This window comes from Diceros bicornis, chromosome 33, assembly GCF_020826845.1.
Source record: "Diceros bicornis minor isolate mBicDic1 chromosome 33, mDicBic1.mat.cur, whole genome shotgun sequence".
Taxonomy (NCBI): Eukaryota; Metazoa; Chordata; class Mammalia; order Perissodactyla; family Rhinocerotidae; genus Diceros; species Diceros bicornis.
In genome coordinates, this window is record NC_080772.1 from 3567961 (window position 1) to 3640049 (window position 72089).

A 72089-nucleotide genomic window follows, 5' to 3' on the forward strand; every position below is an offset into this window, starting at 1 on the left:
CATATAAATTTTAATGTCTCCTCTTTCATTCACAATTTTATTTATTTGGCTTCTCTCTCTTTTTTCCATGGTTAGTAGAGCTAAAGTTTTGTCAATTTTATTTATCTTTTCAAAAAAACAAGCTCTTGGTTTTATTAATCATTTCTCTTTTTCTATTATCTATTTCATTTATTTTTACTCTAATCTTTAGTATTTCCTTTCTTCTGCTAACTTTGGGATTGGTTTGTTATTCTTTGTCTAATTCCTCGAGGTATAAAGTTACATTGTTTATTTGAGATGTTTATTTTTTGTTGATGTGAGTATTTATCCCTATAAACTTCCCTCAAAAGCAGAATTGTTTTTGCTGCATCCCACAAGTTTGCTATGTTGTGTTTATTTTCTCTTGTCTCAAGATATTTTTTATTTCCCTTTTTATTTCTTCTTTGATCCATTGGTTGTTCAAGAATATGCTATTTAATTTCCATCATTTGTGAATTTTTCATCTTTTCTCCTGTTATTGATTTCTAATTGCATACTATTGTGGTCAAAATGGATACTTGATGTAATATCTATCTTAAATTTGTTAAGACTTGTTACCGAATATATAATCTATCTGAGGAAATGTTCTATGTGCACTTGAGAAGAATGTGTATTCTGCTGATGTTGGATAGCATGTTCTGTGTATGTCTGTTAGGTCCTTTTGGTCTATAGTGTTATTCAACTCTACTGTTTCATTTTTGATTCTCTATCTGGATAATCTATCCATTATTGAGAATAAGATGTTAAAGTCTCCAACTATTATTGTATTGCTGTTAATTTCTCCTATTAGTTCCCTTAGTATTTGCTTTATATATTTAAGTGCTTCAATGTTGGGTGCATATGTGTTTACAAATGTTATATCTTCTTGATGGATTGACCCCTTTATCACTATACAATAACTTTCATCATCTCTTTTGACCACTTATAATGAGGTCTACTTTTTCTAATATAAGTATAGCTACATCTGCTTTCTTTTGGTTACTACTTTTTTGAAATATCTTTTTCCATCTGCTCACTCTCCATCTATGTGTGCCCATAAAGCTAAAGTGAGTCTCTTTTTGGCAGCATATCATTGAATCTTGTTTTTTTACCCATTCAGCCATTCTGTCTCTTTTGATTGGAGAATTTAATGCATTTACATTTAAAATAATTATTCATAGGTAAGGACTAACTATTTGCCATTTTGTTAATCGTTTTCTGAGTATTTTGGAGATCATTTGTTCCTTGCTTCCTCACTTGCTGCCTTCCTTTCTGATTTCATGACTTTTTGTGATGGTATGCTTTGACTCCTTAACATAATCCTTTTGTATACACTATAGGTTTTCCCTTTGTGGTTACCATAAGGCCTACATAAAATATCTTATATTTGTAACACCCTATTTTGAGCTGATAATGACTTAACTTTGATCGCATACAGGAACTCCATACTTTTTCTGCTCCCTTTCTCATATTTTAGGTTATTGATGTTACAATTTACATCTTTTTTTATTGTGTATCCCCTATTGTAGCTATGGTTATTTTCAAAATGTTTTTTTTTTTTTACTTTTAAACTAGAGTTGTAAGTGAATTAAGCACTACCATTACAATATTAGAGAATTTGACATTGACTACATGTTTAACATTATTAGTGAGTTTTACACATGTGTATGTTTTTATAATGTTGGTTAACATCCTTTTATTTCAACTTGAAGAACATCCTTTAGCATTTCTTAAAAAGCAGGTCTATTAGTGATGAACTCCCTCAGCTTTTGTTTGTCTGGGAAAGTCATCTCTCATTCATTTCCGAAGGACAGCTTTGCTGGATATAGTATTATTTGTTGCTTTTTTTCTTTCAATATTTTGAATATATCATCCCACTCTCTCCTGGCCTACAAAATTTCTGTTGAGAAATCCACTGATTAGCTTGTGTGGGCTCCCTTGTGTGTGATGAGTCACTTTTCTCTTGCTGCTTTTAAAATTCTCTCGTGTCTTTGAATTTTGACAATTTAATTATAATATGACTTGAAGTAGCCCTTTTTGGGTTCAAACTATTTGGCAGCCTTTGTCCCTTATGAATCTGTATATCCACTTCTCTTTCCATGTTTGGAATGTTTACAGCCATTATTGCTTTAAATAGACTTTCTGTCTCTTTTTCTCTTCTCTTTCTGGGATTCCGATAATGCATTTATAGCTTCTTCTGCTGGTACGCTATAAATCTCATAGATTTTCTTCACTCTATTTCATTCTTTTTGTTCTTCTGACTGGATAAACTCAAATGACGTATCTTCTAGTTCACTTATTTCTTTGTTCTGCTTGATTGAGTCTGTTGTTGAAGCACTCTACTGAATAGTCATTGTATTCGTCAACTCTAGTATTTCTGTTTATAAATTTTTGTGGTTTCTATTTCTTTGTTGAACTTCTCATTTTGTTCATTCATTGGTTTCCTAATTTAGTTTAGTTGGCTGCTTGTGTGTTCTTGTAGTTCACTGAACTTCCTTAATAGAATTGTTCTGAATTCTTTGTTAGTTCATAGATCTCCAATTTTTTAAGGTCAGTTGTTGGAGCATTATTAGTTTCCTTTGGTAGTGTCATGTTTACCTAATTCTTCATAAATCTTGATTCCTTGCATTGGCATCTACACATTTGAGTCAGTTGTCTCCTTTCCAGATTTTACTGGTTCACTTCAGCAGTGAAAGTCCTTTATGAATCAGCTCAGTTTGGGATACTAGATGGGTAAGCTGAAAGCATCCATGGGCAGTCAGGGCTTGCTATCTGGGTTTCTAGTTGGGCAAGGCCACTTCCTGCTCTCTGGGGTGGGAGGGTGCTGGCTGGGCTTCCTGATCAGGTGGGGTGGCTGCCTGTGCTCCACAGTCAGGTGGGGCCACTAGCTGGGCTCTGATATCACTTCTGGTCAGGTGAGTTTTCTGTTCCCTGGCAGCGTGGTGCGAATGGTTGGACACAGCAATTGGGCAGAGCTATTGGCTGGGCTCTGCAATCACTCCTGGTTGGGTGGGTTCTCAGGCTGTGCTCCTTAACTGGATGGTACTGCTGCCATGTTTAAGAGGGTCAGTAGGCAAGACTTTGCACTCAGATAGGCTACTGGCTGTGCTCTGTTGTGCAAGGTTGCTGGCTTGTCTCCCTGACTGAGATGAGCGTCCTCTTGTATCCCACAGTTGAGTGGGGCTGGAGACTATGCTCCATGGTCAGACAGGGTCACTGATTATGCTTTCTGCCTGGGTAAGGCCACAGGTTGTGTTCAGCAATTGTGCAGGGCTATAGGCTCTGCTTTGCTATGGGGTGGGGCTGTAGACTGGGCTCTGTGACTGGGTGGTACCATAGGCTGGGATCTGAGGCTGTCCAGAGTCACTGTTCAGGCTCCTTGGTTATGTGAGGCCAGAGGCTATACTTAACAGTTGGACAGAGCTGCTGCTTGACTCCCTGCCCAAGTGTGTCTGTAGGGTGGACTCTGTGGCTCTCTAGGTCCTCTGGCCAGGCTTTCTGTTTGAGTGAGATTGGAGGCTCTACTCAGCAGTTGGAGAGGGCTGTGAATTTGCTTTCCTGTCTGGACAGGGCCAAAGAACAGGCTCCATGGCTGGTAGGACTTGTTAGCTGGAGACCCAAATCAGCCAGAACTGTCACTTGAGCTCCCTGGCCAGATGAGGCCACTAACTTGGCTCTAGAAATGGGTAAATCTGCTGGCTGGGATCTCTGTGTTGGTTCCCTGTAAGCAGGAATGCAGTCTGCCAAGATCTGACTGGTCGCTACAGGGCCCACCTTCTTCTCTATCTCTATCTGATTCCCAGTGGTTGAGCCTCACAAAGTCATCAGTGGTCCCTGTGAGGCAAGACCTGAGTGAGATTCCCAGGAAGTGTCCTACAATGCAGGAGAGCTAGATATTCACCTTGGCTCTCTTTTTCCCACTGGAAAAACTGTAGGCCTGCTGTGCACTCCTCTCAGTGCAGTACTGTGCTGGCCTGGGTGGGGTGACTATGAAGTCAGAGTGTATTTGCTCCTCCTTGTAATGCAGTCCTTCTCAGTCTCTGTGGTCCAGGAGGGTGTTTTAGCCACACCAACAGGTTCTGGGATTGTCACAATAGTGTCTTGTCTATGGATAGTTACTAATCGATCTTCTCGGAAGGGGGACTGAAGTCAGGAATAATTTATGTTGCCATCTTGATTAGATAACCCTGCAAAAATGATATTCTTGAAGTTAGTAGATTTATTTTCTAACTCAGGAATAGCCAAATGGAAGAGGTGCATAGGGGAGGTATGTGGGAAGTGGCACTGAGCTTCCATGCCCTCTCTGGGTGTGTCACTCTTCCAGAACCTCCACGTGTTCACCAGCCTGGAAGCTCTAGAAAGATTTCTTCAGACTCTCAAAGGGGTTCCTAACCACAGGAGCTTATCGCTGTTTAGGACCAAACATGTGAAAACTGAATTTATTGTATGCAGCTCATCTAACCTTCCTGAAATTAATCTCTTCCAGTAAGTTTTCTCTAAATCCTTGAAATAACCAAGGTAACAGATAACTACTATTTTCAATAGCTTCAAACTCTCTATGTATAGGATAACATTACCTTGAAGATGATTGAATGTGATTTTGACAATTTCTTATGTAACTAAGCATTGTCTCATCATATGATTCAGTATTTTAACTCCTTGTTATTTACCCAATTGATTTATGCCAATACAAACTTCTCCATATAGGTGTTTGAACAATTTTATTAATAATTTTTTACTAATTTATTCATAACTGCCAAAAATTTTACACAACCAAGATATCCTCCAATAGTTAAATGGATAAACAAATCGTGTGGTATCCCTTCAATGGCATACTATTCAGTGATATAAGAGAATTTCCTATCAATACAAGAAACAACATGGGTAAATCTTAAAGGCACATTGCTAAGTGAAAGAATCTAGTCTGCCAAGACAACATACTGTATGATCTTATTTATATGATATTCTGGAAAAAGCAAAACTATAGAGATGGGAAACAAATTAATGGTGGCCAGCAGTTTGGATAGGGAAGTCAAATAGATGAAGCACATGTAATGTTTTATGATGGTAAAACTATTCTGTATAATACTGTAGTGATGATCTTATGCATTTGTCAAAATTCACATAATTTTAAAGCACAAAAAAGTTAATCTTAACATATGAAAATTTTTAAAATATATTAATTAGAAGGATGGATTATTTCACTACGGAATGCAGACTGTGACAAAAAATCTAGCTCTATTGCAAACACAGGCATACCTGTGTTTTGCAGGTTTGATTGGAGATATTGCAGGTTTGGTTCCAGACCACTGCAATAAAGCAAATATTGCAATAAAGTGAATCACAGAAATTTGTTGTTTTCCTAGTGCATATAAAATTTATGTTTACACTATACTGTAGTCTATTAAGTGTACAATAACATTATGTCTAAAAAAACAACATACCTTAAAAAGACTTTATTGCTAAAAAATGCTAACCATTATCTAAGCCTTCAGTGAGAAAGCTCAGGCTCTTTTTGCTTTTGGAGGGTCTTCTAAAAAACTCAATATCTATGAAGTGCAATAAAGGGAAATGCAATAAAATGAGATATGTCTGTATATGATATAACCTCACTGAAGGATGTGAAGGAAAGAGGTGCTCACCTAAGTAACTTTATAAATAAGTGGAGACCACAAGACAAAAGTAAAAGGAGCTGTATACAAGCACTGTACTCTAGTTGGTAAAATTATTTCCCATGGGGATGTGGGTTAAGAATTCTGAATCCATTATGTGTGCATGCTGGGATTGGACAATAAGTAAATGGATGGCATGTGGTGGGAGCAGGACTTTTTACTAGTGGAGTAGGATGTTATACACAAGCGAGAGAGGACAGCTAGAATGTATCCTACAGCACTGAATTTGAGTCATTATAATTCATATTTAGCCTAATATAGATACAACTATATATATAATCTCAAAAATGTAGATATAAGTAAATACACAAGTTAGCATGCATACATGTATTTCCTACATCTGTCCACTGACCAAGAGGACCTAGAAGCTGTGATACCGCAGTAGCAATAAGCATATCAAGTGTCTAGATTTTAGTTTCTAATACCAACCTCCAATGAATGGATCTTTGGGGAAAGGACTGATTCTAAAGCTGGGGCAGGAGATATAAAAGAGGAGTGTGGAGCATCTTGTAGTGACATAAATTAAGGAAATGCTAACGTCCAAAATTACAGGGCATGTCAAAGGGACACAGGAACCAACTGAAAGAGCTCCCAATGGTCAAAGGTGGAACAATTAGAGAAAAAAAGTAAATTACATCATAATGGATTATAATTATACTGCTATGGACTGAATTGTATTCCCACAAAATTTGTCTTTTGAAGCCCTAACACCCAATGTGATAGTATTTGGAGACGGGGCTTTTGGGAGGTACTTAAGTTTGGGTGAGGTCATGAGAGTGGCTTCCTTATGAAGAGATTAGTGCTCTTATTAGTGTGGTTGTTCTCCCTCTCTCTCTCTGCCATGTTAGGACACAGAGAGAAGGTGGCCATCTGCGAGCCAAGAAGAGAGTCCCCACCAGGGAAGTGAATCTTCCTGCACCTTGATCTTGGACTTCCTAGCCTCCACAACTGTAAGAAATAAATTTTTGTTGTTTAAGGCACCCAGTGTATGGAACTTTGTTATGGCAGCCCCAGCTAATACACATACTGATATAAGTAAATGGTTGAATGAATGACAAAATAGTGGAGAAAAGACAAAATTCTTTCATGCAGGAGAACTGCAAATAATTTATGTAGATTGTCCCCCTCATGAAGGAGCAGCATAACTCTTATAAGTATGGGTTGCACTTGTGACTTCATTCCAAAGAGTATAGGTATGAAAAGGAGATAAGAGAGTAACTTCGAGGTGGAGAAACCTGTCAAATGCTCCTTCAGCCATGTGATCAAGAGTAACATCAACAGTGATAAATCACATAGACAAGATGTGTCCTTGCTATGATGTGCTGAAAATGACTGCTTACCTCTGAGTTCTTCTTATCAAAAAATGTATATCCCCGGTCTAAACACGAGAAAAATATCAGGCATACCACAATGCGGGGACATTCTACAAAATACCTACCAGTACTTCTCAAAACTCTTAAAGTCTTCAAAAACTGGAAAAGTCGAAGAAAACATCACAGCCAAGAGGAGCCTAAGGAGACATGATGATTAACTTAATGCGAGATCCTAAATGGAAGCCTGAAACAGAAACAGGACATTAGGTAAATACTAAGGAAATTTTAATAAATTATGGAGTTTATAAATGGTAGTGTACACATATCAGTTTTACAGTTTTGACAAATGGAACATAGTAACATAACATGTTAAGAATAGGGGAAACTCAACACAAGGTATAATGGGAATTATATTGACTTTGCAACTTTTCTGTAAATATAAAATATTCTATATAATGTAAATATAAAACTATTCTAAAATAAAAATTTTTTAAACAAAAAAAGGACAGAAGTAAAGCAAAATTCTTATTCTCATCATTAGTCATCCTGTAATGAAACATTACAATTTAATAAATATGTAGTAGATTTCAGTTATGTAAATACTTTTATAATTATTTTATTATTATTTTAATATTTTAGCTAGTATGCCAAGGATTTTATAATAAAACTTTACTCTTGGTTTCTTAATTTTTATCTTTTTTCTCTTAGCTGCAATGTAATTTCAGTGTTTTTTCTCCAGATACGTAGTGTTCATAGTATGCTTTCTCAATCATTAAATAACTTAAAATATACTTCTGTAGTCATCATTCGCCTACTATCTCCAAAATAATAGGTTAGTATTTGGACTTCTCATCTTAGAAGTCTCTGTGTTGCTATGGCTGGAATATGCAGAGAGGAGGGTGGGTGGCAATTACCTACGTCATTCCTTCCTAAACCCACTTCTTGTTTCACACCTATAGTAGCATCTCTCTGCTTCTGCTATATCAATATTAATATTTCTTATTTTCAATCAGTCTGCTTATAGGTCAGCATGATAATGGGGAGAGTAAACCACAAACCATTAGTTAGCTACCATCTCAATCCTAAATCTCTTTTATGTTGCTTCCATACCTGTCTCCTATAGTCCACTCGGACACTACTGACAGTTGGATACCCCCGTTCCTCACTGAGGGTGTTTCCCTCCACATGCATGGATCCTGCATGAGAAGCATACTCCGGCCTTTATCTACCCTGTCCCTCATTCCTGTCCCCAGAAGTCTCAGTGAATTATCGGACTGGTCAGTATGGTAGAACCACCTGGTACACATAGCATAGTCTCTTTAATTTGTGTTTGGGATACCTCCCTCTGCAGGGAGTAAACAAACACAAAAAAGGAAATAGGAAGGAAGGGAGTTAGGGAGGGAGAGAGAGAGGAGGAGAGAGAGACAAAGAAACAAAGAGAAAAAAATCTGTTTCTTCATGTTACAGGTTTTTCAGGGCATACCCTTGTCCTGTGAGGGACCCTTATGCAGCACTGTCTATAATTACACAAATAGGTATTTATAAACAGCTCTGTCATTAATAAAGGTGGCATTTGAATCTCTGCTTGCCTGATTTCCTTATCTGTCTCGCAGTTGTTTCTGAATCTCTCTGGAGTAGAATTATTTATTGGGTTTTCTGGAATCCACACATTTTTAAACAACAATTATGATCTTATTTATCTTCTATAATCCCCAATCTTAATGACAGTATGTGGTAAGAATAGGCATTTAAAAAATATTTTTATAGCAAGCCTTTATACCACCAATGACTCAGTAACCTCTTAAATTAACACATTGATCTGGCTGACCTTTATTACTCCCTTTTTACATATGAATATCTAATTTAGAGGCCCGGTCTGCAGCAACTATAAGAAACTAATATCCTGAATGAGGCAGGCCTTAGATCCTTTCTAATGATTTCTAAATCTGCTCTACCTCGGCTGCCCAATGCTATTGTCCTAGTTTTTGTTTCTTTTCTTTTAATCTCTCATTTGGACTATTAAAGTGGCTGAATAACTAATTGTATTTGACTTCAGGTTATCTCCCAATCAGTCTTTCTTCTATGTGCTTCTGTAATTTTTTTCAAACTCTCTTTATTCTACTCCAAAACCCACCATTAGTCTAATTCCCTTAATGAAGCACTCAAGGTTCCTTGTAATTTGATACCTATCTACATGGAATGCCTCTCATTACCAAATTTCATTCTTTTTTCTCTGTAAATATAGTGTTCTATCCATATGTCATTGCTTGTCAATATACGCATTTTAGAGCACTTTTCTAAAAATCCTTTATGAGTATTGTTGCTATTGATTGCTTCTAATTCATAAAAGTCAAGTTCAAAAATTATTTCCTGCTCTAAGCTGTCCTTGAGTAACTGCTTGAATTTTACTTACCCTTTTATGGCCTTTCTTGCTTGCATTAATTCACAAATATTGAAAATATACAATATATTAAATATTTATATTAATTTATCTTAATTTTCATTAATTAATAATATTTGATATATTTTGTATTAAATATAACATATTTAATATTTAATATATTATTATATTAAATATATATTTATATAAATACATATTTCTAACATTTCTGTATGTAAAATCTTACTAGGAAATGGAAATCATAGATTTTAATTCCAAGTCTTCCATGTACTAGCCATAAAAACTTGGGCATGACACTCTCTCTCAAGCTCTTGGTCTTAACTAACAAGTAGTATCTGTGATGTCATCAACAGGCCATTGCCATGTACTAAATACTGAACAATTTTCCCACTATGCTTGATATATTTATTTTTACAAATGTCTTTGGATATGTGTTTTGTGTTCAATATTTATTAACTGAATGACTGAAAATATATTGGCACATTAGGTTTTATACCTTTCATTCAGTCAGAATTCACGTTTTCTGGGATTAAAATAGTATTGCCCAAACAAAATTTTAAAATAAAATTTACTTTTATGCTTTCCTTAAAAAAATTAACTATCCTTTATTTCAAATAATTTCATAATTGAATTAGATTAAAAATCATTACTTTCTCGGCAGTAGAAAAACAGAGTCTACAATCTGATAAGGGAAGATAAACACTAACAATAAATAAATATGACTGTAATATAATATCTGATACTTCAAGAGATTTGAAGAAACGTAACCAAGGAAAGGGGAAAGTGAAAAGGGTTGGTGCATTTTATAGTGAGTGGTAACAAAAAGTGTGTCTGAGAATTTGCAATGAGAGAGCTGTGGAGGGATGTCTGGGGAGACAGCATTCAGCATTCAGCGAAGATTAAATAGCATGTGCAAAGGCGCTGAGGTGGGTTTATCCTGTTGTGTTGGAAGAACAGTAAAGAGTTCAGTCTGCCTTGAGGACAAAGAGTGAGGGGCAAGGGGGGATTTTTGAGGTCAGAGAGGTAACTAGGGCTAGATCATTTAGAGTGTTACAGTTTATTAAGGAGTTTAATTTATATCCCAAATGAATTAGGAACCCAAGGAGAAACACATCACGCAGTGATGTGATCTGTTGTATATTTTGGGAAATCCCTCTGACTGATGAGTGGAGAATAGACATAAGGAATGTGAATGGAAGCAAAGAAACCAGAGAGGAAACTACAGCTACACCAGAGTGGCTTCCAAGATCTGTCTTGGATTTTGTCTTGATAAAGGAGACAATACAGGTAAAACAGGTGGGCGTGGATGTTCTTTGACATGTGTATTTTTAAATGACTGATAAACACCTGAGGTCAATTTTTCACTAAGGATTTTAACATATGAGTCTCAACCTAGTGAGAAATGTTAAGCCTGAAGACATAAACGTGGAAGTCATTAACTATGGATGAGTCATGGTATTGAATAAAGACACCTAGTAAGTGAACACGAACGGAAAAGAGACTGGAGCCAAGGACTGTGCCAGCAGATACCAGTAGTTAGAGATTGGAAACAGAAGGAGACATTTGTGAATTAAGAGGAGAATAAGGTCAATAAGTAAAGAGGAAAACCAAGAGAGGGTTTTAAGAAAGAAGAAGTGGGCAACAGCCTCCACTAGTGCTGAAATACGTAATAAAATGAGGACTAAGGAAGACCCAAGAAATTTGGCAAGATAGAAGTCATTGTTTACTTTGAGGAGTACAGACTCAGTGGAGTGATGGGGATGAAAGTCTGATTGGCATCAAGTGGTTGGAGAAAAAAATGAGAAATGTAGATGCGATAGAATTTATAGACAACTTGCTCAATGAGTTTTGGTATAATAGGAAGCAGAGTCTTTTTTTCTGTTTGAATGGCAATATTGAAATTGATAAGAGATACATTTTTGACAATTCACTCTCTGTAAAATGTTGTTCCAAACACTTTACATATATTAACTATCATCTAACCCTTTAATCCTCAAAACTAATGACAACAAACATCTGATACTCTTATGACTTTCATTCAGTAGATTAGGAAACCAGGGCACTTGTGGCAACTTTATAAGGGCCACACATTTTGTTGGTGGCTAAGCGTGATTGTGGGATGATGGACATGCCTCGGGAGACAGAGAATTGATGTGACAGGAAAGACATATTGAAGCTGTGGCATGCTTTTATCAGTTGAAAAGAGTAAACAACAAATAGTCCTACCTCTTACCTACATGAAACAAGTGGGACTATCATTCTTTCCTTCTCCAATAATGGATAATAGAATTCACCTTTTTACAAAACAATATTTTAACAGCTTTCTTGAGACATAATTGACATACAATAAGTTGTACATACTTGAAGGGTACAATTTGATAAGTTTTAGCAGAAGTATACAATCATGACACCATCCCCAAAACCACATCAAGTTTCCTCATGTCTCTTAATATCCCTTCTTCCTCTTCATCACATTCCCATCCCTATGCAGTCATTGACCTGCCTTCAGTCACTATAGTGAGTTTTCATTTTCCAGAATTACATCTAGATGGAATTATACATTAGGTACTTTTTTTCTCTGCTTCTTTAACCCAGCATAATTATTTTGCGATTTGTTGTGTGTATCAATAGTTCATTCTTCTTACTGCTGAGTAGGAGTCCATGTATGAATATACCACTGGTTGATGGACATTGGAGTTGCTCCAGTTTGGGACTACTACAAATAAATGTGCTATGCATTGATTTTTTTGTCTACTTGTTCACCCAATTTTTTAGAAACAGGTATTAAAAATCTCTGGCTATAACCATGGATTTGTCTGTTTCTCCTGTGATCCTCTCAATTTTTGTTTCATATATTTTGAAGCTCTGTTATTAGGTACATAAAAATTTAAGGGTGTTATGATCTCAATGAATTTATCCCTTTGTGATTATAAGATAACCCTCTTTAGAGCTGGTAATATTTATTGCTCTGAAATTTACTTCTCTGATATAATATAGTCAATCTAGCTCTTGTTTTATTAAGGTGATATATGTTATATACCCTTTTCTTTTAACATTTTTGTCTTTATCTCTAAAGTGGCTCTCCTGTAGACAGTACATAGCTACATCTTAGCTTTTTATCCAAACTGACAACCTATGCCTTTTAATTGGGGTATTTGGGCCATTTAAACATAATGTGATTATTGATATGATCTTGCTATTTCTTTTCTTTTTTCTTTATTCATTTTTTCTTTGTTCATATTTTACTTTCTACCTTTTTTGGATTAATTGAGTAATTTTCATGATTTCATTTTTAGGATTTTAATTTTGGTTGGATTTCATCAGTTTATTAGCTATAACTGTTGCTTTATTTTAATTGTTGTTTTAGGATTTATACCGTATATCTTTATGTTATCACAGTCTGCCTTTAAGTGATATTATACCACTTCACTTATAGTATAAGAACCTTATCCCAGTATGCTTCCATTTCTCTCCTTCTGACCTTTACGTCATTTTTGTTAATTATTTTACACCTAAATATGTTATGAAATTCACAGTACATTGTTACCATTTGCTTATCTCTTCGAGACATTTAAATAGTTTAAAAATATCTAGTATATTATTTTCTTTCATGGCTGAATAATATTCCATTGTATGTATATACCACATTTTGCTTATCTATTCATCAGCTGATGGATATTTGAGTTGTTTCCACTTTTTGTGAATCCATTATGAATAATGTTGCTATAAACATTTGTGTACAATTTTTTGTGTGGACATATATTTTCATTTCTCATAGGTATGTTTGTATACCTAGAAATGGAATTGCTAGTTCGGATGACAACCCTCTGTTTCACTATTTGAGAAATTGGCAGACTACAACATTTTACATTCCCACTCACAGATTCTCTCATTGACTAGACTCTAACCAGGCTCCTCTGAGCCCTTCTCTCAACCAGGCCTCAACCTTTGCCCATAAATATTTGAACAAATACTAACATAGTTTCTAGCAGCTCAAGGTCACATTTCTAGGTTGATCCTAGCCCCCCTTAAAGTGCCTGACTGAGAAAACTCAAGGCTACCAGAAGAATCTACGTTTGTTCCAGTCAACATCTGAAGATAGGGCCCCTGTCTCCAAGTCTCTATGAGAAGGTAGGAGCTTAAGTGTAATAAGTGCCAGTTAGCAAACCCAGATAAGTTTCACTTGGAACAACTGTACCCCTCCCCCATCTTACTTTTTGTGATTTTTCTGCTTCCCTGACTCTGCTCAAGCCTCTGTTATTCCCCCTCCTGTCCCCTCATTTTCCCTTTAAAACACTCAGTCACCTCTATACAAATCAAAGTTGAATTCAGTTCACCCTGGATCCTTTGCCCCCTTGTAATAGTATATTAATGATTAAAATCTGTCCTTAACATTTTAATTCATGTCTTAGTTAATTTGGGCTGTCATACAAAATACCATGGAATGTGTGGCTTAAAGAATAAACATTTATTTTTCACAATTAGGTAGGCTGGGAAGTCCAGGATCTAGGTACTTACAGATTTGGTGTCTGGCGAGGGCCCTCTTCCTGGTTTGCAGATGGCGGCCTTCTTGTATCCTCACATGGCAGATAGAGAGGGATCTGGTCTCTTCCTCTTATAACGGCACTAATCCCATGGTGAGGGCTCACCCTCATGGTAATCTAAATCTAGTTACCTCCCAAAGGCTCCATCTCCAAATACACTGTATCTAGTGTTCAGAAGTTTGACTATGGTGTGTCTTGGTATGTACTTTTTGAGAGTTTATCCTGTTTGTGTTTTGCTTAGCTACTTGAATTTATAGGCTTAAGACTTTTGCCAACTTAGAAAATTTTCAGCATTATTTCTGGGAATACTTGTTCAGTCCCACTCACTTTCTTTTCTCTTTTTGGCACTTTGCTGACACAAATGTTAGATCTTTTGTTATAGTCCAACATGCCCCCGAAACTTTGCTCATTTCTTTTATTTTTTAGTCTGTTTCCCTCATGTATGATAATATCTTATATATGATAATTTATATAATTCTATCTTCAAATTCAGTGACACTTTTCTCTGTCCTTTCCATTTTGCTATTGAGTCTATCCATTGACGGGTTTTTTAAAATTTTATTGTAGTGTTTTGCAGTTATAAAATTTTCATTTGCTTTTCTTTTTGTCTTCCGTTTTTTTGCTATGACTTTCCATTTCTTTGCTAGAACTTTCTATTTTTTTAATTCATTTCAAGCATGTTCGTAATTGCTCATTGAAACATTTTTATGATGGCTGATTTAAAGTCATGACCTGATAATTCCACTATCAGTATCATCTTGGTGTTGACATCTGTCGATTGTCTTTTCTTAGTCAAACTGAGATTATCCTGATTTGTGGTATGACAAGTCTTTTTTGATGAGAACCTAGGCATTTTGGGTATTATGCTATGAGACTCTGGATCTTACTTAAACCTGCTATATTTAACTGTGGATGACTGTATTTGACTACTGTGACAGAGGAAGGTGTGTGCCACCTTGTTACTGCCAAGGGGAGGTAGAAGTCCAGATTCCCCATGAGCCTCTGTTGACTCACATGGGTCAAGCTTTGTACTGCTGGTTGAGGGTGGGAGTTTGAGGTTTCCAGTAGGTCTTCACCGATGCTATCCTTTGCTATGAGCACTCCTTGTTACTTCGTCATGTGGCCTCCACTGACACCATGGTGGTGACAGGGATGTGGCCTCATTACCCCTGAGTAGTGGTGAAAGTCCTGACTTTCCACTGGGCCTCCTCTGACACCACCCCATGAGGAGGGGAAAGGGCTTCTCATGCCAACAGATTGGGGTGAAAGTCTACACCACCCGTGTGATCTCCACTAAAGTTATGGGGTTGAGGGCTTGTTACTACCCAGCAGGGATGAATGTCCTGATTCTCTACTAAGTGCCCCCTTAGCAGGGCGGTTGGGACATTTATATTTTTTAAAAAGTTCACTTAATTGCTATTTCTAAATTAGATTTCATTGAAATGCCTAGACTATAAATACTAGCTATGTCTTCCCTTAGAGCAAACTATGGCCAGCAGACCAAATCTGGCCCATGGCCTGTTTTTATACAGCCCATAAGATACAAATGATTTTTCAGGAAAAGCTTACCACCGTCTGCCTTAGAGCAAAAGAAGACAAACATACAACCAAACAAAACGAAACCCCTCAAGCATTCCTGCATGCAAGTGTCAGAAAAGTATGATTCCTGGTTTCTCGTCTTAACTACAACTCAATCATGTGTGATAAAAGTAAGCTAAAGACACACACAAGACTCTAAAGTCTCTCATTTCATTGATTCTATTGGCTGAAGGGAAGTAGGTACAAATAATATATAAAATGTCAAGTCCGTAGACCTGGGGGCAGTGTCAATAAGAGTAAATTCAATTTGTCTTTTAATCTTTCCCCTCACTAGCTTGACCATCATGACCGTTGACCCATATCCCAGCCCTCCTTCCAATCTCTCCTGTGACATGTCAGGAGCTCCAGATCCTTGTCTCTGCATCCGTTTGGGGGAAACCCAAACTTAGACACTCATATTCTTTAATTCAGCCCTGAATTCACAAGCAAAGAGTAAATAAAGTGAGAGGTTTGTGGTCGCAGAGAGCTGTTGTTGTTAAATGTTGTTAATGAAGTACCTGGAAGAATAGGCAACTCCCGACACAGGTGCACTGGAAACCCAATCGTGAGATGGCTGTTATGCCTTGTTACGTGAAAATAGATTAGCATCTTTTAATGTACTCATTAGCAGAAAAGTTGAGTTGTCAGTAATTCAATATATTTGCATTTTATAATTGATTTTCTGACTACTTCTGTCTAGTGGAAAGGGCATACAACTGTGCTTATTAAAAGAAAAAAACTTTTAAGTAGTTCAATGTTGACTCAAAATCTTGAGCATATAATTTTGACCATTGAAGACTATTTTTATGAGAAAGTTTCTAATACATAAAAAAATAAACAGTTGTTTACTAAAAGTTTTAAATTATGTTACTCAAACTCTTTAGTGGAAAACACAATAATATTGATTTGTGTCTAAGTGATTTAGTTCATAAAAAAGGAAATGAAAAATTTCTCTTAGTAATTACAAATCATATGACATTTCCAACTTCTTAAATGTATTAAGATGATATCACTCTAACAGGTTAATGTTAAAATAGAACGTGTGGAAAAAAAGGAAGCTCCAGGGCTGGCCCGGTGGCGCAGCGGTTAAGTGTGCGAGCTCCACTGTGGCGGCCCAGGGTTCGGTTCTTGGGCGCTCACCTACGCACAGCTTGTCAAGCCATGCTGTGGTGGCGTCCCATATAAAGTAGAGGAAGATGGGCACGGATGTTAGCCCAAGGCCAGTCTTCCTCAGCAAAAAGAGGAGGCTTGGCGGATGTTAGCTCATGGCTGATATCCCTCACAAAAAAAAAAAAAAAGAAAAAAGTAAGCTCCAATAGAAAATCAAGGAGAACTCATCAATAGCGTCTTAATACTGAACTCTCTCCTCATTTGCCACTGATATGTCCCTATATCTTAACTGGCTGGTCCGGTTGGATAAGAGACTGAGAGTGTTTGGCACAATCTGTTTTCTTTCCCATTCTCTCTTTTCATCCCTCCTCTGTATACTTCCACAGTTTATCTCTGCTCTGCTGGCATCCGTGCTGTGAGAAGCCTGTCCCTAAAGTGAAGGCCCACAATTGTCTCTTCATGTCAGCGACTGGGGAGGGAAGTGTGCCTGATTCAACTGCAGAGTATGAGGAAGCCCACTGAGGACAGAATTCTTAGCAAGGCTCAGCCCTACCAATAAAGCTGATGCTATTCTCTGCATCTATAAGATCTTCTTATCTACCTTTCCATTGATTTCTGAATTTGGTGCTGGAGGGGGAAAAAGGTGTTATTTATTGACTCACTAAAATCACAGGAAAATGTAAATATATTGCAAGATTTCACACCAAAGTAGAATTTATTGTTTTATATACAGTGACCTGACCAATTTTACAGGAGAAAACAGAAAAACTATATTCTTAAATTTCTATCTTTTTTCCTTCTCTATCAGTTATTCCCCTGTTTTTCTCAGCCTCTTTTGTTATTCTATTCTCAAATATATTTGCTGATAAACTATCTCAAGTCTACTATACACCATCACATATTCTTATGACTAGCATTGTCTGCAGGAGATTGATTTTGTGGATATGAAGATGTAGTCAGGAATCAGCATTTATTGAAGGCAAACAATGATGCACTTGGCATTTGGGAAGACAACATGATGCATAGGATCTTGGGTAGATTTCAAAGTTGAAAAGACCGGGATCCAAAATTTACCTCCACAATTTGCTAGTGGCCTTACCTGGGGCCTGTTAAGTGGCCTTGTCTTGGTTTCCAACGGTTCACAACTAGTATCTGAATACACCAAACTGGCGAAATGTTTAGACTTTGAAGTCAAAATGACTTGGGTTTGAAACCAGCGATGTTAATTACTACCTGGATTTTTTTTTTAGGGCAAGTTAAAAGTAACTAATCTCTCTGTGTCTTAGTTTTTCTTATTTTATAAATGATAAATCTTTTATTGGGCCTGATATATATAAAACTCAATATATTTTAACTAAGGGCATTATCACTGTTAATTCACATCATTAAGTTTCTCTTAAGCCTGACTTCAGTATTGAAAAAAATCAAATGATTTTATAAACTGAAAATTTAGAAAAGACAAACAAAAGCAAGGAAAGACAATTTATATACAAAATTGTAGTTGAGAAACTGAAATTTACAAAATTAATTGCCAGAAAAGTTTAGTTAACCATAAAGTAACCTGAATTATATCTGTATAAAAGAAATTGGCTTGAACTCAATGTGAATACTATAAAAAGTTACTGCTATAGTTACAATTATGCTATGCCTTTACTTTTGTTTGATTTAATATTTGATCTTTCCCAGAATAAGTTATAATTTTGCTTAAGTGTTAAGAAGTTATGAAAATAATGTGTAACAAGTAGCTTTCATATTGATGTAATTGCCGTGAATAAACAAGCCGATCACAGTTTACAACAAAATAGGAGTGATTGCTTTGCAAGTATATTGGCACCTTTTCTATGTATTCAAGTATAGCCTTTTTCAGTGATTATTTTGTTTGCTTACTTCGCTTTAGTAGAAAACTTAACGAAAGAAAGAATACATCAAACCTAGAAATCAATTGAAAGAATGTGAAGAAAATACTAACATGAGCAGCAATTGAAATAATGGGATTTCTGTTATAACTTTTGGTAACACATATCAACTTCAATCAAAATTAGTTCCTGAAATCCATTTAACCTTGGATCATGCATGTTTATGTAAAATCACGTATACTACAAGGAAATCATTATACTATAAATTTCAAAACAAAAATATATACATACACACACATACATACTTTCTTAGTGGAAACCATCAGATACATACAAAGCTTTATTGATGTGTAAATAAATTTAAAATTTTTCATTTTTTTACTACAAGCTCTTTGTGTATTTATAAGAAGCTATAGAAGGCAGTAATAAATAAGTGTAACATTTTAAATCTAATGTTATGCTTTACCACACATTAGAAATCTTCTTTGTCGTTATTCAAAGCATTTTTTGTGTGTGTGTGTGAGGAAGATTGGCCCTGAGCTAGCATCTGTTGCCCATCTTCCTCTGCTTTTTATATGGGACGCTGCCACAGCATGGCTTGACAAGTGGTGCATCAGTTCACACCCGGGATCTAAACCTGTGAACCCCAGGCCGCCCAAGTGGAGCACATGAACTTAACTCCTATTACCCGTTAGACAACTTCCCTTTCCTTCCTTCCTCAAGCCTCTGCCAACCACCATTTTATTTTCTGTCTCTAATTTGACTATTCTAGGTATTTTGCATATATAGAATCATATAGTATTTATCTTTTTATGATTGGCTTATTTCACTTAGCATAATATCCTCGGGTTCATCCATGTCATAGCATGTGTCAGAATTTCTATCCTTTTTAAGGCTGAAAAATATTCCGTTGTATGTATATACTACATTTTGTTTATCTATTCATCCATCAATAGATGTTTGGGTTGCTTCCACCTTTGGCTATTGTGAAAAGTGCTGTGAACATGGGTGGGCAAGCATGTCTTCAAGACCCAAATTTTAATTCTTTCAGGTAAATACCCATACGTGAAATAGCTGGGTCATATAATAGTCCTATTTTTCATTTTTTGAGGAATCTCTTACTTTTTTCCCTAGCATCTACACCATTTTACATTCCCACCATAAGTGCATGAGGGTTCCAATTTCTCCATATCCTCTCCAAAACTTGTTACTTTCTGTTTTTATTTTGATAATAGCCACCCAAAAGGGGGTGAGGTGGTATCTTGTTGTGGTTTTAATTTGCATTTCTCTAATGATTAGCAATTTTTTTTTGTTGTTGTTCTTTTCATGTTCTTGTTGGTCATTTGTATATCTTCATTGGAGAAATACCTATCTGAGATTTTTATTGACTTTTGAGTTGGGCTATTTCTTTTTTGTTGTTGAATGCAGAATGTTGTTGAAGCCAGTGATTCTTTTTATATTCTGGACATTAATAGAGATTTGCAAATATTTACTGCTATTCCATAGGCTGCCTTGTCACTCTGTTGATTGTCCTTTGATGCAGAGACATTTTTAACCTTGATGTAGTTCAACATATCTATTTTTTTCTTTTATTGTCTTTGCTTTTGGTGTCATATTCAAGAAATCACTGCCAAATCCAATGTCGTGAGGTTTTTCACCAATGTTTTTTTCTAAGTTTCATAGTTTTAGTTCTTATGTTTAGATCTTTGATCCATTTTGAGTGAAATTTTATGCTGTAAGGTAAAGATCCAGCTTCATTCTAGAGCATATGAATATTCAGTTTTCACAACACCATTTGGTGAAAATACTGCTTTCTCTTCATTGAATGCTTTTGGCATCCTTGTCAAAAATCATTTTACCATATATGTGAAGGCTTATTTCTGGGCTATCTATTCTAGTCTATAGGTCTATATTTCTGTTTTTAAGCCAGTATCACACTGTTTTGATTATTGTAGCTTTGTAATAAATTTTGAAATAAGAAAATATAAGACCTCTAAATTTGTTTTTCTTTTTCAAGATTGCTTTGGCTATTTGAGATCCCTTGAGATTCCATATGAATTTTAGGAGAAATTTTTCTGTCTATGAAAAAAACACCATTAGGATTTTGATAGGGATTGCATTGAATCTGTAGATCATTTTGTGTAGTAGTGATGTTGTAAGAATATTGTCTTCTAATCTGTGTACACAAAATGTCTTTCTATTTATTTGTGTATTCCATAATTTCTTTCAAAAACATTTTGTAGTTTTCCCTGTACAAGTTTTTTGCCTCCTTGGTTAAGTTTATCCCTAAGTGTTTTATTCCTTTTTATGCTATTATAAATTAAACTGTTTCTTAATTCCCTTTTCAGAATGTTCATTGTTAGAAAATAGAAACACAGCTGATCTTTACATGTTGATTTTTTGTCCTGAATATTGGCTGAATTCTTTTATTAGTTTTAACAATTTTTTTTGTAGAATCTTTAGGATTTTCTACATATAAGAATATGTTTTCTGCACATAGAGAAAATTTTGCTTTTCCTTTCCAATTTGGATGTCTTTTATTTCTTTTTCTTGCCTAATTATTATGGCTAGGACTTCCAGTACTATATTAAATAAGTGTTAATAGCAGGCATTCTTGTCTTGTTTCTGATCTTAAAACAAAGCCTTTCAGTCTTTCATCATTGAGTGTGATGTGAGCTGTGGGCTTTCCCAAATGGTCTCTGTTATGTTGAGTTAATTTCCTTCTATTCCTGGTTTTTTGACTGTTTTTATTATGAATGTGCATTGAATTTTGTCAAAGGTTTTTTCTGTGTCAATTGAGGTAATTATGTGATTTTTCTCCTTTATTCTGTTAAAGTGGTGTATTCTATTCATTGATTTTTCTATGTTAAACCATCCATGAATTCTAGAAATAAACCCACTTGGTCATGGTGCATAATCCTTTTAATGTGTTGTTGAGTTCTGTTTGCTAGTTCTGTTTGCTTCTTGAAGACTTTTGCATCAATGTTTATCTGGGATATTGATCTGTAGTTTTCTTTTTTTGTAGTGTCTTTGTCTGGCTTTGGTATCAGGGTGATGCCGGCCTTAGAAGGAGTTTGGAAGTATTTCTTTCTCTTCAATATTTTGGAAGAGTTTGAGGCAGGTTGGTGTTAATATTTTATTAAATGTTTGATAGCTTCCACCAGTGAAGCTGGCTAGTCCTGGACTTCTCTTTGTTGGGTTTTTGATTATAGATTCAATCACCTTATCAGTTATAGGTCTGTTGAGATTTTCTATTTTTTCTTTTGATGATTCAGTCTTGAGGAAATTGTGTGTTTGTAGGAATTTATTCATTTCATCTAGATTTTCAAATTTGTTGGCATAGAATTGTTCCTAGTATTCTCTTATAATCATTTTTATCTCTGTAAAATCAGTTGTACTATTTCCTCTTTCATTTATGATTTTAATTGAGCCCTCTCTCTTTTTTCATAGTCAACTTAGCTAAATATTTGCCAATTTTGTTAAGCTTTTGAACAACCAACTCTTGATTTCATTGATGTTCTCTATTATTTTTTCATTCTCTATTTTATTTATCTCTGCTCTAATCTTTATTATTTCCTACTTTCTGCTAGCTCTCAGTTTAGTTTGTTCTTCTTTTTCTGATTCCTTGAGGTGTAAAGAGAGGTTTCTAATTTGAAATCTTTTTGTTTGTTTGTTTTCATTTATCTTAAGATTTTTATAATTTTCCCTGTGATTTCTCTTTGATTCATTGGTTGTTTAAATGTGTGTAGTTTAATTTCCATGTATTAGTGCATTTTCCAGTTTTCTTTCTGCTATTTATTTCTAGTCTGTAAGTTTTTAACTTAAAATTTATTTTGTATGATATTAAAATTGCCACTCCTGCTCACTTTTGGTAGTTGTTTGCATAGAACATATTTTACCATCCTTTTACTTTTAACCTATGCTTGTCTTTAGTAGAAGGTGAAACAGCATAGTTTAATCCTATTTTTTTTTATCCTTTCTGCAAATGTATATCTTTTGATTGGGAGGGTTAATACTTTTACATTTAACATAATTACTGATAGGGAATAACTTATTTTTGCCATTCTGTTAATTGTTTTTCTATATGTCTTTAGCTTTTTGTCTCTTAATTACTCCCTTGTTGCCTTCCTTTGTATTTAGTTGATTTTTTGTAGTGACATATTTTGATTCCCTTCTCATTTCTTTCTGTGTATGTTCTATAGGCATTCCTTTGTAATTACCATGGTAATTACATAAAACATTCTAAAATTATAACACTATTTTAATCGGAAAACAACTTAACTTTAATTACATATAAAACTCTACTTCTTTTCATCTTTGCTTCCTAGTTTTTGTTATTTTGGTAACAAATTACATTTTTACATATTGTGTACCCATTAACATAGATTAGTAATTATTTTTATTCTTTTGTCTTTTAAATCTTATAGAAGAATTAAAACTGAATTTAGAAAACAAAACTAAAATAATATAGTCCCTTTTTTTTTGTCTACATAGTTAGCTTTGCCTGAGAGCTTTATATTTTTTTTTTTGCTCCGAGTGCCTCTCTATCATCCTTTCATTCCAACTTTAAGACTTCTTTTAGAATTTCTTGTAGTGCAGGTCTAGTGGAAATGAACCTGTAGCTTTTATTTATTTGAGAATATGTTAACTTCTCTCTCATTTTTGAAGAACATTTTTGCCAGACATAGTAGACTGGTTGACAATTTTTTTTTTCTTTCAGCCTTGTAAATATATCATCCCACTGCCTTCTGACTTGCAAAGTTTCTGCTGAGAAATCAGTTGATAATTTTATAGGGACTTCCATATACATGACAAGTTGTTTTTCTATTGCTGCTTTCAAGATTGTTTCTTTGCCTTGAATTTTGCCAGTTTGTTTGTAATGTGTCTCAGGGTGGGTCTCTTTGGGTTTACCCTACTTAGGAGTTATTGAGATTCTTGTATTTGTATATCTATTTCTTTCTCCAAATTTATATATTTTGCATTCCTCAAATTTGGCAATATTTCTTCAAATGAGCTCTCTGCTCTTTTTTCTCTGTTTTCTTCTTTTGAGTCTCCCATAATGCGTACATTGGTCAACTTGATGGTATCTCATAAGTCTCTTTGGCTCTGTTTACTTTTCTTCATTCTTTTCCCTTTTTGCTCTCAGACTCTGTGATTTCAAATGATCTGCCTTTAATTTCACTGATTCTTTCTTTTGCCTGTTCAAATCTGGTGTTGAACCACTCTATTAAATTTTTCAATTCAGTTACAGTTTTTGGCTCCAGAAATTCTGTTTGGTTAATTCTTATAATTTCTATATGTTTGCTTATATTTTCGTTTCATTCATATATTGTTTTCCTGATTTCATAAGATCTCTCTCTGTGTTCTCCTTTAGCTCATTGAGATATTTAGGATAGATGTTTTAAAAGTCTTTGTCAAGTAATACATAGCCCTGTATTATTTATGGTCAGTTTCTAGAGACTTGTTTTGTTCCTTTGAATAGGTCATGTTCTCTGTCTTTTTGTATGCCTTGTGATCTTCTATTCAAAATTGGGCATTTGAAAAAGCAGCAACTTCTCCCAGCTTTTGCAGACCAGTTCCATGCAGGGGAAGATCTTCACTAATCAGCCTAGTATAAATGCTCAGGATCTTCCCAAAATTTTTCAGGGATACATCTTCTCTGGGCCTGTATGTGTACTTTTGTCCCAGTTCATCCACTTACAAAGCTGCTTTTATGTGTTTTAATTTCCTTAACAATCTCACTCTGCTTCTTTTGGGTCCTTAATCATTGTATTGTATTCCTTTTCCCATAATCTCTAGTTTTCAGGTACCTACAGGTCTGCAGTACCTGTGCAGCTCTCTTGCATTACATCACTCACTACTGCTTTCAGCAGCCTCCCACCTGATATCCTAACTATGTCACTGTTCCCCTCAGCTCCCTAAGTCAGACAAGACAGAAACCAGTTCCTAGGAAGCCTCTAGAGAAGCCAAAATACTGCTAGTTTTACTCTTTTTCTTCCATAAGAAGGGAGGAAGTTGGAATTGGGTAGCTTTCCCCTACTGCACAATCCTGCACCAGGAACGGGATAAGACAATGGCAAGCAAAAATACTGTAAAATTTCCTACCATTTTGATTGTAGCTTTTTCTTCATTAGCCATTTGTTTGGTTGCTGCACCTTCTTAACTAGTTTCTGGAGTTCTTACAAAGCCATTTTGATTTGTATGTTGCTTTTTATTTGGTCTTTCCATGGTGAAAAGTGGGAGTGAGGTCTTAGAACTTCCTAGTCTGCCATCTTGCTGGTGTCACCCCAGAATAATCAATTTTTATGCTCCATTGTACTTCTTGGTCATGCTCAAACTTCCAATCCTCCATTTTTTATTGAAGATTTTAGGGATTATTTAGTAGGCACAGCTGATAATGACAGCACTCACTATCCAGAACCAGAGATATACACACATCTTGAGGTTATAAAGAAGAATGATTAGCACAATTCAATAGTGAACACAACTTGGGATAATGCAAGTTGTACTCTGATTATAATTATTTTACTTGGAAAAATTAGAGCATTATACTTTTCATGGCACTTACATAAATCAATAAAGTTCAAGTTTGCTATTTCTGATAAATTATCTTCATGTTAGAATTACCATAGGAGCCAGATGGGCACTGGGTCAAGCCTTTTCTGACTTGGTCCACAGAAGCTAGGATTTTATTACTCTTATCATATAAAACCTGTCTGTCTGATTTAACTTCCATGACCTATTTAAATATATTTTTTAGGTGTTTATTGTTGTTAAAGCATCACACAATGTAGCAGCTGAAGATGATTAAAAGAGTTAAAGTGGAACAAAAGGGGCTAAAGGAGAAAACAATGAAATATTTGCTAATGAATAACCCCTGAGGCTCAAGAACTTCATGATCATGATTATTATGCTTGATTATGATTATTGAGTTTAAAACATATATAGCCAAATTGGAGTTAATACCAGGTTAGTGGAATCCCCACTAAAACATTATGAAATAACTGAGATATGGCAAATGTGACACAGTTTATAAGGCCTTAAAAACACATCTAACAATTTGTATTACATTAATTAATGTGCATATTTGAGGATACCACATGACTAGAATATTTTCTACTATGATTGTCAATAAAATAGATTTTCAAAGTGAGAATAAGTTCTCTGGTAATGCTTTAGGCACTATTGTTGTTAAAATGGTACTTTTAATTGGGCACATATATAATTCTGTTAGAGTTCTATAATCTCATTTTTCAAATGGCCTAGTTAGGTTTACATGTCTGAAGATAATATCTAGTGCTTGTTAATCAATTAAATATTTATATTTGCCAAATTAATAACATAGAAATAAATAAGAGACACATATGAACTTGACCCCTCATGTTCCTTCAATATATAAAACAAGTTTAGAGATAATGCAATCATTTCTGTGCAAACTATTTCAAAAAAATTTTGGAGACAAAAAGTTTGCAGGATTAAAGACTTTTATAACAAAGGTGACACTTATTTGTAGCATCTGCATATTAATGTATCTTATTGCCTTTATATCACTGTTCTTTTAGTTTGTCACAGTCTGCCACAAAATGTAGAATCTTTAGGGCTCCTTCAGGAACAATATGAGATCTTTAAAAATCAGGACAATAAAGTTAAGCAGGACATCTGGGAACATGAAGAATATGGCAATGTGATTGGACTGCTCTGTCAAAATGAGAATAATGAAGAAAGATTTCTAATGGCTCCCTTAACAGACCTACTGGGGGGCATAAAGTTAAAATACCAAACTGAAAATAAAAATTATTTCTTTCCCTGGTACTACCATAGCAGTCATCTTATTGCATTTTGGTTTTACATTTCTGTATGCTTCACAGGATTTTGAGCTATTTGAGGACAAGTTCTTCATGGTCTTTTCTGCTTTTATTTTTTGCCATGGCCTGTTGTGCAATGTCTGACACATAATGGACACTCAGTCAATGTTTATTGAGTGAATAAATAAGCTAATGTTTTGCTACACACATCTTCTACTGGAATAACAAGCATTGAACAATCAGAAATTAGAAGCCATTTATAAATATATGATGAAGGAGAATTGACAGATTTCAAAATATTCTTTTGAGTATTCTAGGTTACTAATTGAATTAATGTTCCAAAATCATGTGATAGAAATTTCTGAGGTATGCCCTGGGATATAGGGACCACCCTGTGTAACAGATGGAGTTGCATCTTGGATGTTAGACCAAAATTAGGAATATCAGAATTTGACTCTTTCCCGAAATAATCAAGAAGAAATCTAAGTATTAATATATTGAGATTAAACCTGACTTATATATACAAACACTGACTTAGCTATATCTAGTTTTTTCCTATTTGCTGTTTCCCATATTATTTGATTTGACCAATTATGATCACAACACTAGTGATGGTGATGATGGTGATGATGATGATGATGATGATGATGATGATGGTGATGATATTTGTGGTGATTTACAGACAGGGGATTTACTTTGATAACATACAAATCACTATTGCAATTTTATGTATAATTGCAGGAATAATAATACAGGAACAAGTTCCCCTAATCTTATTGAGCAGTTAGTTTATGTTGTTTTCTATAAACATGTAGTCGTTTAATCTTTTAATGCTCATAGAATAGAATATAAACCAAAAAAAAGATAATGTAGTGTAGAAAATCAAAGAACAAAAAAGACTTACACACAATCAAAAGTGTTTAAGAGTTCCTTAGAAGATCAAATAATTTTCTCCAAAACAACCATGGGAATTTATTACCTTTGTGAATGTAAGATTGTCCAGGATCTTGCCTTTATTTAGTTGTGAAATTTACTAACCTGATTTTATAAAACATATTTTAGGTTAGGGCTAATGTTAATCTAATTTTTGAATCTGGTACAGTAAACCAACATGCTTATGTATTGATTTAATGTGAGGTGTGTTACTGTAGCATGGACTAAAATTCTCATGATGGTATGGTCCATTTTTTCTCTAAAAAGAAGAGACTGTTAGCTTGAGGCCTCAGAAGTAGACCCTAAAATAAGGATCTATGTACAAACAATTGATTAAGAAAGTATCCCAGAAGAACTTAGGGAAGGAGAAAGTGGGACAGGGAAGTGGAGGAACTACTGACAATCTCCCAGCCTCTGGAGAAATGTGGAGTGCAAGTTAGACCTCAAAATTGTCACACCCAGAAGCAAGGTGTCTGTGGCACCTGTCATTGCACCTGTCAATCACTCGTTAAGCCTCACACCTGTAGGAACACAAAGTCCCAGGCAATATTGTCCTCCATGCATGCAGACAATTAGGGCTCCAGTGGCCCATGGACAGGCTTCCAAAAAGAACAAGTTGCAGGTGCTGGCTGTTGGAAGTAAAACCACAGAAAAGCTTTGAGGGTGCACAAAGTGGTTAAAAGGAAACCAAGGGTATTTGGGCAGAGCAGCAGGATGGTTGGCCACATAGACATGTGTGGGAAGCTTAGTTATGATTCTGAAGTTGTTTGTGAAAGCGAAATAGAACATAATAGTTTACTTACAGACTGAATCATTTCATGTCATTAGGGTATGAGCCTGGTACATCAGTGTATACAGGAAGGGTGGTCTTTCCCATAAGGAAAGAATATTAAAAAGCTACTTGTCAAGGTTTTCCCACTCCTGAAAAAGTGTGCATAAATAATGGAAAAGTTTGCCTTTGTCTTTGCATATACTTTTTCTTTCCTTCTTCTTCTACTTCTTTTTTTTAAAAAATCAATCCTCTTCAGATTATCTTGTTCTCTTTTTGGAAAAGTCCATAATTATTTATTTATTTATTTATTTCAGTGAGGAAGATTGGCCCTGAGCCAACACCCATTGCCAATCTTCCTCTTTTTACTTGAGGAAGAGTGGCCCTGAGCTAACATCTGTTTCCATCTTCCTTTATTTTGTATGTGGGACACAACCACACACAGTTTGATGTGTGGTGTAGGTTCATGCCTGGGATCCGAACCCACAAACCTGGGCTGCCGAAGCAGATCGTGATGAACTTAACCACTATTGCACCAGGCCAGCCTCGAGGAAATGTCCATAATTTTAATCAAATACAGTTGAGATTATCAGGCCAGCAACTTCTTCTATAGTTTTAACATGTTATTACATTTCTTTTATTTTTAAAATGCAACTTTCAGAGGGCAAAATTAGTTCCAAGTTATTGGTAGGGGTCTGCTATAGTGTTCAAGTACTAACAACATACCTACACTTACTAACACTACATAAATGTAGTAAAAATAATTTAGTTATTTTACTTTGAGTAGAGCAAAATAAAATAAACAACAAATATATGTGGTATGAGAATTTTAATCCATTTTCCTATAACATACCTCATGTTAAATTAGTAGACTCTTCTAGTTTCAATTTTCTCATCTTTAAAGAGATGATCCTAGCCATGATGGCGTTAACTTTCCTCCCACTGTAAACAACCAGAGCACTGGACAAAATACATGACAAAACTTATTCCAGGCATCAGACAAGACTGTGACCTACAAAGAAGAGAAGGCAGTGGGGTGAGCCCCAGCAGTGCTGCTCACTTCTCAGAGCATGCTCCGGACCATGGCTCAGAGAGGGGCACTCCAAGCAAAGAGCCAAGGTCTGTTTGAGTCTAGAAGGGTTACGGGTAGGGTCAGGAAAGGAGGAAGTGGATGGGATTTGAGTGACAGAATAGTAAAGAGAAAGGAACCCTACAAACAAAGAAGCCCAGAAATCTGCATGAGGGACCCCTACAGTTTGTGGCATAATACAAAGTCCCGCAAGCATAGAGTGAAACATCGTGTGACAGGTGAACAACAGTTCAGGAACTGTAATAGTTCCGTGAGCTCACACAGCCTGGGAGAAGTTTGCGTTTTGATCAGCGAGGTTAAGCTTTCTTGTTAAATTCCCGGGGCATTCAGCAGACATCTCACAATGGTAGTAGTAGGCTGAAACTTTTCCTCCCAAAACTGAACTGAAAAACAATGCTTGAACTTTAGTTTGGCTTACTCTGACTTTCTTAAATCAAATCCCATAATCTAAATTCCATGTTACCAATTATTTGCAATTTGTACTAGATTTTTGGTAATTATATCTTTTACTATTCAAAATTTTTATACTTAATGTTATGCTACTATCTAGACAGATTTCCTTCTCTGAACTATTCTAAAGTAATCCTATTTTCATTTTGCCTCTTCACTGACGTTTTTAGTGAAAAATACCTTGTATTTGCCCCTGTTTTATTTAATTTACTTCTCACTTTTGACAATTGAGTAAAGTAGTTTTGTTTTCCTTAATAAGCCACATTAATTTATAATAATAAATGATGTATTGTTATTATGAATACATATTGTAATAAAAGTCAATGAATCGGATTACTTTTAGAATAGTCTTGATCAAAATACTGCCTTTCTGTTATATTTCCCAAGGCTCATGAACTTCAGCACGATATATGAGTTCGTGCTGTAGTACTAGGATTGCTGGTATAATCATTATACAGACAGTGTTTTTCCTTGTCTCATTACCTGGGAAAAAATATAATTATGGAAAATATTGTGTTTGCCTGTGCATAACATTTCCCAAATGAGAGGTAAATGTCTAGATTTCTACCATGATATGATTATGTTTCATCTGAAATGTTTTCATATATCTTGAGTACTATGTGCACAGAGTTCAGTATGCATTAATATTCATGCTATACACTTTTCTCTAAACTTAATTACACAAAGAATATAGCTCTCTATTTCAAAATAGAAGTGAAAAGAAATTGCTCACAATTTCACAATCTTAATAATTGTTTTAAAAATATTTTTTACTAAAATATATAATATGTACCAAAAAGGAGCAGAAAACATAAATGTACAGTTTAATGAGTTACCACTTCAAGAAACCAGCATCCAGAGCAATAAATTGGATATGACAGCACTCAAGAAATTATCATCCAAGTCACTATGCCTTTGCCCTCCCCGAAAGTACCTACTAGTACAACTTATAAACCTCTATTCTACTAGTTTTGAACTTTATATAAATGAGATCATATACCAAACCATGAACATGTATTCTTTTGTTTCTGGCTTCTTTTACCAAATAGTGTATTTCTTGAGATTCAGGCACATTTTGTGTGTAGGTGGAATTCATTCATTTTCATTGCTGTATAGTATTCAATTATAAGATTTTGACCACAATTTATTCAACCTTTGTATAGTTGGTAGATAGTTCTGCTATTTTTAATTTCAGCTATTAGAAAAAATGCTCATAGGATCATCTTACCCATGTCGGTTAGTGACTTGGTGCATTTTTCTTGCATATAGAACTAAGAGAGGGATTACTGGATCATTTGCTGTGCATATATTCAAATTTAGGACATAATTCCAGAGAATCTATACTGATTTTACACTTCTATGAGTAGAATATGAGTATTCCTAATTAATGAACAGCCTTTCCTACCCTTGCCTATTTATCCATTTTGATGATGTAGTATGATATCTCCTTGTAGTTTTAATTGATATGATTGCTAAAGAGATTGAGAAATACTTTTAAGTTCTTAATATTAATTCATCAATATTTTCCTTTATTTATAGTGCTTTTGAGGCCTAAGTTAAGAAAAAATCTTCTAACCTAAGATCATGAGAATCTAATACTGTATTATCTTCTAGTAACTTGACTATTTTGCACCTCAAAATTAGATCTTCAATCTTTCAGTATTTGGTTCTTAGTATTCTGTGAAGTTGGGTTTATTTCACTTATTTTCATAAAGGTAGCCTATTGATATGACACTTTTTTCTGAAAGGCTCCCCTTGCAACCCTGCTTTCTACAGCTACAGTTTTTACAAATTAAGTATTCATGCATGTGTGTGTCTGTTTTTAGAATTGCTGTTCAGTCTCATTGTTCTGTATTGTTTTAATCCTTGCACCAACTCCATACTGTATAGAATTCCAAATTTTGTAATAAAGTCTGGATATGCAGAAAGCCAACCCTCCCAGCTTACTTTTATCTTAATAGCATTGAGGTGGACAGAATAGTGGTGTCTCCCAAGTATGTCCACATCCTAATTCCCAGAACCTATAAAATATGTTATTTTATGTGGCAAACAGGGACTTTTTTTTTTTTTTTGTGAGGAAGATCAGCCCTGAGCTAACAGCCATGCCAATCCTCCTTCTTTTTGCTGAGGAAGACCGGCCCTGAGCTAACATCTATTGCCAATCCTCCTCCTTTTTCTTCCCTTTTTCTCCCCAAAACCCCAGTAGATAGTTGTATGTCATAGTTGCACATCCTTCTAGTTGCTGTATGTGGGACGCTGCCACAGCATGGCTGGACATGTGGTATGTCGGTGTGCGCCAGGGATCCCAACCCGGGGGTGCCAGTCGCAAAGCTCGCACATTTAACCCCTAAGCCACGGGGCCGGCCCCCAAACAGGGACTTTCTGATGCAATTAAGCTAAGGATCTAAAAAAAGGAGAGATTATCCTGGATTATCTAGGTTGGCCCAATGTAATCACAAGGGTCCTTATAAGACAAAGATAGGAAAATCAGGTCGCAGAAAGAGATGTGATGATGAAAGGGGATAGTGGAGTAATGTGGGACCATGAATCAAGGAGTGTGGACAGCCTCTAAAAGCTGGAAAAAAGCAAGGAAATGAATTATCTCTTGGAGCTTCCAGAAGCAATACAAATCTAGCGACACCTTGATTTTAGGACTTACTTGTAGAACTGTAAGTTAATAAATTTGTGTTGTTTTAATCTATCATATGTGTTAATTGGTGAAGTAGCAGTAGAGAACTAATATGTGTCTTTACTTTTCTGAGACAATTTTTATATCTATATAAATTTGAAATTATGTTGTCTGTTGGAATTTTGATGAGAATTTCATTGCCTCTGGGGATCCAACTGGAAAGCATTAGCATATTAAATTCTTCAATCCGTATACATGGTATAACAAACCATTTATTTAGGATTTTCTTAATTTCTCTCAAAATTGATTATAGTTTATTATTTTGCTGATAAACACTTCTGCAAGTTTCATTTATTTTAAAATGTCTTTATTTCACCTTCATTACTGAAGAGTATTGTCTTGTTTTAAGGTATAGTTTTTTTCTCTTCTGGCTTATATTATTATTTTTCATGATTTAGCAATTAGTCTAATTTTCTCTTTTGGCTATGACTTTCTTTCCTCTTGCCTTTCTTGACAATTTCTATTTTTTTTTAGCAATTTAACTATGATGTGCCTGTGTGTAGTTTTCTTTGAATATATTTTGCTTGGTACATATGTCTTTTTAAATTTGTTGCTTGATGTCTTTTATTAGTTTTGGAGGACTCTTCTCCTTTCTCTCTTCAGTTATTATTTTCGCCCCATTCCACCTCCCTCTTCTAGGCTCCGATTGCGCACAGTAGACCTTCTTCGCCCTCTACGTCTTATGTGTGCTTCCATGTGTTCTTTTTGTCTTCAAACAATTACTTCTATAGTTGTTTTCTAACTCCTTCATTTCTTTCTAGTGCTTTTCTATGAAATAGAATGTACACCTAAATTAAAGAAAATTTATACTATGGGTGTTTCACATCAGATTTTTTCTCAAATCTCCCAAGTCCTGTAACTCAAAGTATTCTTTAACTGGGACCAATATATTGAATTTTATCAAAAATAATTTGCTATCTTGTTCAACATCATTTTCCAGAATAATAAAATAGCATGAGTGTTATGATTGTAAGTCAAATATTAAACAAATTGTTATAAAGAGTGGAAATGTAATCCTAAAAACATAATATTTAAGGCTGATTGAAAAACTGTAGCATATAGAAGTCTGTAAGAGTAGAGGCAGCACTTATAGTTACCAAATCAAGAAATGTTTCTTGAATGGATAGCTTTGTCTAACCCTGAAGACATTGTAGAATATTTTAGCAATGATCCTATGAGAAATTATTGAAAAATTATGGGAAGATGTGCAGTATTAGGCTCACTAAGTACACCTTAGTTTGAAACAGAGCTTTGGCAGATGATGTAAGGTTACAGTGGGTGGAGAAGTAAAGGGAGGCCAGGATTTGCAAAGAATAAAGATGTAAAACTGTTTCAAGCTTACCAGGGTTTTTTAAAAATTTCTATTACTTCCTATAATAATAAATAAAAGTCCTTTATTAATAGACTATGAAATAACTAATGACCCAATCTAATAAGCTAACAAACTCCAACTGATAATTTAAAATTTTTTAATTAAATGAAGGAAATAATAGTTAAGGTGTGTCAAGTTTTATAAGAAGGAAGAGTGAAAATGTTCTCTTTTTGGAGGGGAAATTATCTTCTTATAACTTGTAAACGGGTAGCCGACTTCATTTTGTGGCACAAAATGTGTCCCTTTGCCACCACGCAACATTTCCTGCCAAGCATGTCACTGGTATTACCTTACCTTCACATACTTTTATAAGGAATAGTGTCAGAACTTTTAAGTGTATTTGAATCTAGTAAAGCTTCAAGACTCTCAGCTACTGTTAATTGATAGAAGTGTCTCTGGAAATTAAATTACCCAAAATAATGTGTAGACAGTGAAAATAATCCAATTTTTCCTGTAAAAAGCATATACTGACTTTTATTATAGATTTTAAACAGAATTTTCTTCTATAGAACATGCCATAGTTCTTCATATAATTACCATCCTAGTCATATTATATGCAGGCTTTGGGTGGCAGTGGATGGGAATCTATAGGTTATCGTAAAGCAATCATCTTGATAAATTTGAAGTAACATTTTACAAATTAGAAAAGCCTTATTTCTTTTTAATACATGTCTTTTTGTTGGAATTTTCATCTCCAGAGAATGTGTGATGCATATATGGTCCAATTTATATGACAGCTCACATTCAGGCAAAGGTTGGGTGTGTAGTTGATATTAGCAACAAGGGAAAATGTATTTTCTTAAAATTGTGACAAACAGATGTGGGAGACCACCTGACTGGAACCTCAGGTGACACTCTTCCGTATGACGACAGCAGTCGCAGTCTTCTTCTGGTATCCAGGGAAGCACACTTGCTCACGTAGCACCCTGTGGTGCAGCCATTTGGCCTTCCCTAGCAGGGAAGAGAGTTCTTCCAGCAGAACAGGGAGCCAGGTCACTCAGGAAGCCAGATCAGGGCCAAAGTGCCATGTGAACGCTAATTCTCTTCTGCTGGACCTCCCGGCAGAAATGTGACTAAAACCTAGTTCAGAAAGCACTTTATGACTTTTTCTGATGATTATTTAGTTGCTTGGGCCATGGTTGTCATACTTGGGTCTCCAATACCTTTCAAATTTCATAGCAAGCAACTAGAATGTTGTTCAGTGAGTAGTTAGTGGTAAACTCAGCCTTTTCTTATTTTAATCGCTGAAGAAAAATGCCATAAGGATAATATATTGTAAAATTTTACCCAATTTTAAAATAGATGTAATCCGAAACTTAATATGCTTAATATTCCTAGCCTCTTTCTATACAACATCTAAAACTTTGTAACATAAGGTACATCTTTAGGAATATAACCTTGATCAAAACCAGATCAAAGCATATATGTAGTATCCTTGGAAATGTCGTTAATATTAGATGAGTGCCTCTGATATATTATGCATGTCATCTCATTAATATATTATAAATATAAATAATCCATATTGAAAACCGAGTATAATGTATTAAGAACTGTCTCCTGGCTGAATTCAGGATTTTCACAAATATGACTGTGATACAATTGAGAGACACAAAGAGTATATGTGAGTTTATTGCAGGCAAACAGTAAAATATCACATATAGCTGCTCAGAGCAGAGACATAACAGGCCTCCCAGCAGCAAAGAAAAGTTTCCAAGGCCCTAAAGGCCCAGCTAAAAGTGAGAGGCTTATTCGTGTCTGCTGTCTATGAAGAGCGTATGGGATCTTTTCAAATTCTCTGGTTTGTGTTTTGCAAGGGTATTTTTATGTTCCTGTTCCTTACAACTGTTCTAGAGAGACTGGCTGGTCCCTAGTCTGCTTCCAGGTGAGCACAGCCTCTTCTGAGTGTGCACTGTCCCAAGCACTGCAGGCCCAGGCCCGTCCAAGTCCAGTCCTGACTAAACAGTAATTGCAATGTTGCTCACAAGCATGGTGCCAAAATGCATCAGCAAGAGGACGAGATGAAGAAGCTACAGGGAAATGACCTCAGTGCTGTGTTTGCACGACTGGAGCCAAGCCTTGACTTGCTCAGGTCAAAGAGAAACTCACCACAGTCTCTTTGCATCGTTTGTCTAACATCTACATCGGAAAGCTAATGAAGATTCATGAATTCTTTGCTTTCTTTTCGCCAAGCTCCACTTTAGAAAATATTTGAAAGATGTTTTATATAAGATTCAATAAAATTTGATTAGAACAAAGGAGTGGGGCATCTATGCAACGCTGAGGTATTGTATTTTTAGATGCTGTAAAACTGGTTCTCCAATTGGTTTCTCTTACAACACTCTTTTATAAAGCACTCTAGATTTGAATGTTATGATAGGAAGAAAAAGGGCCATAGGAATTAGAAATATAAAAAAAAAAAGAAAAAAACAGGATTCATTGAAGGAGAACATAAAGGCTTTGTTCTCTCTAAATACCTATTGAGTATCTCTTATGTACTATATACAAAAAGTAGAATATTTGCCCCCAAAAGCTTACCTATTAAGTCAGTCATTTTTCCCTGACTTCATAAAAAGCTTATTCAGCCTAGTGATGAAGAATCCTAAAGTATGCTAAACAAAACCACTGCCATTCATGCCATTTGATGGTTCTTAGATAAGCAGTTGGATGTATACTTCAAAGGTCCTGACTGAGTATAGTAAATGTGCACATACTTTAAATGTCTGTCTTCTGGATGGCTTCATGCTGTCCATTATTATTATTTTATTCATTTATTCTTATTTAATTTACTTATTAAGTTAATTGTTTTATTAAGAAGTGGTATTTAGACAGATAAGTCTATGAGTCTCCTCCTCAAATTGAACTATATTCCCTAATAATTTTAGAAAGAACTTAGAAATAAGTCCACATTTTAGGAGAAGAAAACAGCCCTGGCATGAGCTGCAAGCTAGGAAAATGAACATGTCACAGAGAAACAATGTGATAAGAAGGTGTGAAAGAAAGTTTAAGAAATATCATTACTTGTGTCAAATGTTTATTTGTTCCCTCTTTGATGTACAGAAATTTCTGGAGTATTATCCCAATTATATTGTGACCTTTACTTTTGTTTGAGATATGTCCCAAACTTCTGAAAAAAGACATGAGCTATGAAAGAGAGAACTGTTATTGAAAGTGTTTCATATAAGAATACTGGGTGTATTTAAATTGAGATTCAAGAAAATCTATGCAATGTAGCAGAAATAAAGTTTGTTTTTGGCTTTATTAAATTAAACTGCAACATGACACAGAAAAGTGCACAAAACATAAATGTCTAGCTCAATGAATTATTAGAAGTGAATGATTTCCATGTGTGAAACTAGGTGGAACATTGTTCATTCCCCACCATCTCAACTCATGTTCTCTCCCAATCATTAATCCCTCGCTTCTCAAAGAAAACACCTTCCTTCCTGAATTCTATCAGTTTAGATTGATTGTGCTTATTTTGAGAGTTACATAAATGGAATTGTAGGCAATGTGTACGCTTTTGTGTCTATCTTCTCTCCCTCAGTATCATGTTTGCGAGTGCTTCCATTTAGGTGCATATAAGAGAAGTGTTTTTATTTTCCTAGTGGTAGAGTATTCCAATTTATGTAAGTACCACAATGTATGCAGGAATTCTACTCTTAGTTGGCACTCGGGTTGTCTCCTGCATTTGGGCTTATACAAATAATGCAACAATAATTACTATGCATATTTTGATGTACATATTTATGTATTGTTGTTGAGTGTATTTATTGAATGGTAACTGTTGGTTTTTCTTAAGTTATTCTCTCACAAGCAAAGAGTTTTTACTCTTTTTACTTTTACCCATTCTTATGGGTTCAGAGTGGTAAATCATTACAGTTTTAATTTGTATTTCTCCAATGTGTAATAACCTTGAACACCTTTTTGTACATTAAATGGCCATTTTGATGTGTTATTTTTGAAGTACCTAATCAAGCTTTTTGCCATTTTTAAAGTGAATTTCCTGTTTTTCTTATTAATTTGTATAAGTTCTTGTAAAGAAAGCATATTCTAGGTGTGAGACCTTTGTTGCCTACTTGTATCATAAATATCATCTTCTAGTCCATATGGACCACGGATATCCTGTGTCCCACAGTGGAAGAAATTTATTTGCCTATCATTCTGGGTGGAATTAAAACTGACTAAATACTCTCCAAAAATGGTAGTTACAGAATTTTGCTGATATTAGTCAGACAAACCTGAAATAATTATGAATCTCCAGTATGATACATAACATCATGTACTAGAATATATATAAACTAGGTTTTGTAAAGTTTGAAATTATAAAAAATGTAATTATAAACTAGGTATGGCAAGTATATAAGTAGAAGATATACAATCTAAGAAGCAGAGTTAGGATGGATGAGATATTAGGAAATGGGAGTAAAGATCCTATTTCTAAGTAAAAAGCAAGTATTGGCTTCTAATTATTGGATCTATAACTCACCACAACCAACGTCATGGCAAGGTATGTTAAAAATATTTTAAATAATATATCCAGAGATGCTCTGTACAAGCCCAGAATGTTCCCTGTCTTATGACAATAATGTCTTACTCTAGCAAAATAAATGTTCTAAACTGACAGAAGGCTAGAGCTGGTACACATATATCAGTTCATGTAATTATCGACATTGAAAGAGAGATGGAGTAAGGGTGGCATTATAAACTGTGTAATGTGGTAGGAAGTATTGAGAACCCCAAAGGCTTTATAACAGGTGCAACCATTTTCTTTATTATTGGCAAAGTTTTTCTGTAAAATTACTCAAAAAGACCCAAAAAGAGAAAGTCATTTATGTTATTCTGGTAACTGGTGGAAACCAGCTTTATTCTTATGTCAATTTCTCTGTACACATGTAGAATATATTCAGTCTGTATTGAAAATAGAATATTGATAAAGGTATATTAGTGCTTTAAAGTAATTTAAAATAACTTGAGAAATTTAAACTTAAGAGAAATAATATAGCATCAATAATGATATATTTCAGGAAACAAAAAGCTACACAAAATGTAAACTTTAGAAATCCTAATGAACAATAAAAACTCAAAACAACTTTAACATTTAAACATTGCAAACATCTTTACTATAAAATATATCCAGAGATGCTCTGTACAAGCCCAGAATGTTCCCTGTCTTATGACAATAATGTCTTACTCTAGCAAAATAAATGTTCTAAACTGACAGAAGGCTAGAGCTGGTACACATATATCAGTTCATGTAATTATCGACATTAAAAGAGAGATGGAGTAAGGGTGGCATTATAAACTGTGTAATGTGGTAGGAAGTATTGAGAACCCCAAAGGCTTTATAACAGGTGCAACCATTTTCTTTATTATTGGCAAAGTTTTTCTGTAAAATTACTCAAAAAGACCCAAAAAGAGAAAGTCATTTATGTTATTCTGGTAACTGGTGGAAACCAGCTTTATTCTTATGTCAATTTCTCTGTACACATGTAGAATATATTCAGTCTGTATTGAAAATAGAATATTGATAAAGGTATATTAGTGCTTTAAAGTAATTTAAAATAACTTGAGAAATTTAAACTTAAGAGAAATAATATAGCATCAATAATGATATATTTCAGGAAACAAAAAGCTACACAAAATGTAAACTTTAGAAATCCTAATGAACAATAAAAACTCAAAACAACTTTAACATTTAAACATTGCAAACATCTTTACTATAAAATATATCCAGAGATGCTCTGTACAAGCCCAGAATGTTCCCTGTCTTATGACAATAATGTCTTACTCTAGCAAAATAAATGTTCTAAACTGACAGAAGGCTAGAGCTGGTACACATATATCAGTTCATGTAATTATCGACATTAAAAGAGAGATGGAGTAAGGGTGGCATTATAAACTGTGTAATGTGGTAGGAAGTATTGAGAACCCCAAAGGCTTTATAACAGGTGCAACCATTTTCTTTATTATTGGCAAAGTTTTTCTGTAAAATTACTCAAAAAGACTCAAAAAGAGAAAGTCATTTATGTTATTCTGGTAACTGGTGGAAACCAGCTTTATTCTTATGTCAATTTCTCTGTACACATGTAGAATATATTCAGTCTGTATTGAAAATAGAATATTGATAAAGGTATATTAGTGCTTTAAAGTAATTTAAAATAACTTGAGAAATTTAAACTTAAGAGAAATAATATAGCATCAATAATGATATATTTCAGGAAACAAAAAGCTACACAAAATGTAAACTTTAGAAATCCTAATGAACAATAAAAACTCAAAACAACTTTAACATTTAAACATTGCAAACATCTTTACTATAAAATTTGTAATATTCTCTTTGTCTCAGAAATATGTTAAAATTTCAATTTAGACTTAATGAAATGTTTGTTTTTCCTTAACAGTGAATAACATTTTCAAAAATAAAAAATCACTTAATCTACATATCAAGCAGATGCTGGGAGTGGCCGTGGAGGTAGAGGAGTGCTGGCGACATCTGTGGCCGTGGAGGTGGAGGAGTGCTGCCACATCGGTGGCCGTGGAGGTAGAGGAGTGCTGGCGGCATCACTGAGGCTGCAGCAGCAGCAACCACCCACGATGGAAGAGCTCTATTGTCCGTGCTGTTGCACGGACACAGGTGAGTCATAGTGGAGCTTTAATTTAATGCACAGGCTATTGAACTCCAGAGCAAGCATTTTAGCCTGTGAACTGTTTCTTACTATTGTCACTAAATTTACCAGTGAAAGCATATTTAATTCTGTACTTTCCAATGAAAAAAAAAATTAAAACACAAACAAATAGAAACCTGGCCTACCTCCTGTGTACTTTCTCTCACCGAAGCAAAAGTCTAAATTACTCGTGCTTAGGTAACATATTTCACTTGGCACAATAATTTGGGGTAAGGAATCAAGATTGATAATGTTTCTTAAATATTATTAGAATGCATAATTTTTGTTAAAAATTTATTGTCTCGGTTTTTTGTTTGTTTGTTTGTTTTTGGTGAGGAAGGTTATCCCTGAGCTAACATCTGTTGCCCATCCACCTCTTTCTGCTGAGGAAGATTGGCCCTGGGCTAACATCTGCGCCCATCTTCTCTACTTTATACACGGGACTCCTGCCACAGCATGGCTTGATAAGCAGTGTGTAGGTCCACGCTCAGAATCTGAACCCACGAACCCCGGGCCACGGAAGCAGAGCACACGAACTTAACCACTATGCCACTGGGCCGGTCCCTATTCTCTCATTTAAATCTACTCATCAACTCTGTATGAAATACATATATAGAGAAAATAATAAAAAAAATTAAAAATATGAAATATGTGAGAATTTATGAAAGAGAAAATATCATTGATGATGAGCAAATGCTTTTGTTATTAGAATAAAATATGGACTAGATAAAATAATGAATGTTTTTTAACTGAATAAGAAGTGATGTATTTTATAGACCATTTTGTGTAAATCGGAGAAAATTGGAAATTTTTGTCTTCTAGGAATTGTGTAGATTGGAAGCAAAAAGTATAAGTATAAACTTTTTACTGAAAGGATGACATTTTTCAGGATTAAAAAGGAGAGAAAGTATTTTTGGAGCTCTGGAAATAATTTAAAAAGAACAATTTAGAGTTTGAAAATTACAAAAAGAGTAAGTAGGGATGAATTCCTAAAAAGTCAGAGTTATTCTAATCATGAAAGTGGTTAAATGAGGTATTATCTGTGGTAGAGAGGCTTGCAGTTCCATCCTAGAAAGTGAAAGACACTGTCACTCTAACCTCTTTAGTCCCTTTAGTTCTTTTAACCAACTTATGCTGTAAATTGAGCAAACAGCATCATAAATAAAAGAAAGAGGAGGAGAGGAGGGGAAGGTCTTCCATTTGCTGACCTATTTCTGATGTTTCTCCTCCATCAAGAGAGTTACTTTAGAAGATTGTAGATAAATATAGTTAGCTCATTTACCCCGAGACAGACAGAGGAACAGGGCTATATTTACTATTAGCTCAACTACTTGTACTAAAGAGAACAGATTTATTAAACTAAGTCATCACTTGGGTTATATATTTTTACATGTACAAAATAACCTCACTTTCATAACATATTTTAAACAACAAATTCACATATCTAATCAAATCATAAATATGTTTTGTCCCTTTTTTTCCAAAAGAAAAAATATTTTATAAAAGTGTAATATTTTATGTTTCCATACGCAGACTGCCCAGCAGCCCAGGGCTGACGACCACCAGCAGGCTGCGATGAGCATAAAGAGAGCTTGCAGACATCTCCTGGGCAGCTTGCGGACCTCTCCCCTCTCTGCCCACTGAGCCTTCAGAGCTGACTTCACAGAGGTAGCACTGGAAACGCTATCACATTCGGTACCGTCTTTTTAGGACAGCCTCATGGAAATCGATAGACTGAAATCATTCGCCCATATCCAAATGATGTTGGCCTTGGATATATGGTCTGACCATCTTGAACTTTCTCATCATATCAAAATTACTGCATTTATGCTGTTGTGATATTACTGTCACTTTCACGTTTGAGTTGGAAGAGTCAGTCTTGCACAGGATCTTTCCTTCCCTGTGCCTAAATTTTGAGTAGCTTCTACAGTATCAATAGTGGTTTCTGAGTCTTAAAAACATGTTGAAGAATGTGAATTGCCATATAATTAAAAGTTATTTTATTAAAATAAGCACAAATCGAAAAACCCAGTGTAAAATTTGCATCATTTTAAAGACACAATGGAGGGGTACTTGATAGACATTTGCACTTGTGGCCAGCTGCATCTGGCTATGCTCCCAGAACCCCCAGAGGTTCTCTTAGACTTCGAGATGCTTTTAGGAGGGCTACAGGGGGAGAGTCTGAGAATCTCTGTTTAGCTGATTTTCACCTTCTTTCCTCCGCTTTCTACTTCCTTTAGAAATGTCCTTTTATCACACGCACCATTCTAACACATGACCATGTTTCTCACAATAGAAAAAAGAGACATGATAAAACTAATTCACACTCAAGTTCCAAGAATAATTTATTTGTATGAAGCCATAATATAAAAGAAAAAATAATGAAATGCCACATATTTCCAATATATTTTCTTCCTTGTAAGAGATGTCTTGGTGTAATTTTGGCAGCTTGCAACATTCCAAGGATTGTTCAAATCATATCACAAGCGCAACTGACCTCAATTCTTTAGAGTATAAAAAATATGTGATGTATTATACATTTCTATAATGTCTCCATGGTAATAAAAACATGTCTGAGCTTCCATTGGATAATAATAGCCATATTACTTTTGGGGGGTATCAGTTGTATTATTATGTAATACTTCACAAAATTTCTAGTGTTCTTTTTAGTATTAAGTTTTAAATATATGAAAATTAAAGCACAAAGAAATTAGTGACTTCTTGAAGCTGATCAGTCTTGGTTTGTTTGTTGCAGAGCAAGTATTTGAACCTAGTTGTGTCTGATTTTGCAGCCTTACTTTAACAACCGTGCAATCATTACTACAATAACCTAGAATAACAGATAAAGATTTAAGGATAATTGTGGAGGTCTTAAGGTGAGAAGAATTAAAAATTTGGTTTTCATAATAATAAGAGGTAACATCTTTAATTTTAACAGGAGGTGCATATGTAGAAGTGGAGGATTAGTTCAACAAGCCTACCGTTGAAGGTTTAAATCCTGCCGAGGGCAATTAATTTTCTTACGCTATTAAGATAAACATAAATAGAACTGTTCACTATACACTTTTGGAAACATTTGAAATCCATAATTCTGTCTTATCTGCATACATTTAAGATCGTAAAACTTCAATGTAAGACAAGGAGTTTGCCCTGATACCCTTGGTCAAATTTGGAATTGAGCTGAAAGTCTTGGCAGCTGAAAGCTTATTTTATCCTCAAGGTTATTAGCCACTCTGTAAAAGCCAAATTTATTTGTTTTTATTTTTGCACATTCACTCTAGAGTGAATTTTATACCGTCTAAAGACAACCTGTTTGAAAAGAAATGTAGCTTTAGTTAAAGAAGGGGAAAATTGCCCCAACAGGTTTATTTTCCATTAGATTTCTCATCTACTGCCTCTGTCTATTCTTAATCTTAGTAAAGCTATTTATTTGAAAGGTGAAATAGCTGTCTTTCAGGAACTGAAGACAGAGCAATATGAATTTTTACCAGCACAATGTGTGTGTACCTGTGAATGATTAATTGAAGGCTTCACATATGAACAAAATGATGTAGGAGATTTGATAAATACTCATTCAATCAAGGAAGATCAACAACCTATGTATTTTAGCCCTCGTTCTCTATGTGTCTGTTTATCTGTAAACCTCATACTCTGATCTTGTCAGCTCTTCTCCTTAAACCAATTTACATTTCATCTTCTTCTATCTACAAATTCAGTGTGTGTGATGGAGATAATGACTTCAGGGGGCTAGCACTGCTGCTATAAGATCTAAAGAGAAGCTCAATCTCCTGGAAAGAAAAAGTATCTTAAGACTTGAAGCCACAAGAGTTTGACCTATGTATACATACTACTGAAATTTTTGCATTTCTCTATCCTAGCCTGACTAAATTGCTTTAACTGTTAATATTGTTTTAATTTGTGTATATTTTGAAAGATATTACATGAATTATTATTGTCATTTAGCATTTGAACTCTAAAAATTTTCAGTATGTTATATGGAAGGAATTTGGTCTTTCTTTCAAAGACAGCTCATCAAATAAAATTACCAATAATCAAGAAAGAAGTTAATTCTTCTACTGGTTATATAAGCAGAATTTAATGCATCAAAATTATATATTAGATATAAAAAGTTCATATAATCTTTTCTCTTATCCTTATGTTTACCTTTTCAATAAATGAAAAGTTTCTGAAATCTAACCAAATAGACAATTCTCTAAATATTTCTTCTCATAATAATCACTTTTTGTCAGAGTCTGTGTTTATCCCAACCTGATCAATCAAAACACTGAAATATTTTTTATGAATTAATCAAGCAATGCTTTTAAATACCTACCATTTACAAGATACTGTGGTACACATTGTAAGGGATGCTGTATTTAATACATGGTGTCTATTCTTCAGGTAGTCTTGTAATCCAGTGAGGAAAATAAAAGAAATGCACACGAGAAGAAACCAATATTCAACCCATAAATTATAAGTGAAAAATTAATTGCGCGGAAAGTTAAAATGTCTTCTTTCAAAACATTCTCTATTTCTATCATATATCTTCAGTTTTACTGCCAACCATTCTTTATTGTCTTATTTGCATACATTTATGGTTGTCATTCCTACTTCCATTCTTTTCATATGTAATCTATCCAACATTTGCATTCAGAATAATTTTCCAATAAGAGCAATTTTAGTGTACGCTTCTGGGGCTGAAAGTTGTCTTAACAATCTCATTTAGAAACTGCTTCTTGCTCATCTTTGTAATCACTACAGCACTTAAAACAGAAATTATTACATGGTGGAACCAATTATTTTCATTTGCTGAACTGAGTGGCTGAACTGAGTGGAGGAGAAAAGAACCTCAGTTCTTTTCTCCTCCACGGTACTTTTCTGTGATTTCCCATTGTTTTCATGATTTTCTCAAAATTATGAGACTAAACTTTAAATCCCATTATTACCTGTATTCAATTTACATATCAATATTATCTGATATGACTCCACAAAACCACCCTGCCATTTCAACCAAACCATTCTCTTCTTTATCCCTGGAAGATGCTAGTTTCCTTTCACAGTCTGACCTTCTCCACACTACACTAAATCTACTAAAATCTCACCTATCCTTTAGCAGAAAAAAAAGCGATGCTTGTGGTATATATATACACACATTGGGATATTATTCAGCCATGAGACAAAAGAAAATCCTGCTATTAGCAACAGCAGGAATGGACCTTGATGACATTATGCTAGGTGATATGTTGGGCAGAGAAAGACAAATACTATATGATATCATTTATATATGGAATCTGAAAAAGCCAGACTTAGATAAACAGACATTAGAATGGTGGTTACTGGGGACTGGGTGGTGAGGGAATTGGGGAGATGTTGGTCAAAGGGTATAAACTTACAGTTGGAAGATGAATAAGCTCTGGGGAGCTAATGCCCAGCATTATGATTATAGTTAACAATACTGATTATATACTTGAAAGTTGCTAAGAAAGTAAATCTTAAATGTTCTCACCACAAAAAAGAAATAGTAATTGTGTGACATGATGGAGGTGTTAGCTAACATTATGGTGATAATCATATTGAAATATATAACCGTATCAGATCAACATGTTGTACACCTTAAACTTATACAATGTTATATGTCAGTTATATCTCAATAAAAAAGGGGGATGCTTGTACAGGATTATTGAATGAATGAGACTCTTCAAATAATTTCTGTGAAGCCTAGAGGACACTGACTAGTATACATTAATTTAGCAGAGATATTATGTCTCCTTTTATTCATCAATTGATTCGTTCTAATTATAATTAACTAAAGATTTGCTATTTGCAAAACTCTCAGGATATAGCAATAAATAAAATAGATGTAACCCCTGCTTTCACAGGCATTATATTCTAATGGGAAAGATAATGAATGAATAAGCAAAATGGAATATCTATAACAATCTTTACTTTTCCTTCATAGCTTTGATAATAATTTTATTCCTCTAAAAAAACTCATTGTTTTAATTTACTTTCCTCTAATTCCAATAAAATGAACATTTTTCAAATTAATAATTAATTGATTTTATTTTTGTAAACACATAGAGATTGATTCTTTCCTTTGTCCTTTATTATTTCTTTTTTTTCTAACTTCATTGAGATAATATGTGACAAATAGTATTGTGTTGGTTTAAGGCATACAATGTATTCATATAGTGTATCAAATGTGTATATGATATGTATATGTTATATATATGTTATAAAATACATATAAATATCATATATGCATATTTATTATGTATGTGTGTGTGTGTATCACACCTTCTTTATCCATTCATCTGTTGATAGACACTTCGGTTGTTTCCATATGTTGGCTATTATGAATAACGCTGCAATGAACATGAGAGTATAGATATCTCTTCAAAATTCTGTTTTTGTTTCCTTTCGATATGTACCTAGATATGGAGTTGCTGGATCATATGGTAGTTCTATTTTTAATATTTGGAGAAACCTCCATACTCTTTTCCATAGTGGTTGTACCAGTTTACATCCCCACCAACAGTGCATAAGAGTTCCCTTTTCTCCATGTCCTTACCAACACTTATCTCTTGTCTTTTTGATGATAGCCATTCTAACAGTTGTGAGGTGATATTGTGTTTTTTTTTTTTATTGTGGTAACATTGGTTCATAACATTGTATAAATTTCAGGTGTATATCATTATACTTCTATTTCTGCATAGATTACATCATTGTTCACCACCCAAATACTTATTACAATCCATCACCACACACATATGCCTAATCATCCCTTTTTCCCTCCTTCCTCCCCCCTTCCCCTCTGGTAACCACCAGTCCAGTCTCTGTCTCTATGTGTTTGTTTGTTGTTGTTTTTATCTTCTACTTCTGAGTGAGATAATATGATGTTTGTCCTTCTCCCTCTGACTTATTTCACTTAGCATAGTACCCTCAATGTCCATCCATGTTGTCACAAATGGCTGGATTTCATCGTTTCTTATGGCTGAGTAGTATTCCATTGTGTATATATACCACATCTTCTTCATCCGTTTGTTCCTTGATGAGCACTTAGGTTGCATCCAAGTCTTGGCTATTGTGAATAATGCTGTGATGAACACAGGGGTGCATGTATCTTTATGCATTGGTGTTTTCATGTTCTTTGGATAAATATCCAGCAGTGGAATAGCTGCATTGTGTGGTAGTTCTATCCTTGATTTTTTGAACAATAGAAAAAAATAAACAAATGGGACTACATCAAATTAAAAAGCTTCTGCACAGCAAAGGAAACCATCAACAAAACAAAAAGACAACCTAACAATTGGGAGAAGATATTTGTAAACCATATATCTGATAAGGGGTTAATCTGCAAAACATATAAAGAACTCATACATCTCAATAACAAAAAAACTAACAACCTAATTAAAAAATGGGCAAAAGACCTGAACAGACATTTCCCCAAATAAGATATACAGATGGCCAACAGGCACATGAAAAGATGTTCAACATCACTAATTATTAGGGAAATGCAAATCAAAACTACAATAAGATATCACCTGACGCCCATCAGAATGGATACTGTGTTTTTGATTTGCATTTCCCTGATGCTTAGTGATGTTGAGCACCTTTTCATGTACCTGTTGGCCGCTTTTTGTCTTCTTTGGAAAAATGTCTATTCAGTTCCTCTGCCCATTTTTAAATCATATTATTTGTTTCTGTGTTATTGAGTTGAGTGAGTTCTTTATATATTTCAGATATTAATCCCTTATCAGAAATGTGATTTGCAAATATCTTCTCCCATTCTATAGGCTGCATTTTCATTTTGTTGATAGTTTTCTTTGCTGTACGGAAGCTTTTTAGCTTGAAGTAGTCCCACTTGTTTATTTTTGCTTTTGTTACCTTTGCTTTTGGTGTCACATCCAATAAAATCATTGTCAAGTCCAATGCCAATGAGCTTTTTCCGTATGTTTTCTTCTAGAAATTTTATGGTTTCAAATGTCACACTCAAATCTTTAACCCAGTTAGAGTTGATTTTTTTGTTTGGTGAAAGATAGAGATCTAGTTTAATTCAGTTTGCATGTGGCTGTCCAGTTTTCCAAGCACACTTTATTGAAGAGACTATCATGTCCCCATTATATATTCTTGGTTCCTGTGTCATAAATTAATTGACTATATATGCATGGGTTTATTTCTGGGCTGTCTATTCTGTTCCATTAATCTCTGTGCCTGTTTTTATGCCAATACTATACTATTTGATTACTATCGCTTTGTAATATAGTTTGAAATCAGAGAGCATGATTTCTCCAACTTTGTTCTTCTCTCTCAAGATTGCTTTGGCTATTCATGGTCTTTTGTGGTTCCATGTGAATTTTAGAATTGTTTTTTCTATTTCTGTGAAAAATGCCATTAGAATTTTGATAGCGATTGGGTTGAATCTGCAGATCACTTTAGGTAATATGGACATTTTAACAATATTAATTCTTCCAATAAATGAGCACAGAATATATTTCCATTTATTTATGTCTTCTTCAATTTCTTTCATCAATATCTTACAGCTCTCAGTGTATAGATCTTTTACTTGCTTGGTTAAATTTATTCGTAAGTATTTAGGAATTTGAATTTGGCCTCCAAAAGATGTGTTTGGAAATGTTCCCACATCTTCTATTTTTTGGAAAAGTTTGAGAAGGATTGATATTAATTCTTCTTTAAATGATTAATGAAATTCATCAGTTACAGCCATTTGATCCTAAATTTTGTTTGTTGGAAGGTTTTTGATTACTGATTCAATCTTCTTATTAGTACCTGGTCTATTCAGAGTTTATATTTCATCATGACAATCTTGGTAGGTTGCATGTTTTTAGGAATTTATCTATCTCTTCTAGGTTGTCAATTTTGTTGGCACATAGTTGTTTATAATAGTCTCTCATTATCCTTTCTATTTGTCTGGTATCATTTGTTTTATCTCCTCCTTCATTTCTGATTTTACTTATTTGAATCCTCTTTTTTTTTCTTGGTTCATCTAGCTAAAGATTTGTGTATTTTATTTATCTTCTCAAAAACCAGTTGTTAATTTATTTGATTTTTTTTTCTTGTTTTTCTGGTCTCTATTTCATTTATTTCTACTTTGATCTTTGTTATTTCCTTCATTCTACTGACTTTGGGCTTAGATTTTTTTCTTCTTTTCTAGCTCTTTGAGGAACAGATTAGGTTGTTTATTTTAGATATTTCTTTTTTATAAATATAGCCATTTATTGCTATAAAGTTCCTTAGTAGAACATTTTGCTACATCTCATAAATTTTGGTATTTTGTATTTCCATATTCATTTGTCTCAAGATATTTCCTTCTTTTTCTTTTGGATTCTTTTTTGACCCATTGGTTGTTCAAGAACATGTTGTTTAATCTCTACACATTCGTGAATTTTCCAGTTTTCTTCTTGTAATTGATTCTAGTTTCATACCATTGTGTTGAAAAAGATGTTTGATATGATTTCAATCTTCTTAAATTTCTTAGACTTTTTTGTGTCCTAACATATGATCTACCCTGAAAAATGTTCCACTTATATTTGAGGAGACTGTATAATCTCTTGCTGTTGGATGGAATATTTTGTAAATATCTATTAAGACCATCTGGTTTAAGTCCATGTGGACTAAGTTCTTCTGGTCATAGTTTAAGTCCAATTTTCCTAATTAATTTTTGACTGAATGATCTATCCATTGTCGAAAGAGAGACAATAAAGTCCCCTACTATTCCTGTATGGCAGTCTCCTTCTCCCTTCTGTCAACTTAAACAAATTCACCGGTTATTTTACCCTCAAAATGAGTTTATTCAGGAGTAGCTAAAATACTTGCAAGTTGGGATGTGCATGTTATGGTGAACCATAGGCAAATCCAGAGAACAAAGTGGGGGATCTTGCTTTTGTAGAAAAGGAGAGTAGGGAGGGGCTGTTCTAAATGAAAGCCCATTGGAGAAAAGTAGCAGTTCAGCGTGGCAAAAACTTCTAATTGGCTGAGCTGTGGTGTTTCTCATTGGCTTGGTGGTTGCCGGGTGGGGAAAGAGATCTTCCATCAGTGGTAAAGTAGCTGTAATTTCTGTTGGAGATGCAAGTGTACATCTCTTCCTGTTTGGAGTAATTGGTGACCTATGATAGGGTGTGAGAGATTACCCTCCAGGTCTTTCTGACTACAATTTAGTTAAGGTTTTTTTAAATTAATTTCCACATTTCCCCTTTTAATCAAGATCTTTCTCCAAGGTTTTGCTGCTCAACAGTAGGTTCTTTGCATGTCGTGATCTTGTCCCTCAGTGCCAGGAAAGACCTTTCTTGATTGTCATGTCCTACGCTGGAAGGAAAGTGCATAGTGATTTGAAACCATTAAGGCTGCATTTGAGTAACAAGGATGGTTAGGAGAGAAAACTCAAACATTTTCCATTTAAATTCTATATTTATCCAAGGTTGTAGGCATTGGAGATCATCTTGAAGAGTTGAGCTAGCATCACCTTATTGAGCACATCATTTTTACAGAGGTTTGATAGGGAATAGGTACAGAATTTTATAATAAGTATATAAAGTAAGATTAAGAGCAATGATATAAGCCCACTTGCAGGATGGTTCTAAACCAGGAGCCTGGACCTGAAGGTAACAAGCTGAACAAAGCAAAAGACAGTGTAATGTTAGGTGAAATTTGTCGTAGCCAATATACTTGCTGTCTAGTCTTATATAACGTGTTTCTACTTCCCCAGAGGCATTTATCCATGTGCAACAAGAGGTGTTCACCACTGCACGGACACCTCCTTTCTCAGCAACTAGATAATCAAGGGCTATACAATTATCCAAAACTACCTTAGCCAATGAGTTAAGTGACTATTGCTGAGCTGAAACTGCTTTGCCTGTGGGCTTGGCCAACACTTCTAGAATCATGGAGAGATTCCTGATCATTTTTTCACTGAAATTCACTCTGATCCGTGGGAAGAAATCTCTTTCCATGAAGGCAAACCCGGAATTATGTGTGCCTCCTGGAAGTTCTTATTCAGAGAAATTATGGAGATTCAATGGGAGAGACCAATAGAGAGGCCTCTGTTTCATTATGAAGAGAAAACAGGACAGTGAATACGGCAAGTACACCCTGTCCTTGTATTCTCCAGCGGTCAAGGCAATGAGTTGCCCAGGCATAAAAGCTATTACTGAAACCTCCAGAGATGAAGAAGTAACTAGGGGGTGTACATAAGTCTCCTGTATAAGTAATATCGTTTACAGACTCATTCATTAGCATAGAGGTGTTAGCTCAGACATTATGTTGTTAAATACTGACAGGTTGCCTAAATACATGGACATATTAAGAAATATACAAATGATTATGCTCACATTGATAGCCCCACAAAATTTTTCATATAAATATTCAAAAAAATCTTCTTTTGCCTTGCCAAGGCTGGGTTAAATTAAAGTAAGGGACAACTTTAGGTGAACTTAGCACCCTGACTCACTAAAATGACCAGCAGAGCAATTTAGACAAACAATAGCATCTAGAATACCAGTGAAATTACTTTTAGAGTTAGCTAAAGGGGTCATTACTGTCTTGGAAAGACTGAGGTTTGTGATGGTAAATACAGCAATCAGAGAAGTTTGCCCCTTTTACAGGGAGTGGGAAATGTGAACAAGGGCATTTCTCTTCCAGGAAAGAAAGGGAGAAAGTAAAGTAACAAACAACAGTGAAAGAAGTGTATACAGGCCTGGCGCAGTCATGTTGGGAAAGCTGTCTGCCTCAGATGTTGGCTGCTTCTCTTCCCAGTGAGTTTGATTTGGAGGTCTCCAATGTTTGTACAGGACTAGATTTTGGGTGGAGCCTTCTTCAGCTGTGAGATATGTACCCATGTGTCCAGTCCCTGAAGTTTGACTGCCATCTGGGTAGTAAGGAGAACTTGGTACAGTCCTTTCCAAGGAAATTTCAAGAGCAATAAAATTGGAAATGTCAGTTTGGAATTTTGTAGCTAGACATTTAAGAAAACTAGAAGAATTTAGAATTCAGTCCAGCTTATAGGTATATAACAAAACCTTAAAGGCAATTGATAGGACTAGAATATAATAATCACAAAGGTGCAAGCATAATTTCTCTTTCCACAATTACCCCCATTTTATTAAAAATAAACATAGCAAAACTAATCTGTTTGTATTACACTTGGCCTGATTTTTATTTATATAAATGCAGAAAAATAGTGTTTGATCATATAAGTGCTTTTTAAAGATTGCTTTCCTGAAATTTTGTAAACAAGGTACTAGACTGATTATTCCAAGCAGTTCCTTAAAGATATCTGGTCATTTCTGAGTCTGTGTACATCTTTTTTGAATAAGACATTCTAGCCAGTCTTGGTAATGTAGCCAATATTTCTAATTATGGTCTGTTACAAGGAAAACAGACCTTCACTGATCCCATGCAAATACATATGTTGTCATAAAAAACTTTTTTTTCCTCCCCTCGAGAATTAGGTGGGGAGAAAAAGATAAATGTTTCAACTTTTGTTGCAAAGGTAGACTTTACCAAATTGCAAATCTATTGTTATAGATAGCTTAAAGGAGAGGAGAAAAAGGGATCCTTTACATCTGGAAAACAAAACATCAAAGCAATCTGTCCTCACTCAAGTTCCAGAAACTCCAACCCAGTTCAGTGTTATGATCTTAAAGTCATCAAAACTTGTATTCCAGAGTACTTGTCAAAGTCTTTTCCACGAATCTCTGAAAATGAAACATATTTGTAAAAGCATCAGAGTAAAACAGTAGCTAGCTATAACTGAAAAAGGACTTTCAAAAAGGCAATGGATAAACGCAATTGACAAGAAAATTTGGGTATTTTTGTGACATATATTTTAGATAATAACTAGAATTATAGGTAATAACATCACATTAGGACGTATCAGTTTTTAGGAATTTTGTGCAATTTCTACAACACTGTTTAGTAACATTCACTCATATAATATAACCAAAAAAAGGCTTATTATTGCTTCTTTTACCATGCTTCTCATGTAATTTGACCTACCAAATAAGCCCAATTAGTGTAATTCTCTTTTTATAAGGAGAAAGAACAAATATTCTGAGATGTCCTAGGTGTCCTCTGGAAAATCTAAAAGTTACATCCAGATCACAAAGACCTCAATTAGAATTTGAATATTTTGGGAAACCTCAAAAATATCAAAAAGTTTGGACCCACAAATAGGATCATGGATCATTACAAAATAATACTTAGATATCTGTTTAACCACAGTAACAAAAAGATTTCAAAGGGAAATACAAAATGTTCCATACCTGTAAGCAAAACACAACTCCAGTACTAAGAAGACTCAGTTTTATTTTTTATTTTTTTGCTGAGCAAGATTTGCCCTGAGCTAGCATCTGTTGCCAATCTTCCTCTTTTTTTTGCTGAAGAAGATTCAACCTGACCTAACATCTGTGCCAATCATGCTCTATTTTGTATGTGAGCTGCCACCACAGCATGGCCACTGAAAGATGAGTGGTGTTGGTCTATGAGCAGGAACTGAACCTGGGGTGCTGAAGTAGAGCACACCAAACTTAATCACTAGGCCATTGGGGATGGCCCTAAGTTTCCTTAAGTAATTAAAGACCTGATAGAAACAACAGAGGAAATTATTTTCACAAAACACAAAATCTCTGTTTTTAATCATATTGCTTAAAGGTAAAGAAGCTTTCACAATCTGTTATCTAGGGCAGACCAATAGCCCAAGAAAACATTGTCCTTTTAACAGAAAAGAAAGCCAAATCTTAAGATTGCATTGGCTTATTTTGATATTAAAATTTAGTCATTCCAATCCTAGCCAGTCCTGGCTGTTCATAAAATTCTTTTTCCAAGATTTCTTTCCATAAACCTTCTACAACTTTCTTCTTACATTCAGATTTTGTTCTATGTTTTTATTTTTCCCATTTTGAAATAACCAGCCTCTATTTAGGACAAAATTATTATTACTATTAATTATTTGTGAGGAAGATCAGCCCTGAGCTATTATCTGTTGCCAATGCTCCTCTTTTTTGCCGAGGAAGATTGGCCCGGAGCTAACATCCGTGCCCATCTTTCTCTACTTTATACAGGATGCCACCACAGCAAGGCTTGACAAACAATGCGTCGGTGCATGCCCGGGATCCGAATCTGTGAACTCCGGGCCCCCAAGGCAGAGTGCGTGCACTTAACCACTACACCACTGAGCTGGCCCCTAGGACAAAATTATTTTTTTCCCTCAACAATTGCGTTGCTATTCCTCATACCTTCTTTTACCAAAACACACATTCTACTTTTCTTGCATACAGAGATATTTCCCTTTTTATTTCTAGTAGCTTTAGTTACATATATTAGAATTCTTAACCCGTAGAGTCCCCAATTCCTAGTGAATACTAAGAGTAAGCAATTGTGGACTGGCAGATTTATAAATAGATTTCATAATTTCTATGAGTATATGCTCTTTTGAGTAGTACAATCTTTTAACGTGACACAAGACATGGTTCCCAACAGACCCAAATTTATCTTTAGTTTCCTTGAAATAGAGAGCCAAAAGTAGATAAGCCTATGTTCATAATTTATGTCTTAATATTTATCTTATTTGGAAAATGATTTAGGTATTAAATGACTTTCCATTATTTAGTTTAACTTAAATATAAAGTATAAACTTTGATCTTATTTACATTTATTTTAATTACTCGCTTTTAATAATCATGCTTGAATTAGACATTAAATAACCAACCATTATCTTAAGTTACTTTCTTGCTGACAAATTCTGAAACAGCGATAACGTGAGCCTACTTGACTAGGAAACCTAGGAAGAGAAAAATAGTTGCACATTTGCATTACACCCAATAGTAACAACTCTGAAGACATGCCTGTTTTTTATTTACATCAATAATCTTAAGCTTGCTTTTATTTACTAAAGATTAATCCTAGATAATGTAAACATGAAAATAATTTGAGTTAGTTTCTATTTCTGAGATTTAAAAATAATTTATAAGTGATTAATTTCAAGCCAATTAAATGGAATTCTTTATAAAACAGTTTTAGCAATATCATCCAGAGGTAGGAAAATATCATCTCTCTTTAACATACATCCATAGACACAGACATAAACAGAGATCTTATAGCTTTCATTTTAAAAGTTCAGCTATGTCTCGGGTACAGTAATATAAAACTCAAAAGATCAATTGGGTCCAAACTGTATTTCTGACAGATGGACTAAGTTAAGTTTACGTGTTCAGATGGCCAAAGACTTTTACTAAGGATTTTTATTTGCATGATATAAGGATCCTTTTAGGGCAGTTTTTGGAGTAATTCTGTTTATTGTCAAAAGTCTAGGGAAATTGCTATTTATTTTTTCCCTCTAGTTGTTTATTTGCTCCAGTTAACTTATAAACAATAATTAGGTGCCCAGCATTTGAATCTTCAGAGGGTCTAATTTTAAACTGGCAGATTTTCCCAGAGGAGAAGAAGGAGATGGCATCAGGGATGGAGTCAGAGATGACGAAGGATTCTGGGAAGATGAACAAGATGCTACCTGAGACAAAGAAGAAGGGGGAGAGGAACACTAGGCTTCAGAAGCCATTTTGTTTTCCCTCAGTTTTTTTAGTTATTTTGGCTAATTTTTGTCAAGATATCTTGTAGTGAGGCAAATTTAAAGCTTAGTGCATGTCCAGAAGCTTCCAGCTAACAAAGAAAATAGACATACCATTCATTTTGCTTAATTTTAGAGCCACAGTCTCCCAATTTAGTTTTAAGAAAAGTGAGTTTCGGTAGATCAAAATTCTCCATTATGGCCCTTGTAATTCTGAACTATTCTTGCTGAATTTTGCCACTTTGTTAAAAATGCACATGGTGCAGCAAAGTTTTAAACATAAACCAGGTTAGGGTTCCTGAAAGAGGGTTTCCCTAGGAACATTTAGATGACTGGGATCTCATTTCTGAAATTTCCTCTGAAAACCCAAGAAAGTTGCTAGAGTTCTAGCCTAATCTCCAAAGGGATCTAACAACAAAAGAATGTTGCTGGATTCCCAGCCCTGATTCCAAAAGAAATCTGAAAACCAAAGAAAAACTCTTGGATTTTCCACAAGTCTTAGTCCCAAAAGTAACTGTGCTACCTTCAGAAAATAACTGAGTACTCATCAAGGATGATACCTTGAACCCAAGACCAGAGCCTTGAACTGGGAAGGACAAAGTCCCTTCCCTTGGAGGACAAAGCTTCTCCAAATCCCAAATAAAGTGGGAGAGCTCAATATTCAAAGAGAGTAGAGCTTAAAATCTGAGAGAAGACTCACCAAACTTACAGTAGGCAGCAACTCACAGAAGGGATGAATACAAGGGACTTGGTACATATATCTTGTTCAATTCCAGGGGTTGCTGTCTCTCAGGGGTTGCCTCCTTTGAATCCCACTTTTCCGACACCATATATGTCAACTTAAAAAGCAAATTTGTTTGCTATTTTACCCTCAGAGTGAGTTTATTTGGAAATAGCAAAAAGAATTGCAATTTGAGATGTACATGCTGTGAGGAACCATAGACAAAGCCAGAGAACAAGTGAGAGGAGCTGCTTTTACAGGGAAAAGGGAGGAGTAGGGAGGAACTGTTCTAAAAGAAAGTCCGCTGAGGGAAAGTAACAGTTCAGGGCAGCAACTGCTTCTCATTGGTTGAACTATGGCATTTCTTATTGTCTGAACGGTTGCTGGGGGAGAGACAAATCTTCCTTCGGTAGTAAAGTAATTGTACTACCTGTTGGAGATGGAATCGGGAAATGCAAGCATATGTCTCTTCCTGTTTGGAGTAATTGATCATGAGTGATAGGGTGTGAGAACTCTCCCTACAGGCCTTCCTGACACCAATTTAGTTAAGGTTTCTTTTATTAATTTCCATATTACATATCTGTTAATATTTGCTTTATATATTTAAGTTCTCTTATGTTGGATGCCTATTTACTAATATTGTACCCTTTTGATGAATTGACTATATTACCATTACATAATGAACTTTGTCTCTTATTACAGTCTTTGGCTTAAAATCTATTTTGTCTGATGTAAGTATAGCTACCTCTGCTTTCTTTTGGTTTCCATATGCATGGAATGTCTTTTTCCCTCCCTTTACTTTTAGTCTATGTTTCTCCTTAAAGATGAAGTCAGTTTCACATAGGCAACAAAGAGATATGTCTTGGTTTTTTATCCATTCAGCCATTTTATGTGTTTTAATTGGAGAATTTAGTCCATTTACATTTAAAGTAATTACTGATAGGTCTGGACTTACTATTGCCATTTTGATAATTATTTTCTGTTTTTTTTTGTTTTGTAATCCCTTTGTTCCTTTGTACCTCTCTTGCTTGCTGCCTTTATGATTTGATGATTTTTTGCAGTGGTATGCGTTGATTCCTTTCTTTTTATCTTTTGTGTATCTACTGTAGGTTTTTGCTTTGTGGTTACCATGAGACTTGTATAAAACATATTTATAACAGTCTATTTTATACTGATAACAACTTAACTTCAAACACATACAGAAGCTGTACATTTTTACCCTCCCATCTACATTTTATGTTTTGATATCACAATTTACATTTTTTTACATTGTGTATCCATTAACAAATTATTGTTGTTGTAGTTGTTTTTTAATATTTTTGTTTTTTAGTATTCATACTAGAGTTAGAAGTGATTTACCCATTCGATTACATTAGAGAATTCAGAATTTAACTATATATTTACCTTTACCAATAAGTTTTATACTTTCATATGTATTTCTAATTTGTGTTCTTTTGTTTAAGCTTGAAGAACTCCCTTTAGTATATCTTGCAATCCCAATCTTGTGATAATAAACACTTTCAGTTTTTGCTTGTCTGGAAAACATTTTGTCTCTCCTTCAGTTCTGAAGGACAATTCTGTCAGGTACCGTATTCTTGGTTGGCAGTTTTTTCTTTCAGCAATTTATATGAATCATGCCACTCCCTTCTGGCCTGCAAATTTTCTGCTGAAAAATCTGCTTATAGTTTTAAGGGGGTTCACTTGTAAGTAACAAGGAATTTTCCTTAGTTAGGGAAGTATTCAGCCATTATTCCTTTGAATAAATTTCTACCCCTTTCTCTCTGCCTTCTCTTTCTGGGACCCCTAAATGCATATTTGCTAGATGGTGTACCATACCCCCTTAAGCTATGTTAATTCTTTTTTATTCTCTTTTCTTTTTGCTCCTCTGACTGGCTCAATTCCAATGCTCTGTCTTCAGCTTGCTGATCCTTTCTTCTGCTTGACCTAGTCTGATGTTGAACCTTCTGCTGAATTTTTCAGTTTAGTTGTTGTATTCTTTTGCCCTACAATTTCTGTTTGGTACTTTTTTATATTTTCTGTCTCTTTGTTGACTTTCTTCCTTTGTTCATGTATTGTTATCCTGACCTCAGTAAGTATCATTATGACCATTTTTTGAACTCTTTATCAGGTAAATCACTCATCTCTGTTTTATGAATATCTGTTTCTGGAGTTTTACCTTATTCTTTTGTTTGGAGCATATTCCTTTGTTTCTTCATTTTCCTTGTTTCTCTGTGTTGGTTTCTGTTCATTAAATAAAACAGCCACCACTCCTGGTATTAAGAGAGTTGCCTTGTGTAGGAGATGAACCTCATCAATCAGCCTGGCCCATGATCGTGGTTGTCTCTCAAACCTTTACGACTGTCCAAGCCAATATTTTTGTTCTTAGTGGCTCCCAGTGGTGGAGGATGTGCCAATACTCATTAGTGTCTCAAAGGAAGGATCACTGTCAGCACCTAGATGCAGGTTGGTTGGAAGCCAGACCTCAAGCAGAAGCTGGGAAGTTATGTAATGAGGTACCCTCCTGGTAGAAACTTGGAGATCGGCTTTTTGTCCTGTTCCGTCTGTACTGGTGTATAGCTGTGTGTGTGGAGGGGTGCTCCTGGGCCCATTCAGAGCTTCTTTGTTTGCTACAGTCCTGTTGGTCTCCTAAGGCAAACTCCAGTGGCTATAAGAACCAGGCAACCCAGGGTCCCGTCATTTAGGCACCTGCTGCAAAAGCTGGGGCACTGGATATGTGTACAAGCTCCTTCTAGGGAGATATTACTGACTTGGAGAAAGCTAGAAGGAAAAGGCAGACTAGGACTAACAGGCTCCCCTTATCTCTGAGGAATATCTTGGTCAATTCTTAGATGCATGCTAAATTGGAAGACTGATCCTCAGGCAGTAGCTTTTGAAGTGCGCAAATAGACCCGTTTCAGGAAATGACTGGGATATGCGTGTGTTTTGCCTGCTCTTTTCACACTGAGCCCTGGGGTGATAGCTGGTATGAGTGCCCCAGCACCCATTAATACCTGCTTGCTTGTTTATTACAGTCTTGTGGATCTTGTGGGCACAAGTGTCATTGGCTTTCAAATCTAGGTGTTTTGGAGGCCCATTCCTCAAGTGGGAGTCTTAAATGTTTGGGCACTAGATGTGGAGTCCAAACTCTTCACTCCTCAAGGAGAAGCTGGCAGTCGGGGTTCCCTCCCAATTGTATAGCACTGTGCCAAGCATGGAGTTTATGGTAAGAGTGCATCTCAGCCGTTTTTACCAATTGTGATGTGAGTATTTTCTCATGTACTCAATGAATAGGAGTTTCTCAGCTAGTTTCTGGATTTCTTTCAGACAGAATTGCTGTGTGTAGCTGTTCATTTGGTGTCTCTGTGGAAGGAAGGGAGTTCAGGAGTCTCCTATGTTGCCATCTTTAAAGACCACCAATCCTGTAATTTATTACTTCTAAAGATAGAAAATTCTCTTTCCAGTCATGTGATAAAATTTTATCTATTCTAACTTCTTTGTGGTTTTGAGTGGAGGGGTTGATCATTACAATTGATTGATTTATATTTAACCTTTTAAACAATTAAAGTAATGGTTAATGTGGGATTCAAGGTGAGGTTTTACATATACCTGTTTAATTTCCTTAATAACTAACTTATAATCCTAACAGGAGACTTTTTAAATAAACTTTTATTCTAGAACAGTTTTTGATTTTTTGACAGAAAAAATGCGTAGATAGTACAGAGGAATTCCATATACCTTACACTCACTATGTAATATTTACACCCATTAGTAAGTAATATGTTACAGTTGATGAATAATTATTGAGGCATTATTAACTAAATTCATTTTTTTCAGATTTTCTTAAATCAGAATGTTCCTTTTCTGGCCCAGGATCCCATATAGGACACAACATCACATTTCTTCATGGTTCTTCAGACACCTCTTGGCTGTGACAGTTTCTGATTTTCCTTGTTTTTGACGACCCTGACAATTCTGAGGCATTGATTTTGATTTGATTGACCCTAACAATGCTGATTAGGCATTTTATAGGATGTCCTCACTTGGAATTTGTCTTAGTTTTTTTCAAAAAATTATTAGATTAGTTTTATGGGTTTTGGGGAGGAAGACCACAGGACAAAGTGATGTCTTTATCACATTATTTTCATAATCTTCCCCATTGACATAGAATTGTCTGATTTAACATATGCTAAAATAGGATCTCTGTAGCCATTTAATGCTTAAAACTAGGTTCTCATCTTATCCTACAAGATTGCCAAAATATTTTTAGTTTAGATGAATATTTAAAAAACCTATTTTAATTATTCACTTCACTTGCCTTCTCTATGATTATTTCCCTACCTAAAAAGTAAAGTTTATTTTTATTGCTTTAAGATTATATCAGCTCAAAAATTTCTATGTATTTGTATTAAATTCAATAAGAAATTACCTTATTTACTTTAAACAACAGTCATATATAATTTAATACTTAATTGTGTTCATTCTTTTGCATTTAAGGGAAAATATCCATTTGGTAGATTATCTCCTAAGTGTTACCTTTGTTCAAATTTATGTTTATTAATTTGCTGTAATAAATATGTGTTTATAATATTCTTTTAATTAGAATTTTTATAAACTCTAAATTCATTGTTCCCTAATTAGTCTGAATTTATGGCGAGTCTATACAAGGGCTGCACACAATATGCATGATATATGCTCAACATTCAGGTGGACTTTCAAAATAATAAGCATTATGAATTTGTCAATCTCTAAATAAATTATCTTCCTAGCAGAGAAGAAATTATTCTCAGAAAGTTTGAAGGAAATTTTGTTATTTCTTTACGAATTTTCAGCTTTAAGAGAAAATGAATGCTTAAAATGAGCTATTTTAAATGAAAGATTTTATAAATAATAAAGCCAATCTATTTAAGTTTTTATAGTTCGCTAACCACCTCCCGTTCATTCATGTACGTTTTATCCATTAAAAAAGACCCAACAATTATTGAGGGTTTGCTGTGTGAAAAAAAAAAAAAAAAGCAGATTCTTTTGGCCACAATGACTTGCAGTCACCTTCCCCTCCATGAAGGACACTTTAGGGAGGTAAGATCAGATAATCACAATGCAATAGATAAGAGATTAAGTAAACTTGTGTGTTTTGAATAATGAGAGCATAGCATTGGTACAACTCTGCTTGTGGGGAGGAGGATGAGGGAAGCCTGCACAGAGGATAACACTCCTGAGGAAGGTCTTGCAGAGTAACTGTGAAAGACTGTTCAGCAAGAAAAAGGTGGGAGAGGGGCTGTAATGAGTACTGCAACCATTTCAGGCACAAGGCATCTGTCACTCAAAAGCTATTCCTATGGCTGGAATGTAGTTTCATGACCTGGCCCAATCCATATTAAGTTGAGGTGAGTGCATGATCTTTTTCTTTTTTTAATTCTGAGAAATTTAGATTTCATATTGCAAGTGATGAAAAAAACACAGCATTTTAAGGCAAGAGAATTACATGAATTAGAGAAATAATCCTTTAAAAAGTTGCATAAGAAATAGAAGCACCAGCAATAGCACCTGTTAGGAAGACGCACAGTGATAAGGAAAACGGAGATGAGGAGACAAATCTGCGAAATCCAGGAAGGAAAATGAACAGGGCTTTGTGGCTAAATTAATGTGAGGATTATTATGTTTTCTAGTTTAGGCAGCTAACACTTTTAATCAAGACAAATGATATATGATATGTATGATAGAAGAGAAGATGGGAGGTATAAGAAATAGTGGGTTTCATTCAGATTATATAAAATATGAAGTGCTTGTATAACTCCTGGTTTAACTATAGCATAATAACAATAAACATAAAAACATGTCTGCAAGCATCATAATATCCTCAGCCAGGAAGGATGTCAGCATACTATATTTTCCACTGAAAAATGAAAATTAAGAATGTCTTCATGATTTATTCATTTCTAGAAAGACTTCCATTTCCAAACTAATTGTTCTGTCTACTAACTTGGCAGTGGGCTTGGGAATTATGCAGCCTTTGGAAGCAGCAGAATGACTCTCACATACCAATTATAGAACAACATTCTGCTCTTTCATGTCTACATACTATCTCTTGGTGCTGTCCTTCAAGGTCATGCCTTTAATAACGCTGTAAGTTCACACTGGATAACTAACTATAACATCTTATACTACTCCCCTGTTGCATTCTATATATCTCCAATGGTCTGCATCATGTCTTCCTCAGTATATTGCTTCAATTAGGCTTTATTTTCTGTGGCAAATTACAGAAAATTCCACTCCAGATGGCTTAAACAATAAAAGACTACAAATCAAGAGTTAAGAACAGCTTCAGGGTTAGTTTGATTCAGCAGTTTGATAGTGCCATAGAGACCTAGTTTCTTTTTCTCTCTCACTCAGCTTTTCTTCTTAAGACTGGCTTCCTCTTATGGTCACAAGATGAATGATAGCAATTACCTTGGCTTTCTACGTTGTGTTTGGGGAGAAAATTTTGAGTTTTTTTTCTTGCACAGCAGTGGAAAAGTGCTAAGATTTTTGCAACTTGACTTTCCCTTGCCCTATTTCAATGCATCTTGGACAGGCTCCCAGTCTGCCAGCAGCCTTTCTCTTGGACAAATAAAAGCTTTGTATTCCTGAGAGGGAGATGCTTCAGTAGGCACTCATTTGCTAATACTACTTTCAAGTGATTTGAATGAGAAGCATTGAGACAGCTCTTTAGTCATTGCTAACAAGTCATGTGATAGTAAAGATTCAGTGTGAACAGTCTCCTCCTCTGACAGAATTTAACTAAATAATATGAGTAGTTCTTGTGACACTTTTCTTCATCTACAGACATGTAGAGTTGTTTTGGGGGCTTTTTCAGACAAACAAGCAATTTCATTCCCCATAAGTCTTCATTAAATGTTTTCTCCAGGCTCATTGGCCAAAAATGGGTCAAATATCCAAGACTTAACGAATAAATTGTAGCAAGAAATGGGATTTTCTGATTACAATAGGCTTGGGCTACATCTGTGAGCCAGAAGTAAAAATAGCTTCTTGGAAGAATCTTAGCTGTGTCAGGGAGGAAGGGACTTGAGCAACTGTTAGGATACTTATGGAAGCAAGTGATTTGGGTGTTGAGAAGACAACATCCAGGCAGTCAAATAATAGGCAACCTTAAGTTTATAAATCTAAAACAAAATGTTGTATTTTCTCTCACAGTTAGTCTTTCTCATCTCAGTTAATGTCAACACAATCCACCTAGTTGCCAATTACAAAAAACCCTGAGACACTCTCTTTTACCTTTACATCACTACTATTCGCATATGGTTGTAAGCACATACACATGGCTCTAGACCCAATCTATGGTTATCGTGTAACCACTCCTCATTACAGAGCACCTTGGACCTGTCTCCACATTTGATGCTCTATAGTCCATTCTCCACAAATAAAATAGGTCCTCTCTCTGCTACAACTCAGGCACAACCAGTATGATCAAGATTTGGAACTACAAATGTATAGAAGTGCACTCTTGAGATATAAATTAAAAATTTGCCTGCTTTTCCATCACTACCACCTGTAATAAATACAAATGGCCTCGTCTTTTGTCTTTATGCCTGACTTCTCATTCAAATGAAAATTTTTCAGTAAATATTCTACCTGATGGGAGCTATTTTTCAAGTGATCAAACTAATATATCATCACTACGTCTTTAAATTATTTATTTGCAAACTTCATATATGATGAAAGAAGTTCTCTTTCTTAAAAACAGTTTAGTTGTTGCCTAATTGTAAAGCCATTCAGAAATATCTATTGGATTATAGCTTTAAACAAACAAACAAAAAAAACAACAAACAAACAAAAAAAACAACTGACTGTAGCCCTCAGTAATAATTATACAAAATAACAACAGTTATGAGGGTAAATAACAAAGGACATCCATACTGACAATCAGTAAGATAAGCTTCAGTCAACTATTATTATAGTAAGTAAAACTGACTGCATATAGGATACGTGTGTGTATATTTTGTTGATTTTATATCTCTACCTATTTAACAATGACGTTATAATGATCTTTTTATACATCTGCATTTTACTGACTGTATTGTTATCTACCACTATTTTTGATATTACAAAATTGGAATTCTAGCCTTGGCTTTGTAAATACCAGGAGTATAATTTGAAGCAATTTGCTAAACTTTTCTGGACTTCAATATCCTCATCTATAAATGCTTACTTTCCAGTGTTGTTAGACATTCAATAAATATCAGTTATGTTTACATCTAAGCAAACACTGAAATCACTTTGAAATTAACATTTTCATATTATACTAAAATTAATATTTTTAGTATATTTAATTAATTAATTAAATTTAATATTAATTAAAATATTTAATATTTTAAATATTTGAAAATATTTTCTCATTTAATAATTGAATTGTCCTAGAATTTTGGCATCAAAACTGGTATTCAAAAAAGTATGTTTTGCTTTTCTCCTCTTTTTACAGATGAAAACAATTGAAAAGCAAATACAGGAGAGGCTGGCTCGATGGCATAGCCATTAAGTTCACACGCTCCACTTTGGCAGCTCAGGGTGCGGTGGTTTGGATCCCGAGCGTGGACACGCACAACCGCTCATCGAGGCATGCCGTGGCAGCGTCCCACATACAAAATAGAGGAAGATTGACACAGATGTTAGTTCAGCGGCAATCTTCCTCAAGCACAGAGAGGAAGATCAGCAACAAATGTTAGCTCAGGGCCAGTCTTCCTCACACAAACACAAAAAGGAAATAAAGGAAACTTTAGTCACTGAGAAGTAACACAACCTGTTCAAGCTTATATAGACAGTAAATAACAATATTGCTAGGCTGTGAATGGTAAATAAAATGATTTTCTTATTTTCTAACTTTCAATTAATCGGTATTTTTACTATTTTATTTATGGTGTTGCAGATACTATTAAAAATATGTAAAATGCACTGTTTTATCAAAGACAAACAAAGCAAATAACAAATTAAAAAGAAATGAAAAAGAAACAATACTACCCTGCAATCAAGAGAATTTGACTACTGTCCTGTTTCAGCCAGTAAATAATAACGGGAACTTATTGCTTTTGCTTCATTAAAATAAGGGTGCTGGCCAGATTATATCTAAAGCTCTCTCCAGGTCTAAAACTTAGGATTCTCTCTCTTTGATCCATTAAAATTATGTGGCTTTACAGAAATTCAAATTTGCTAAAAAGATTGTCCATGTAAGCAATCCTCCAATTAAGATTGGGATTTCATCATCCTGGAAATTTTCCTTTATTATCAATCACCTACCCTTATACTTATCAATCATCAACCTGGTCTCTGTCTCTGTAGATTAGTATTGTCTGTTCTAGAACTTCATATAAATGAAATTATTTTGTACATACTCTTTTATGTTTGGTTTATTTCACTCACTATAATGTCAGTGACATTAGTCTATGTTGGTGCATGCATTAGCAATAAATGCATGTTTTATGAATTTTTTTCTTCTGTATTAATTTATGCCAGTTTTGTTTCTCCTTTCATATATGGCATTAGTCAGCTCGGGCTGCTGTAACAAAATACCATAGACTGGATGGCTTAAGCTGCAGAAATTTATTTTTTCTGAATTCTAGAGGCTGGAAGTCCAAGATCAAAGTGCTAACATGGTCGGTCTGGGGTTAGACTCTCTTTCTGGCTTACAGATGGTTGTCTTCTCACTGTTTGCTCACATAGCAAAGAGAAATTGAGGTCTCTAGTGTCTCCCCTTATAAGGACATTAATTACATAAGATTAAGGCCCCACATTTATGAGCTCATTTCACCTTAATTATATCCTTGTTGGTTCTATCTCCAGACATAGTCACATTGGGGGTTAGGACTTAAATATATAAATTTGGGGGGAGACAATTCAGTCCATAACACATATTGACCAACATTTAGGTGATTTCCAGTTCGGAGTGATTATGATGAACATGCTATGAACAATCTGGTGCAAATCTTTTTGAGGACGCATGCTTTCATTGCTTTTCGATTCATACGAGAAGCAGAATTGCTAGTTGCTAAGATAGTGTACACTTATAATTACAAAAAACAAACTACTAAATTGATTTCCACAGTACCATTTTGCACTTTCATGAACAATTTTGATATGGCCAGTTGTTAAAAGTCCTCAAAAAAACTTCATTATCCAGATTTTTCATGCTAGTCACATTAGTGAAAGTGATGATGTATCAAATTTTGGTTTTATTTCACATTCTTCTGATGTCTAAAGAAGGTGAGCATCTTTTCATGTTTATTTTGGCTGTTTATATAACTTCTTCTGTGCGGTCTCTTCTTCTCTTTGCATATTTTAATTGGGATGGTTTTGAATATTTTTAAATTTAATTTATTTTCTAAATATGATTGAACATCTGTTATGAGAGGTTTGGGGATTCGATCGGAGATGTAAAAGACACTTTCCACTCCAAACAAATGGACTGAAGGTATATTTTATTATATACAGGATAGTAAAGGCGATAGTCCGCAAACAGATCCAAATAGGTCAAATAATAAGAGGGAAAAACACCAGTTCGACTGGAAAGGGAAAACACCCACATCGGCTGAGATAGCAGCAGATCCGAATAGGTCATATAATAAGAGGGAAAAACATCAGATCGATCAGAAAGGGAAACACCAGATTGACTGAAGGGAAATGACACAAATCAACCGGAAAGAGAAACACCAGGTTGACCGAAAAGAGAACACATCAAATCAGTTACTTCACAGTAAATCAATTACTCACAACATCCACGCCCCACTGCCGGGAGAGTCCTGTCAATCGACACGGCTGGGCAAGGATCACACGTCCTGGGTAAGGCGTCCCTTCCACAGGTGGAACTCTCACCTGGTCTCAGTTTCCAGCAGTTTATAGAAGCAGTTACAGAGTTTACAGAGCAAGCATCCAGTGTTCCCATGCACAAATGGTTATCAGTGGTGTACGTGCACTGAGCCCCTTGGCTAACGTCCCAGCCCAGTAGTTGTGTATGTGCATTGTTTACCCTGCTTATTGTGCATTGTTTTCTTTGGTTATCGTCTTAGCCTGGCACAGATGGCCAGTCCATCCCGTGCTACGACGCTCCAAGAGCCTTGAAATGTTACAACTTGCAACTCCCTCCGTGGGAGAAGGGCCAGTTCCCACCACGGAGAAAGCAGCCTTTATATTTCTTTTTGTGCTGGTGGCTGTAGGTCAATGGAGTGGCCAAACATGGCTGTACTCATGTCAAGACAACATCTATATTTTGGATAGAGGTCATATGTCAGATACATGCATTATTAATATTTTCTCCCAATTTTTGGTTTGTCTTTTATTTTTATTAAAGTTTGATTTGGAGAGCAGAAGTTTGAAGTTTGATGAAGTCTAATGTACATATGTCTATATATATATGTATGTATATAGATTTTTTACTGCTAATAGGTATTGTGTCCTCTCTACACAAAGATAACAAAAATATTTTCCTAATTTTTTCATAAGTTGTAATGTTGGCAATTTTGCCTATGCTCCAGCTTGAGAAAACTTTTATATGTGGTATGAGATGCAGATCAGGTATGTTTTTTCCAAACACATACCCATGGTCCCAACTTTATCAAAGTATAATCAACATACAAAAAACTGCACATATTTAAAGTGTATAATTGTATGATATTATAATTAAAACTTTTATTCTGAGATTGTAGATTCCCATACAGTTGTAAGAAATAATACAGAGATGTTATGTATCCTTTATTTAGTTGCCTTCAATCATACATCTTACAAAAATGTGCTGTATTGCAACCAGCATATTAACGTTAATATAATCCACTGATCTTCTTCCGCTTTCACGTTTTACTTCTACTTGTTGTTGTGTGTTTGTGTGTGTGTATTTAGTCCTATGTAATTTTAATACATGTGGAGTTTTCATATCCATGGCCACAGTCAAGATACAGAACATTTAAATTGCTTCAAAGATCTCTTTCAGTGACATCAGCGTTATGGCAGTGTGAGTTGCACCCTCTCTCTCTCCCCTCTAAGTTACAATGGCCATCCATTGTCATCCACAGACTAATGCACAGCACACCAGAACTCTAGAGAGATCTTTGCATTTATACATCTGAGGGCGGGTGGCCACAGCCTCACACAGGCAGTGGAAACAAGGGAGCAATGGCGACATCTCCTGAAACCAGAGGGTCCAGGTGCTGTGGCCGCGCCTGTGATCAGAGGCTCCAGGAAATTTGGTAATGACCCCAAACAGAGGCCCCAGGAACTGAGGCAGCCCTCCTGATGGCTCCAGGAAACATGGCAGTAACTGGGACCCAACCCCTGCCCCCCCCAGGGGCAGCACCTGTGATCCAGCAGCAGGGCTGCATCCAAGACCCCAGTACTCTTGGGAGTGGCAGCAGTGTCCATGATCGGAGGTTCCAAAAATCACACCAGCACCCAAGACCAGAGGCTACAGGAACTACGGTGGCACTTGTGACTCAGGCCCTCCTGCCCCTCTAGCAGGGGCAGTGGCACCCATGACCTGAGGCTCCAGGAACTGCTTTAGCACCCAAGACCAGAGGTCCCAGGAAGCATGGTGATGCCTGAAGCTCAACTCACTCCCCCTCTCCCAGCAGCAGTGCCTCCGACATTGACCTACCCAGCAGCAGGGGCTGCATACAAGACCCAAGTGCCCCCAGCAGCAGTGGTGGTGTGTGACATGAGGTTCCAGGAAGTGTGCTGGTGCCCAAGACCACAGGCTCAGGAGCCCTGGCAGAGTGTGACCCAGATACCCCTCCTCCTGTGGCAGTGGCAGTGACAACCCCAACCCTGGCCCACCCAGCAGTGGCAGTGACACTTGCAAAGTCAATGTCTCTGGCAGTGGCAGTGCCAGCATATCCAGAAAGTCCAGAAGTAGCAGCACATGCAGCACATATGGCTATAGCACTTGAGGCCACATAGGGCCCAGTAACAGTGACAGCAGAGCCCATGACTGTGAGCCCCCCGTTTTGGGACACTCACACCCACAGAAGTGTGCCTGTGGTATCAACAAACCTGTGCCTGTGGTATCAACAAACAAACCTGGCAGAGGTGTCCATGAACCAGGCTCCATCCCCAATCTGTCCCTCCCCTACTGGAGTGAGGAAATCCATGACCCAGGCGACACCAGAAGAAGCAGAGGTGTTTGTCAGCCAAGTGACCCCAGTGGTGATGCCCATTACTGCAGTGACACCATAAGCAGCAAGTCACCAGCATCCTCAGGCACAATCCACACAATAAGGGGACTGATGACACCTCTGACAGAGGCAGTGGAGGGTGGAAAGTACAGATTCCCAAATACAACAAAAATCAGCTCAGAATCAAAGTAAACAAAGCCTTAGCCAAATAAGAAAGATGTTCTCTACCACAAATATGCCTGCAGAGGAACAACTCATCAAGCACCATGAAAAACTAGTCACATGGTATCACAAAAAGAAAATAACAACTCTCTGGAAACCAAACTTGAAGTCATGGAAGATTTTGAACTAACTTACAGAGAATTCAAAATAGCTGTCTTGAAGAAACCCGATGAGATACAAGAGAACTCAGAAAGACAATTCAATGAGTTCGGGAATAAAATTAATGAACAGAAGGAGTACTTCACAAAAAAGATTGAAACTCTAAAAAAGAATCAAAAGAAATTCTGCTGCTGAAGAATTCAATATATGAGATGAATAATAAAGTAGAAAGCATTGGAAATAGAGAAGACCATATGGAAGAGAGAATTAACAAGCTCAAAGACAGGAATCTGAATCTGAAGTAATTCCAGTAGATTAAAAAAATGGAGAAATTTTATGAGAAATATTTGACTCGGTTAGGAAAAGCAACATAAGAATAATGGGTATCCCAGAAAAAGAAGAGAGGGAGAAGGGGGTGGAGTGTTTATTTAAAGAACTTCTCAAACCTAGAAAAGGAAATGGATATACAAGTACATGGTGCTAATAGAACATCCAATTATCTCAATGTAAAAAGATCTTCCTCAAGGCGTGTTATATTAAAACTGTCAAAAATCAATAACAAAGAAAGACTATTAAGAGTGGCCAGAGAGAAATAGACAATAACTTACAAAGGTACCACCATTAGCCTATCAGCAGATTTCTGAGAAGAAACTCTAGAGGCCAGGAGATATTGAAATGATATATTCAAAATATTGAAAGATAAAATCTATCAACAAACTACTCTATCCAGCAAAGTTACATTTCAAATATGAAGTATAAATAAAGGCTTTCCCAGAACAGCAAAAGCTGAGGGATTTCATTGCCACTAGACCTGCCTTACAATGACTCTTGAAAAGAGCTCTGCTACCTGAAACAAAAAGGCAAAGGTATACAAACCTTTAAGCAAAGTGACAAATAGAAAGATAGAATCATAAAATTGAAACTCTGTGTCAAAATAGGTTAATAAACACTTAATTATAACATAAAGGTTAAAGGGAAGGAAAGTATTAAAAATAACTATAACCACTTCAATTTGGTAATAAAATTACAATACATAAAGGGATTATGTGTGACAACAAAAACATAGAAGGGGAAGAGGAAAAGGATAAACTTCCATAGGCAAATGAAGATAAGATGTTATCAGCAGAAAAAGGACTATCTCATCCATGAGTTCTTTTATACAAACCTCATGATAACCACACAAGAAAAATTCAGAGCAGAGTCACAAAACATATAAAAGAGGAAACTAAGAAACATATTATAGAAAACTACCAAACTTAAATGGCAGACATTTAATACAAGGAAAGAGAAGGAAAACCTAGAACAACCAGAAAACAAAAGATAAAATGGCAGTATTAAGCCCTTATATATCAATAATTATCTTAAGTGGAAAGGAAGTGAATTCCTCAATCAAAAGACAGAGAGTGGCTGGATGGACTAAAAATAAAACAAGAACCTACAATATGCTCCCTCCAGAAGACACATCTCAGCTCTAAAGAAAAACAGGCTCAAATTGAAGGGATGGACAACAATACTCCAAGCAAGTCGCAACCAAATAAAAAGCAGGTGTTTGATACTTATATCACACAAAACAGTCTTCAAGCTAAAGAATATAACAGAAGACAAAGATGGACTTTATGTAATAATAAAGGGGTCAATTCATCAAGAAGACATAATATTTATTAATATATAAGCATGTAGGAGCACCAAAGTACATAATGCAATTATTAGAATTAAAGAAACTTAAATATCATACTTACATCAATGGATAGATCATTCAGGCAGAAAGTCAGCAAGGAAACATTGGCTTTAAATGAAACACTAGAACAGATTGACTTAATAAATATACATAGAACATTCCACCAAAAGTAGCAGAATACACATTTTTCTCAAGTGCACATGGAACATTCTCATAGATAGACCTTATGTTGAGAAACAAAAAAAGTCTCAACAAATTTTAAAAGACTGAAATAATATCAAGTATCTTCTCCAGCCACAATGGTATGAAACTAGAAATCAACTGCAAGAAGAAAGCTGGAAAAGGCACAAATGTTTGGAAACTAAACAACACACTACTGACCAGCTCTTGGATC

The 72089-nt window shown here is 35.2% G+C and overlaps 1 long non-coding RNA gene across 1 annotated transcript; it reads left to right on the forward strand.

The window, feature by feature from the left end:
* The first annotated feature begins 7097 nt into the window (after window positions 1-7097).
* On the forward strand, window positions 7098-42631 carry LOC131396650 (uncharacterized). The gene is made up of 5 exons (XR_009216604.1): window positions 7098-7249; window positions 8106-8259; window positions 39981-40051; window positions 40121-40213; window positions 41778-42631. It is a non-coding gene; the product is annotated as an uncharacterized LOC131396650 (long non-coding RNA).
* The last annotated feature ends 29458 nt before the right edge of the window (window positions 42632-72089 follow it).